This window comes from Halichoerus grypus, chromosome 4 (assembly GCF_964656455.1).
Source record: "Halichoerus grypus chromosome 4, mHalGry1.hap1.1, whole genome shotgun sequence".
Lineage (NCBI taxonomy): Eukaryota > Metazoa > Chordata > Mammalia > Carnivora > Phocidae > Halichoerus > Halichoerus grypus.
The window spans coordinates 192,360,965-192,422,924 of NC_135715.1; the positions used below are offsets into that span (position 1 = coordinate 192,360,965).

General features: G+C 55.5%; 2 protein-coding genes across 3 annotated transcripts; both read right to left on the reverse strand.

Moving 5' to 3' along the window:
• Positions 1 to 7,666: 7,666 nt before the first annotated feature.
• COPS9 (COP9 signalosome subunit 9) lies at positions 7,667 to 12,408 on the reverse strand. Its single transcript, XM_036117620.2, has 3 exons — positions 12,255 to 12,408; positions 10,399 to 10,471; positions 7,667 to 7,925 (listed from the first exon to the last, which is right to left on the reverse strand). Exons 1-3 carry the CDS (start codon positions 12,315 to 12,317, stop codon positions 7,888 to 7,890), a joined length of 174 nt encoding a protein of 57 aa, XP_035973513.1. The 5' UTR covers positions 12,318 to 12,408; the 3' UTR covers positions 7,667 to 7,887.
• Positions 12,409 to 15,780: 3,372 nt separating this feature from the next.
• On the reverse strand, positions 15,781 to 17,373 carry OTOS (otospiralin). 2 transcript variants are annotated; one of them, XM_036117617.2, is made up of 4 exons: positions 17,101 to 17,373; positions 16,870 to 16,972; positions 16,705 to 16,737; positions 15,781 to 16,023 (listed from the first exon to the last, which is right to left on the reverse strand). In XM_036117617.2, the coding sequence occupies exons 2-4, from the start codon at positions 16,925 to 16,927 to the stop codon at positions 15,839 to 15,841; spliced, it is 276 nt and encodes a 91-aa protein (XP_035973510.1). In that variant the 5' UTR covers positions 16,928 to 16,972; positions 17,101 to 17,373; the 3' UTR covers positions 15,781 to 15,838. The 2 variants fall into 2 exon arrangements, with proteins under 2 accessions (XP_035973510.1, XP_077926140.1); XM_078070014.1 differs by lacking the exon at positions 17,101 to 17,373 and having other exon boundaries at positions 16,870 to 17,090.
• Positions 17,374 to 61,960: the final 44,587 nt, after the last annotated feature.

The following is a 61,960-nucleotide window of genomic DNA, read 5'->3' on the forward strand; positions in this document are numbered from 1 at the left end:
CACCCCCAGTGCTGCTGGGGACCCCCGCCCCTACCCCCATGGCCACCCCACTGGCCACCTGCCCTCCTGCCTCTGGACCCCGCACATATCTGAGCCACTCTCCTCTCCTTCTCCTGAAGCTCCCTCTCCTACTCACCATCCGGGGCTCACCTCAAGGGCTCCCTACACAGTGGGGCCTACATCTGCCCCAGCACCTGCCCTCACAGTTTTCACAGGCTCTTCACTTACTGTCCTGCCTCATGAGGCTGTGAGTTCCACCTTCTGTGTCATACTCACACCCACACACATATGTGAGCATGTACCAGGTGTATCATCACAGCCATGGGCTGAGGTGGGTGCATAGGAGGAGGTGTGTTGAACTGTATATGGACAGGCACACACCGCATATATATCCTCCCTCAAAATACACATCTGCACACACACACAACAAAAGGTAAATTCCATGTAGTAGATGAACAGGTATAAATGTGTCAAATAAGAGCACCTACCTCTCTACACCTCACCTTTTCCTCATACACAGTCACACACACACACACACACACACACACACACACACACACACACAATGGAATATCACTCAGCCATACAAAAGAATGAGATCTTGCTATTTGCAATGACCTGGATGAAGCTAGAGGGTATCATGCTACGTGAAACAAGTCAGAGAAAGACAACTACCATATGATTTCACTTATTTATGTGAAATCCAAAAAAATAAATGAATAAACAAACAAAAAGCAGAATCAGACCTACAGAGAACAAACTGGTGGTTTCCAGAGGGGCGGGATGGGGGTGGACAGAATAGGGGAGGGGATGAAGAGGCACAAACTTCCGGTTATAAAATAGTAAGTCACGGGGTGCCTGGGTGGCTCAGTTGGTTAAGCGACTGCCTTCGGCTCAGGTCATGATCCTGGAGTCCCGGGATCGAGTCCCACATCGGGCTCCCTGCTCAGCAGGGAGTCTGCTTCTCCCTCTGACCCTCCTCCCTCTCATGCTCTCTGTATCTCATTCTCTCTCTCAAATAAATAAATAAAATCTTTAAAAAAAAAAAAAATAAAATAAAATAAAATAGTAAGTCACAGGGATGGAAAGTGCAGCATAGGGAATGTGGCCAATGATACTGTTGTCACATTGTGTGGGGACAGATCGGGACCACAGTCACGTGGCGAGCACTGAGTCATGGATAGAACTGTCCGACCACTATGTCATACACCCGACACTGATATCCCATGTCAACTATACTTCAAGTAAAAATAAAAATTTTTTTAAATGTTTGCCCCTCTAGCGAGCAAAGTGATGTCTTGTTGCCTTAACTGACATTTTGCCACTTTGGGACACTTTGAGTACCTTTAACTATTTACTGCCACTGGCTGTTGGTTCTGTGAATTGTCTTCTGGGTTCCCCGTGCCCATCATTGTCTGATGTGTGGCTTCATCTGCCATTTTGCACAAGTGCCCTACATTGGTAAATACTAGCACTTCAGCCCTTTGTGATGTACAGTTCCTGTGACTCCTTCCAAATTCACCGTCTGTCTCCTGGCCTTGTCTATGATCTCTGGGGAGAGAGAATGCAGTCAGAGCCTGAGGACCAGGGTCTGGTGCCTCCTGAGAGCTGCGGGACCTGGGGCGAATCCCTGTGTGCAGTGGGCAGACGGTGACTACAAGTACAGGAACTCAGGGACTCAGGAAAGAGGGGGGAGCCAAGGACAGAGGACACAGCATGCCTATGGCCCACGAATGTCCTCACAGCACTAGTAGCTTGCATTGCCACGTGCACAGGGGGCTGTCCCGGGTGTAACTTGGGATCACATGCACTCAGCACCCCTACTTCACAGGCTCAGGCACAGAGAGACTGCAGTTGTCCCAAGACCACCCAGGGGATGAGCAGCTCCGGGGAGCCTGGTGACACTGCCTTGTGTGCTCCATCTGCCTGTCTCCTGACCAGGCAGCATGTGGAGCACATGCTCAGGTCCCCTGTCCCCCATGGCTGTGTGGCAGGCAGCCCCCATACTGGGATGTGTTCACACAATGGTCTCATCCCAAGGGGCCCCGGGGCCCCAAGTCTAGGAGGTCACCTGGGGCTGACGTGAGGACCCCATCTCTTGGAGTCTTGGGCCTGCAGGGCCAGAAATCCTCAGGCCTGGAAGACCCATGCTGCTCTGTCAGCACGGCTGCTCAGTTACTTGTCCCTCCTGCCTGAGGCCTGGTTTCCTCTGTCACGCATCTCACACACGGCTGGACTGGCCCCACCGACATCCGAGTCCACAGCCTTGCAGCTCAGCTCTGGGGCCCCAATGGCCATGGGGTCTGTCTTCTCTCTGGGCAGCCTCTGAGCCATGATCCACCCCCGTCTAATGATCTAATGAACTAGGTGGGGGTGGGCAGCAGGGAGGGCTGCCACATGGCCTGTCACCCCCAGAGCAGGAATGGGGAGCTCCCTGCAAAGTGCAGGCATGCACCCCAGCACCAGGAATCCAAGGCCTAGAGTCTCACACAGGGCCCTCGAAGCCTCTGCCCATCTCCAGGCAGGGTCGGCACAGCCTGCACATTTCTGGAGGCGAGGGGGCAGCAGTTTCATTTGGCTGGGCCTGTTTGGTCCAGGTGAGGTCTGGCCCATCCCACCACCAGGACTCTGGGGGGTCAGGGGTCTGTCAGAGCAGCCTCCCTCTAGACAGGTGTGACTTGAAGACCAATGGGAATGCAGGTTTCCCAGCCTCTCCCCACGCCCCATGTCTGGCTGTGCGTGTAGCCGTGCCCCTGCCCTGAGGTACGCTGGAGGCTCATGAGGTGCTGCAGTGTGGACGCTGGCCGGGGCACAGAACCTTTCCAGGCTGCTTCTCTCCCCTCTCCAGCAGGCCCCAGGACTTGGTTATTTTCAAAGTCCCTTGCATATCAAATACACTATTATTTGTTTAGATTTATTGTTTTCTTTTTTTGAGTGTAGTTGACACATGATGTCACATTAGTTTCAGGTGCACAACGTAAACAATGCTGCAATAAACATGGGGTACATATATCTTTTCAACTTAGTGTTTTCATTTTCTTTGAGTAAATACCCAGTAGTGGAATTACTGGATCATTTCTCACAGAACTAAAATAAATATTACTAAAATTTGTATGGAACCACAAAAGACTCTGAACAGCCAAAGCTGTTCTTTCTTGAGAAAGAACAAAGCCGGAGGCATCACAATCCCAAATTTCAACACTGCTACAAAATTATAGTCATGGGACACCTGGGTGGCTCAATCAGTTAAGTGTCTGCCTTCAGCTCAGGTCATGATCCCAGGGTCCTGGGATTGAGTCCTGCATTGGGCTCCCTGCTCAGTGGGGAGTCTGCTTCTCCTCCCTCTGCCGCTCCCCTCTGCTTGTGTTCTCTCTCCCTCAAATAAATAAATAAGATTTAAAAAAAAAAAGCTGTAGTCATCAAAACAATATGGTACTGGCACCAAAATAGACACATTGATCAATGGAACTGAAAAGAGCCCAGAAATAAACCCTTGCTTATTTGGCCAACTAATCTCGGACAAAACAGGAAAGAATATGCAATGGGGAAAAGACAGTCTCTTCAGCAAATGGTGCTGGGAGAACTGGACAGCTACATGCAAAAGAATGACACTGGGCCACCTTCTCATCTTCTCACACCATACACAAAAACAAATTCAAAATGGATGAAAGACCTAAATGTGGGGCAGGAAACCATAAAACTCCTAGTAGGAGGACAAGCAGTGATTTCTCCAACATTGGACATAGCAACTTCTTTCTAGATGTGTCTCCTGAAGCAACAGAAATAAAAGCAAAAATAAACTACTGGGACTTCATCAAAATAAAAAGCTTTTGCACAGTGGAAGAAACTGTCAACAAAATGAAAAGGGCAGCCTACTGAATGGGAGAAGATATTTACAAATGACATATCTAATAAAGGGTTAGTATCCAAGATATATAAAGAACTTATACAACTCAACACCAAAAAACCCCAAATCATCTGATTAAAGAATGCACAGAGGATGTGAACAGACATTTCTCCAAAGAAGACATCCAGATAGCCAACAGACACATGGAAAGATGCTCAACATCACTGATCATCAGGGAAATGCAAATGGAAACCATGATGAGACACCACCTCACACCTGTCAGGATGGCTAGACTCAACAACACAAGAAACAACAGGTGCTGGCAAGGATGTGGAGAGCAAGGAACCCTCGTGTGCTGCTGGTGGGAATGCAAACTGGTGCCATTTATTTACGTCTAACAGACATTGATTGAGCACCTACTGTGTGGCAGCCACTGCTTGGTTATAAGTTGTCCCTCTAGTGCACAGTCATCCTCAGGTCAGGGGACTGCCTGGACATCCTTGCCACCACCCCTCCTCAAGGGATAATCGTATTGGACTGCAGGGCACTTGCCATTCCCAGGGAATCACATGCCCTCCCCAAAATTACACAAGTGATAAAAAGCCATCAGAGCCATACCTATGAGTAGCTCATTTTCTGACTCGTCAGGGGTAACGATGATTCACACAACACAATGGGCACCTGCAGATCTCACAGAGTGGCTGACCTCCCGTGCTGACCTGAGCTGGATGCAGGAGGTGAAGACAAGGCCTCGAGGTGCTTGTGGGCAAGCTGCTCATTCCCCTTGAGGCTGTGCCTGGGAGGGAGCAAAGGCAGAGCGTGGGGGGGCAGGGTTCAGTCGCCTTTGCCCCTGGCCGAGGCCTTGCTTCTGTGACTGCTCCTCAGTGTCCGTCTTCAGCTTCTTGAGAAACAAGGGGCCTTTTTATCTGAGCACCTCTCCTCAGCACTTTCTCATTCTGGCTCCAGGCAGAATTCACAGCAGTAAGATTTCTAAAATCACTTATGCTGCTTTTTAAAAAATGTGACTTGTTTTGGAAGCGCGCTTAGCCCAGCTGTTTGGTGTTTGTGCAGGAGCTCAGAGGCCTGCCCCCACCCTGGCGGTATCCGGAGTCCTGATAAAGACCAAGGCTGGCGTGGGGCAAACGCTGTCCCTGCCCAGGAGACAGAGGGCCAGGAGAGGAGACAGTCCCTTCAGAGGCACTGACTGCAGTCCTGCAACAGTGGGAGACATGGACAGTTGCTTACTATCCAGTTGCTTCCCAAGCCCCACACCCACATGGTTGGTCACAAGGTCTGGAAAGGGCTCCCTCGTGTTAGCATCCTCACATCCAAGAACCAGTAGCTTTGGATCGCAAGGATTCCCAAACAGTTAACATTAGCAGAATATTCTCCAAAGATCCCATTACAGCCATGGGGTGGTGGCCAACCCTTAGACGCCTTCCCCTTTGTAGAAAGGTGCTTCCCCAACTGCAGGGGTTTGAGTCCTCCCAGGGGGTGGGACCAAGGGTGGGTGCACCAACTGGAGGCCTTCTCAGGGACACAACAGCCAGGAGGGAGGACACCGGGACAGGAACAGCCAGCACCGTCAGAACCCTGTTTCTACCTGGCCAAAGAAGCCCATGGCAGAGGAACCCAGGAGGTGGCCTTGTCCAGGGTCCCAGAGCCCAGGGCAGCTGTCCTCTGCTCGCCCATCCTTCCAGCCTGCCAACAAATCCCTGCTCCCTCTCAAGGGCGCTGGTGCAAAAGCTCCCTCCCGTCCTCACTGAAGAGTCTTCTCCAGGCTTCCAGAGGTCTTCCTCGCCCTCAGCCAGTTCTCCAAGGAGCCAGCAGCCATTCCAGCCCAGCTGTGCCCCACCTTCTCACGTCCCACAACTCGGCTGGCAGCCGGGCCTGGGGTCAGCTGTGGCGTAACTTACACAGCATTTCTAAATGTGGCAGAGATGGGCACACACATCCCTGTGATCAAGGCAATTAGGTATAAGAAGCGAGAATAAGTGTGTTTTTGTCACTATCAATAAAAAATATATTACTAACAATGGCAAGAGTTTTGCCAAACGCGTCAGCACAGGCACAGAAGTAAGCGGAAGCTGCTGTGTGTCCCCTAACGTACTCGCCGCTCCCTGACGGGGCTGGCCAAGGCGCAGCGCGGTGAGCGAGGGGAAGGATGCAAGTTCCGTCTCTGGGCCTCAGTCCCAAGAAGCTGCAGATTCTGTGAAGGCAAAGGGTGGTCTACAGCTCAAATGTTTAACCAGGTCTCACCGCGTGCAACACACACGTGATTACCATCCACAGAGCTGCCTGGACCAGACTAGTCTGGAATTCTAAGGCCCACACAGAGCCCTGTGGGGTCCTCACGCCAGCTCCTCACTGGGGCCCGCTGTGCCATCGAATTCCTGTGCGTCATTCTCCTTGCTTCACCTCACTCCCTCCCTCCTGCTGAAAAGCAGTGATCCAAGAACCAGGGGGCACCTCAGGGACTGAGGGCCTTGTCTGCCGATGAGGAACGGAGGCCCAAGAAGCGAGGTGTTTGGGTAGGGCCCACAGCTCCTCGGTGACACATGACACATGGGTCGCTGCGGGGTCACTGCAGGGCTGAGCCAAGGCCGGCCCCAACACAGTGCAGCACAAGCCTCGCGGGACTCTGTTGTAAACCTCAATGGACGAGGACTGTAGGGTAACCACCAAAGAATTCACCCCAATACTGGTGATCCCCACAGACACCTGGGGCCTGTTCTGGGGAACCCACTTAGGACACAGTAAAAACGTGAATTAAACTAAACCTGAGAAAGTCGCTCTCAGAACGCAGATAGCATGCAGCTCACCTGCGGGGAAGCCTGTCCCTCTGAGTCTCTGACACAGAGGCAGCCCTGAGTCCCAGCCCCGGGGCCGAGCCTCAGAAGAAGGGGCTTCCGACACCACAGAGCACGTCTGTCCCATCTTGGCAGGGACGGTAGGCTGTGACCCTGCTCTCGCTCCGGGCCAGGGAAGCTTGCCACACTAGTCCTCCCAGGGCCTCGGCTGTCGTGCTCTCAGGGCAGGAGCACTGTCCGAATGACGGACTGGAAACCCGCACACCACTCACAAGAACACATCAGACGTGAGGTCTCCTCCAGTTTCGGACTTCATCTGTCTTCAGGCCATCAGGAGTGATACTGTTCAGCGCGTTCTCCCAGGGGAGGTCGGCACGTGCCCTGCTTAACTCTAAAATATGGGGACTGCGGCAGTCCTGTGGCATGGGCGTTTCCTGGTTGAAGAAACACTCTTCGCTTTGAGATCGACATGAAATAGGAATCTTAATTTTTACAGCCATTATCTATTGCTGAGCTGGGCCAAGGAGAAAGACAAAAACACCTTTTTTCCCCTTCCATGTTACATTCCCTTTGGAACGGCACAACATACACATTTCTCAAGAGGAGGGCACCTCTGTCAGGGTCATTGTCTAGCTGTCCTGAGTCTTCAAGCCTCAGATCTCGGGACAGCAGCTGTTCTGGGGCTTACACAGGTGACGCCAGGCCCGATGTGGTGGGGGAAACGTGCCATGAACACCTGCCCACTACAGGAAGGTCTTAACAGAGTGCCACGAGGAGGGCCCCCTATACACCCAGCACTGCTTAGTGATCTAATACGAACACAACTTCACAGGCTGTGAGCCTCATAATTACTCAATACTGAGTTCAGGAAAAAAGCAGTGTATTTGTAAGTTGACAAACGTGTTTCACTCACTATGTCAACACACACATGCACCCACACGTATGCACAGAGGCTTTTAGGCATTGTAATATTTGCTCGAAAATCCAAGAATTAAAATTACCCTGCAAATGATGGCATCGCTTTTTAATTGAAGGACAAAAATTGTTCACATTCAGAGATAAGCGGGCCTCATGCAGATAGTTAAAACCATCCTTCTCTTTCTTGGTTAACCATCTCCTAATTTCAAGTGACATCCACGAGTTCTTTAGGACCATCTGAAACTGTCCTCTGAGGAACTCCGCCACACCACCTCGTAACACACATGACCACACGCACCGCTGGACGGCGTCTCACTGGATATCATCATCATCAAACAGATCTTCAAAATCTACGTAAACGAACAAAACCACATATTAATGGGGCACACAAGGTAAACAACTGAGAAAATAACTTCAAAATATGAATTACACAGTCATTCAAAATAGAGAAAAAGCAGTAAACAATCTAAATAAAGGACTTTTCCCACGACAGACTCGATTTTATCCAGCAGAGGTCATATCGTCCAAAGGGACAGAGTGGTGTAGAAGGCAACTTTAATCTTCTATTTAGGTGACAATCTTAAGAAAATGCGTGGAGGTGGAGGTGACGCAGCCAGAAGGCTGGCGGGCACAAGACCCCATGCAAGCACGAGAATGCAGAGGGCAGGTGGGAGGAAGGTGCTAGAAGAACTGAGCCATGCAAGAATGGCTGTCTTTAAGGGAGTCCAACCGATGGTCATGCTTGAGACAGTCCGAGCCCTTCCCACTGGAAGAAGGGCCACACACTCACAGCATGCTATTTACTGGATGGGTGGCAGTCAGGGTCACTGTGCCCTTCTATTTATTTGTCTATGGCTTTCCTAAACCATCTACCACAGGCATGCCCTGCTCTCATGATGGGGAAAGGAAAACTGAGGGTCTATTCATAGTCCCATGAGTTCAAACTGTGCAGGATAAACAGTGAGCTGGAAGGAGGTGAGTGGAAGGCCCCGGGGGCGTCTCCACATGCTGTCACAGGCCATCAGGGAGGGCGGTGTCCCAACCACCTCTGCTCAGCACTGACGTGGGTGGTCCCACCGCAGCGGGGCTGGGGCTGGCCTGTGGTCCTACAGCTCTGTGCACTTTCTCCCCCAGCCCCCAGCCCCAGCTAACTCCTCACACCCCCCCAACCCCTGAGGTATCACCCCCTCCCCCAAGACACTGCCCTCTGATGTGCTCCTAGAAACAAGGCCACCCACCTCTGCCAGGGCTCTCGCCATGGCTGTCCCTGCGTGCTGCCTTGTCTAACGCTCCCCTACTTTATCAAACACAGTGAGTGAAGAGAGCAAGCCTTGTTCATGGTCTGAACCCCAGTGCCCAGGGGACCAGAGGCCAGAAGCTCTGCTCCATGAGCAAGTAGGACTCAGGAGAAACTCTGTCCAAAGCATTCATGGCTTTCTCACAGCAAGTGGCTTTCTGAACCCGCGGGGCTGCCACAACCTGATGGGGCGGCACGCGCCTCATGAACTCTGTCGGCGGGCAGACCAATGCAGCACGAAGCTCTTCTGTGTTCTTTCCCTTTCCAGCCCTGACCCAGAGGGAGGAAGGCCCCACACTGCTCATGTTGCTCACACTCCCTCAGCAGGGCAGCCCAGGTCCCTCCCAGATGCCCTTTTGGCAGAATTAGAGGGCTATTTTCAGAAACCGCATGAACTCGAACACTAGAACACAGCCAACGGTCTGTAAATCCAGAGGATGCATGGGACGTTGAAGATCATCACACGTGGGAGCAGGCTGGGTGGTGTTAGATATCACCCTGCCCTGCCGGGGTGAGGGCCCCCCAAGGTCACCCCACGTGAGTGAGGGCTTTCACATGGCGGCTCTGGAGACCTTAGGGAAAGGCTGTCCCCATCCTCAAGGCTAGTGGCAGCCCAGATGTCACCTCAGTAGAGTGGCCAGCCTCCCTGGGAAGAAGGCACCTAATTAAGCTGCCTGGCTTCTCTTTTTAGGCAACAACTTGCCGAAAAGATGCCAGATAAGATAACATGGACTCGGGCTCCAGGGGGGATCTGGTACATCAAACCCGGTAGTGTGGCCTCGTAGCATCCCAGCTGCCACCAACTAGCGACAGTTCTTTGTAGTGGCAGGCACTGTGGACGAGAAGGATGACAGAGAGTCTCCTAACAAGACCTGTCTTGCATTCCCGCTCATGATTTGAACCCTTAGTAAGAATCTAATCCATAGGAACAAGGCCTCAGGAAATCAGAAGACAGCAAGAGAAATAGCCCTGTAGCCTGTGGGAAGATGTCGCACAACTTGGTTTTTCCCTGCTTACCATCCATGTTCTTGGGAAGCAGCACGAAAGCTCTTCAGCACGAGTCCTGCTTTCAGAGAAAAGGGCGAGGAAAGCTGGTTGTCACTGCGAAGGGAGCCAAGAGACTAGAACCCAGCAGCACGCAGGAAAGGCAGGAAAACCAGCTGCCTCCTGACAGAAGAGATGAGAAAGCCCGGCGGGGTTCCACACCCATCTCGGGTCACGAGCAACAGACCAGCCCCTGCGACAGGTTCAGTGGGACAAAAGCACGGCTACAGCTCAAGCTCAACTACTGGAATGCAAGACTGGGAGCAATTTTACACCATTTTGTCTCGTAAAACACAGGGCTGACCGCCAGCGTTAACAGCCCGTGCTGTTGTTTTGTACAAACTGCACTGCGCGCTGCGAATGGCACGCATCTGGCTTTCCTGTTCCATGGCCCCAATCAGTCACGCCACAGTCTTCCACCGTGTAACACACAAAAGAAACATTCAGACTAAAACTGGAATCCCCAATCCCAGCATCCTTACCATTAAAAAAGTCTGCATGAACTGCCTTCTCATTGGCTGCCAAGTCCATCAGGAGCCCCGTGCTGCCTCCTGCCTGGGAAGGGAAAGGTGACGTGGTGTCAGTGCTGTTTTCCGGGAGAACAGGGACAGCGCCCTACAGGGCCCACACCACTCCTCGGCAGAGGAAGGCGAGGGATGGAAAGGTGCCCAGGTTGGAGTCAAAATTTAGTTTCAGGCAAAGGAAGCGGATGGGAGAGGCGGCGTTCCAAGGAATTATTTTTAAGGTCTCCTTGGGTCTTACCCTCCTTGATTCCTCCTGCTTTTTAAACAGAATCCTGCTGTTGCCCTGAACACTTCTCTGTAAACCTCGAGCGAGGTCCTAATTCCCTGCAAGACGCTGCCACAGAGGCCCCAAACGTGTGCAAAACCGTGCCAACGATCTCTCTACTCTGGATTGCCCCTGCTTCTTCTGGGAATTACACCATTTTCCTTGGGAAACTGCCCTACTGACCCGGGGCTCTGGTGGGGGTGTCATCACAGCACCTCCCACTGCCACAGCTTACGGTGGCAGTAAAACTATGCGACACCCGAAGCCGGGCAATCTGACGCGTTCAAGATTTGGGGTGTCTGTGAGAATCACACAGGGGTGGTCGGAGCAGAGTCCTCTGCCCACAGGTCCCTGCGGCTGCCCTGACCCCTGACCTTCCAAGGCGGTCTGCTCTGACCTTTCCTGGCTCTGGAGTAGCTGCACGCCTCCCATGTTCCTTTTCATGGTTGCTCTCAGGAACCCAGACCCGAGAAAAGCCCAGGGCTCTGACTCCTCTCTTCTCAAGTTGCCTCCCTTCCCGTGACCACAGCGAGCCATGCAGAGGCCACCGCTCGCTACTACGCCCGGTCTGCCCCCACTTCCATCGCAGGTGCTCCCTTCTTCCAGACCCTCCTCAAGGCTCCTGTGAGCCGCAGTCCACTCTCCCGCCTCCAAACCTAATCCCCAAACTCCAGAGGGACCGGCCAGGAAGCCTTGCGCCCCCCTCCGCCCCCCTCCAGCGACTCCACACCGCCTCTGGCGGTGACTAACGAAGAACGGAGAGGCGGGGTGTGCCTGCTTCGGGAGTGGGGTGCAGAGAGGCCACCTGCCCCAGCACAGCTCCGGCCACTGGACGCTTCGCCCCCCTTCCGGCTGCTCTCCCCGGGCTCGGGCACCTACAGCGCGCGGCTGCACCGCAGGACCTGCCTGCCCTTCACACTCCGCTCCTCCCGGGCGAACACCAGCACGGCCTCGGCACCCGCCCGCCGTCGGCGGCTCTCCCTCCGAAGGCTGCGCCGGGCCACCCCACAGCCGGAGGGCGCTTCTATCGGGCGCCTCCAACTCCCTGTGCACTCGGCGTCTGCAGGCCGCCTCTCCCGGCCACACCGACCTCAGGAGCACAGACACAGGTCGGGCCCCTAGGCTTTGGGGAAGAGAACAGGGGGCCCTGACACCCGGGGCTGGGCTGGGTGCCGCCGGCTCAGAGAACACCAGCAGCGGCCGAGACCGCCCTGCGGCCACGACGCGGTGCGACAAAACGGCGGGACCACCCGCTCACCCCGCATAATCGCCCGAGAGGCCGGGGTCACCGCGCAGAGCCCGTGCTCCCTCCGCATACGACGTATTCCAGGCCCCGGGCAGCACGCGGTCCGCGCAAAGCCCACCCTCCGCCCCACGTCGCCCAGCACAGCTCAAGCCCAGCCTGTCAGCCGTCGCGCTCCCCGGCGGCGACGTCCCGGCCCCGAGGTGGACTGTGGCAGCGAGGCGGGGAGCCCCCGGCGCGCGGGCTGGAGGGCGCCACGGACTCGCCCGGCCGCCGCCTCCCCTCGCCCGCCCCGGGCCTCCTCACCTCGTCCAGGTCCACGTAGGGCCCGGCGCCCTCAGGGAACATCTCGTCTACTGCCGGCTTCATCTCGCCCGCGGGGCCTCCCGCCTCCCCGGCACACTTCCGGCCCGCCTGACGCCTCTTCCGGTGCGCGCTCGGCCGTGGCGTGTCTAGACGCCGGAGGACCTCGGACTCTATGGTTCCCCCGGCACTTGGGGTGCGGCGGGTCCCGGTCTCCCGCCAGCCCGTCAGCGCTCCGGGGAAGCTGCGCAGGGACTCGGGGGTGACTGGCGGCCACAGACAGTTCGGCCCGAAAGGCCTGGCACGCAGGGGGGCCCAAGAGATGCCCGTTACAGAATGTGCGTGGGCAGAAAGAGCCTGGTGGTAGCCGCAGCGGCGGGGTGGGGGCTAGGGGAGCGGGATGAGGAGTACAGACTTCCAGCTATGAAGTGAATGTCTCCGGAAAAAAGATAATAAATAAAATAGTCTGGAGGATGAAGAGTACAGCCTGCAGACTGTAGCCGATGACACTGTAATAACTTTGCACCGGGACAGATTGTGTGCAATTGTTAAATCGCTGTGTTGTACTCCGGAAACTAATATGATATCGTAGGTCAACTATACTTTACAAAAAAGAGTGTGAATGGTCCACGGAGTAAAAAGGCAACCCACGGAATGGGAGGAGATGTTTGCAAATTACACGCATATATGCAGATCTATATATATACACATATACACACTCACTAAAGGGTTAATATCCAGAATTTAGAGAGAACCCCTAAAACTCAACAACAACAAATCCCAATCCAAACGCAGTGACTTGAATACACCTTTCTCTGGAGTAGATAGACGAATGGCCAAGAGGCACATGAGAACATGCTCAACACCACTAAGCATTAGGGAAATGCAAATCAAAACCACCTCACACCCCTTAGAACAGGTGCTATATAAAAACCCAGAGGGAGTGGAAGCGGGGTCTTCATGAAATATTTGCACCCCTGTGTTCAGAGCACTGTTATCCCCAAGAGCTAAAGTGTAGACGCAGCCCGTGTTAATGGACAGCTGAATGGATGAGCGAGATGTGTTCTATAGGTACATAAAAGGGAACACTCTCCAGCCGCAAAAGGAGGGTAATTCTGACAGATGCTACAACATGGATGAAGCGTGAGGACTTTACGCTGAGTGCAATGAGCTGTCACACACATCCCGTATGACCCCGCTGCCACGAGGTCCCTACAGTGGTCAGATTCACAGAGACAGCAGAAGGGCGGGCGCCAGGGGCTGGGGACTGATGGGGAGTCTGTGTTTCATGGGGAAGGAGATTCAGTTGGGGAAGATGAGAAAGTTCTAGGGGTGACGGCTGCACAGCAGTGTGAATGTGCTTGGTGCCACTTAGAAATAGTTACAGCGGTAAATTTTATGTTATATGTATTTTATCATAATTTTTTACAAGTATGTGAATGAGAGAAGGGGATAGGAGGGAGGGAGAAGGAAGGAAAGGGGGGAGGGAGGGAGAGCATGAGATACTTGAGCTAGACTTGTGGAAGTAGGTAGGCTTGGGGGCTGGGCTGTGAGCAAAGTAGAGGTGGGGGGTCAGGGCAGGAAGACAGAGAATGAGCCCAGATTGAGGGGGACAGTGACCCATGTGGGCAGGCAGGGCTCAGGGAGAGGGGAGGAGAGGCTGGGGGTGTGGGTGAGCCTCAGGTGTCACGGTGACATGAATCACCTTGAAGTACCCGAGCGAAAGTCAGACCAGGGAAGCCACGACTCTGTGGCCACCAACAGGCTTCTCTTCTGAGCGGTTTCAAATCACGGGAGCCCCATTCCCAGCCACCGTGGCAGGGATGAGAAGGCAGTGGCCATAGGTGGTGCTTGCTCTTGGTGAGGAGCTCAGTGGTGCAGCGTTGGGGGTGAGGGGCTGAGGGCACGGGGCAGGAAGTGGAGGGTCCCCCACGAGGTCTGCCTGCGGCAGGGGGAGTCAGGAGGGGGTGCACAGAGGAGAACTGAGCCTGTTGGGTGCTGAGGTGAGCAGGGAGGGCCGCAGCCAGGTCTGAGTCCTGACCAGGAGTGGAATGCCCCAGGGGCTGCGAGCTCAGCAGGTAGGGGGTTGGCCGAGGGTGGCCCCGGGTGGGGGTTCTTCCTCTGAGAAGAGAAGGACAGAAGTGAGGCCTTTTAAGAACGTAAATGCAGCTGGGTGTCCCTGGGGCAGCTGTGGGCTGCTGATGCCCGAGCCCGAGGAAGGGGTCTGGCCAGGGCACCACGTGCTCTTCCCCGGAACGAGCCTGGATTTTGCTCCTCCCCAGCAGCCTGCAGAGAGGGGGGTACAGCCATGGTTCTTTAACGCGCGCCCTAACAGGCAGCGTGACAGTCCGAGGGGAATATGACCGTGCACACACTCGAATTGACGTGCTAGTGAACAACATGGAAATCCCGCTGTAAAGTGAGTCTGTTGTCTGGTATGTTTGGTCGAGTCCAGCTGTCCCCAGTGGGAACTTGAAGACCCATCCTCTCGCCTGGCTATCCTGTGAATCCGGACTTTTGTGCTGTTGAGGTTAGTTTAGAGAAGCCAAATTCACACTAGCTCAAGGTGGGGGAAGAAAGAGATGAAGAAGGTAGTGGCTTTTCCTAGAGCCACCGGCCAGGCCTCCTCTGCAGAATGTCCCCTGGGGCACCAGCAGTGGTGGCAGGAAGCGTGGCTGGAGTGGGAGGGACAACCACGGGAGGCCGTCCTGCTGTCCTGGGCACCTACCTCCCTCCAGCACCCTCCCCACCCGGCTGGGTGGCTGTGCCCTGGCCTAGGAGAGTTTCCTCTCCACCTATATTTAAATACTCAGTGTTTCCCATTATTTTACTTCAAAAGAGAAGCTGGCTATAGCCCATTAGAGCAATTTCCTCTCATCCGGTGGAAGGTGACCAGCAGGGTCTGGGGCTTGTAAGCTTGTACGCTTGCCCGTGGGGGGGGCTCACCGCCTGCGCGGTAGCCGGCCCAGTGCCACAGGATGGTCCCAGAGACACCGTGCACATGGCCTGCCGGGCCTTCCCTCCCTCCAGAGCACCCAGGGGAGGTAGCCCCATTCCCCCCACAGGCCCTGAGGCTGCCGTGCTGGCACCCAGGTTTCGGGGGCCCTCCCCTTACAGACAGAGAGCACCCAGGCCCTGGCCCTTCCTCACAGGCTGGGTTCCTGCTGCGCTGGTGTGAACGGCCCTCAGGAGTACACTGCAGGGAGCGGGGACGGGCAGGGCCCCCAGCCCAGGGGTGGCCGCTGGGGGTCCGGCTGCCGCTGGCCTCCGTGGCTGAGGGCAGGGGCTTTGGGGTGTGGCTGCCTGGATCTGGGTCCCGTCAATAAGCCAGGCAGTGCCCTGGTGTCTGTTTGCCTCAGTTTCCCCCCTGCACTCCGGGGCACCTACAGCACCCCCCCCCCGAGGGGCTGTGAGCTTAGGTAAGAGGGTGACACGTACGGCAGGTCCTGAGTGAGAGTTGTGGTTCATTTGTCAAATAAGAAAGGAAACGTGGCCTGACTGGGGCTTTCTTGAAAGAAAACCAGAAGCATTTGTGCGTCTTAAGTCAGGAATTTATTGAGCATGAGGCTAGGGATCCAGGCTGGTGCTCAGTCCTGCTGGTAGGGGACATGGAAGCCCAGCGTGGTCCCCAGGGGGAAGTGAGCGAAGAAGGTGCGGGCCATATCCTCAAGCTGGGGGTAGGCCCCCAGGGTCTGGAAGTACTGCACGTAGTTCCAGAAGTCAGAGGTGGAGAAAGGCCAGTAGGGCATGGCGGGCAGCTCAGCGTAGGGGTCTGAAAGACACAGCCACTGGCCTCAGGCGCTGTCCCCACTGGTCCTGCCCTGAAGCTGCCCCTCCGTGATGCCGCCGGGCAGGTGGATGGTGCCCAGCAGTGCAGCGGCTGCAGGCAGTGAAGGGGCCCTCCCAGCTGGGAGCCGAGACCTGGGACACCCCTGGTCCTCCGTGGAGGTATCCCGGAGCCTTGTCATCTGGGTGATGTCCCTCTCGGGACTCCTGGTCTGGGGAACAGCTCAGGGAGAGGAGAGGGGGGAGAGGGAGAGGCCAGGGAGGGGGAAATCTGGCCCCTGTCATGGAGATGCTGGGCAGGGAGGGTGTGGGGGCATCCTGGTGGGATTTCAGAGGAGACCACAGCCCACAGCCCCAGAGTCCAGACGCCACTGCACTGAGGTAGGACTCGGGTGGGAGGGCCGTGGGGTGAGTCCAGGCTGAGGGTGAGAATGCCAAGCCTCAGGGGCTCAGAGAGTCCCTCCTGCCCTGTGTGTCTCCAGGTGGCTGGAGGTCAGGGCCCAGGGAAGAGGCTCGTGTCCCTCTGCTTGCATAGCTTGTCCTTGAGCTGACCCAGGGTTCCTGCTTCATTTGCTCAGGATAAGAAGCCAGCTCCCACCCGGCTCCCTCTTCCGACCCCATCCCACCCAAACACACACAAGAAAAGAACAAGAGGGCAATACAGTACCTCCCTCCTCCTCCTCCTGCACTGGCTTGGCCCCTGCAGAGGAAGAGCAGGGCAGTCACTCCGGAGAGCCCCTCAGGGCAGGCCCCCCCACACACACACACAGCCCCACACACCAGCTGCCTAAGCGGCCAGGGAGACAGCAGGAGGGACAGAGCCGCCACTCACCCGCCAGAGGTCCCAGCAGGACGCAGAGGGCCAGCCCTCGCACCAAGCAGGCCTTCATCTCCCCGAGGCAGGCCCTCCACCAGCTGACGAAGGTCCGGTCCACCTGCAGCGGGAGGGACCCAGGGGGTGGGACCAGCCTCTCCCCACCACCCCCACCCCCGGCAACTCCCTGGAAAGCAGCTCTGGTAACCAGACAAGCTCCCAGGGTTTTCATAGCAGTTTCCGTTTCACCTGTCAGCTGGCCGTTCCTAATTGGAGGCGGCGACCCTGCGTCTGCCCCTCCGGAGGTTGCCTCCCACTCCGGGTGCTCAGCTGGTGCAGCCGGGATGGGCCTCTGCTGCCAGCCCGCAGGCTCCTCTTTATAAAAGGCTGGGGGCAAGGAGGCGGACGTCACCTTCCTGAGCCGTCAAGCTGAATATTTTATCCCCGGCCCGAGGACTGAGGGCTTCTTGCCAGCAGCAGGACCTTGAACGTCCACTCGTGGGAATCTGATCCAAGGAGCAAACTGGGAGGAAAACACCTCTGCACAGGCCACGACTGGGATTTTTAGGACTGAATTCAACACCAGTGCTCAAGATAAACACAAATTCCTCTGCACCGGGAGAGAAAGACATTCTAAGTCTGACATTGGGGCGGAGATGCCCCCTTCCAGGAACAAGGTAATTGCAGAGCTGCCTCTGGGGGGCCCTCGGGGAGCCACAAGCAGCCACGGATCAGCACCCCTGGGGACAGGACACCGTTGGGCAGAGGCCATGCAGGAAGTGTGGGTATCCAGCCCCACCGCACACCTGCAGACCAGAGCTTCCCTGCTTGTGCGCAGTGATTAAGCGTGTCGTCGGGAAGGCAGCCGTCCCAGCCGCAGGGAGGCCATGGACAACACCTTAGGGGCTCTGTGGGTCAGCTCTGATTAAACCTCAGGGCTGCAACTGAAGATGGCCACGCCTCGTGGCCCTACCCACTGAACCCAGCTGCGGTGCCGTGCCGAGTGGCGGAGAGCAGGTCAAACAACACACATCTGGTCTCCCCAAGCCTTTGGGCACCTGCTTGGACCGGGGACCGAAAGGGCTGGCATCTCAGCCTCGTGCATGGGCAAGTTTTGCACAAACACAAATGGTTAGAGCCACTCCTCGTCACTCTGCGAATCCAGAGTCTCTGCCAAGTGGGCCCAGGCCAGCACTTAGTACCATCTCCACCTGAGCCACCCCAATATGTTCCCTGGGTTTCGGGTGACACCAGTGGTCATACGTGGAGCCTCCCAGGGCACGCTGCATGCCTCACCTTCTCAGTCACAGCTGCGCCTCAGGGTCTGGTCACAGACCTGGAAGCAGAGTCACGGGTGGGGGCCGGGTCCCGAGGAGAATCAGCAGCCCCCCACAGACAACTACTCTGGGGGGACCACAGGTTCTCCAGGAAGGGAGACTATCCCGCCAGAGGGGGAGGAAGGGCGCTTCCTGGACAATTTAGGGGCTCAGGTCCCCACCTTCTTCAGAATCTCCCCACATGTCCCCATCCAAGTGACGAGACCCCTTCTTGCCCAACAATACCCTACCCTTCGTAAAAAATGGCTCAAGAGCCCAGAAACTCAACTTGCCTTGTGATGCAACCACCCACCAGATTAGACCTTGGGTTTTATTTTCAGAAATCTGGACTCCGTGCCTGCAATAGATAACAAATTCTTTTAGGGCAGTTGTGTCAGGGTCCCCAGGACCACCCGGCTCGGTGACTCACTAGGGCCCCCCCAAACTCAGCAGAGGCCGTGCCCCCAGCTGGGATTCACAACAGAGAAATGGTGCAACGCACAGGAAGGGAGAAGTCGGGGGACCGGGGCTGAGCTTCCGAGGCCCCTCCCCCTGGAGTTACACAGGCCACCACCAGGCGTGACGACGTGTGAGGTGCTGTCTTCAGGGGAGCCCGGGAGAGACGCAGCGCCCAGGGTTTTTATCGGGGGCTGGGCCCGGGGCACCCCTGCCTGCTGTCGATTCGGGGCACCCAGGAGGAAGCGGGTGCTCAGCATGAACCACGCTGCACAGAGGCGTGGGGGCAGCGAGGTCCTCTCATCCATGAGGGTGCCGGGAACTGTCCGGGGAACTCCCGCCGAGGGCCCCCCAGGAGGGCAGTGGGGCCTGCTTGTTGACCCTCTTCTGCACAACACAGAAGATTTCTGGTTCTTTATCTGCTCCCTGAGCTGGGAATTTTAAGCTCTGCACTCATAATTTTCTTCGTTTTCCGGCACACTTAGAAACTACCAACAAATCCCACAGCCCTTACTGTTTATTTCCACTGAGTGGTCTGTGGCATCAGCCACCTGGTCACCTGGAGCCTGGCCTTCTGCAGCCCCTTGGCTCCACGGACTGCACGGCAGGCCGGAGACCCGATTCCCGAGTCCATCCTAAACCGCACCCCCTGGGCCCACTTCTGGCTCCAGCATTCTGCCCAACACGGCCCCTGGGGGTGCTGGGGGACCCGGGGCTATTGTAGAGCTGGACCTGATACAGCGTGGGGGGCTGAGGACGTGAAGGTTGGTGGGTGAGTGGGAAACACCCTGCCCTCCGCGTGGCCCACGTGTCTGTGGGGGCTGAGACCACCGTGTTCGGCGGCAGCCTTGCAGAGCTGGACAGTGCATGGACGGCACTGAGGACCTGCTGGACGGACCTGCTGCTGTCCATCTCCACACCAGAGGGCAATGGCTCATTGTCCATCACCTACAGCTCCGTGTCCGAAGATGATGTGCAATTAATCATTCCTATAATGTTAGGAAAAAGGAAATAAAATCACATGTACTGTATCTTTATAACTATTTTCTTAATAATAAAAAAATACCTATGTAGACTAAACATCTGCCCTCGGCTGAGGTCATGATCCTAAGGGTCCTGGGATTGAGTCCCGTGTAGGGCTCTCTGCTCAGTGGGGAGCCTGCTTCTCCCTCTCCCTCTGTGCTCTCTTCCTCTCCCTCTGTGCTCTCTCTCTCAAATAAATAAATAACATCTAGAAAAAAAAAATACCTAGAAAAAATCTACAAGTAATGAGCAGGGATGGTGTTGGGTGGCAGAGCTATGGGTGTGTTTTCTTTCTTCTTTCTGGATATACATATTTTCCTTAATTTATTACTTTTATGAAGGGGGAAACTTTGAAAACCACCACCAAAACTCTGTGTTACTTAGCATCCTGATCCACTGTCCTGGGTCAACCACTCAGGTCCTCCACAACCACATTGCCACCCCCATGTCCACCCCCACACCTTTTCTCTCTTCCTGAGTACTTCAAGCCACTCTCCCTTGCTGGCCTGTACACAGACCTTCCCTGGACCCACCTGGAGAACCCCACCTGGAGGGCCCCACCTGGAGGATCCCACCTGGAGGGCCCCACCTGGAGGACCCCACCTGGAGAACCCCACCTGGAGGGCCCCACCTGGAGGGCCCCACCTTGGAGGCCAACTCCTCTGCCCGCAGAGAAGGGCCCCCTCCCCCCTCCCCCGGCAGCCCTCCCACAGTGCCGCTCACTGGGGCTCTGCACAGCCAGCCTCGTATTGGCATATTGCTGTTGCTCAGTGGGGTCCCTAGAGCAACGGTCCTCACATGACATACACATCGCCCAGGGATCCTGTTAAATGCAGGTGCTGATCCAGCAGGTTGGGGGAGAGCCCGGGAATCTGCATTCCTAACAAGCTCCCGAGAGATGCCCATGCTGCTGGCCCCCAGAGCACATTTAGGGTCTCGAGGCATGAGCGGGTTCTCGACCTGGGAGTGTCAGAATCGCCTGTAGGGCACACGTGAGCAGCTGGCTGGGCCCCACCTCTCAGAGTCCTGCCTCACAGCTCGGGGCCAGCCTGGGACTCTGCACATCTGCCATGTTACCAAGGTGCTAAGCAGGTTCGGGGCCAGCTGTGGGAGCCACTGTCTAAAGCAGAGGTTCTTAACGCTGACTGCACGTCAGAACCACCTGCAGAGCTGCTCAGTAGCTGGGATTTCAGCCCCCAGTCTCCAGAGGCCGGATGCTATTATACCGGGTCCAGGTGCGGCCTGGGCCCCTGCTCCCCCAGCCCCTGCCCTTGCCCTGCACAGGATTCTCCCTGTGGATGCATCAGAGGCCTCCAAAGGTCCCACCTGCCTGTAGTGAGAAGCTCTGCTTGCACAAGATGGGCCTTGGTGGACACAGTGGACAAGGTCTACCTCCAGGCTAACTCGGCTAAGGGGCGCTGCGGCCTCTGCCAGCAGTGTTGGCGGGGAGCAAGCCAAGTGGCTGGCTTGGGAGCCTTCTGTCCCCTGTCCTCACCTGAACCAGGTGGAGCCTAGGGCGCGTCCCGCCCAGCCAGCGCAGCAGAGGCTCCTGTTAGGAGGCCTTGGGGCGCCCTCTGCCGTCTGACTCAGGAACACCAGCGTGGCCTCTCGCCGAGGTCACTGAGAGCGGCCGACCCCCAGGCGTGGGCCCCTGAGGGCGAGTCCCCAGCCCACCTCACATGTCCTGGAAGGGCGGGCAGGATGCCTTGGGTCACAGCTCTTCCAGCTGTCCCAACACAAACCAGAGCCTTGTTCATTATGAAGTCCTAAAGCCAGAGGTCCTCGCACACTTGGGTTCCCCTGCCCGTGCCTTCCGGATGTTCCTCTTCCCTGACCCTTCCCACAGCCACCATCAGCTCAGCTCCCATCCGCGGCCTCAATCTGCTTCTGGAAGTTTCCCCACAGCTCAGCTGGTCCGTCCTGGGACCCTCAGCCCTGGCTGCAGGCTTGCCCCCAGGCTCCCTTCTGGCCAGCCCACATTTGGGCCCCTGGAGTGTGTGCACAGCTTCAGCTCTGGGGCCTCCCTCTCTGCCCCTCCCTGAGCCTAGGAACTTTGCCCCCCTCTGGAACCTCTGCCGTTCCCAGTGCATGGTCAGTTTCTCTGTCCCATGTCCCCGGCCCTAGTCAGTGACACTGCCCTCCTGCTTAGCTATGCATTCCAGCTGGTGGCTCCTGGAGCGTGCCCGGGTGTCTGGGGCCTGGAGCACTCTCGGTGTCCCGTGGGTAGGGTTTGGTGACAGGGCTGATGGGCTGAACACACGGCAGGTCGGTGCCCCGCCTGGGTCACCCAGTTAGCATCAAGCCGCTCACTCATCTGTCCCTGGGCGTCTGGGCCAGCTCGGGGCTGCGTGCGCTGTTCTCCAGGCCACTGCCCGATCCCCGTCCCCTCAAGAAGCACCTGCAAGGTGAGGGGACGCCTCTCACGCTCATGAATTTCGTTCCCAAATCCACAGTTCCTGACTGTTCTTGTCATTTTAAAGAAAAAGATTCAAACATCATAAAATCTAATGAACGTGAAGAGAGTTTGTGGATGAAAACGAAGTTGCCTTGGAAAGGTCCACTCCAGATGAACATTGTCAGAAACTAGTGTAAGTGAGATGTGGCCGGATGATGCTGAGATTGGGACCAACGTCCTAACAACCCCCAGGGCCCTGCCCTCGAAACACAAACCTGGGATCACGGCCGGTGCATCCAGCAGTCAGCTCCAGGGGGCGCCATCCCCGCTGGAATCCGTGCGGCCCGCGGGAAGGCGCGTTGGCCCAAGGATGGATAGAGGGTCAAAGAAGGTACAGTGTAGAATGGAAAGCTAACACGTGTAAGGCCCATTCGAGTCTTTTAAAAACTCATCTTTTCCTTTAGCTGATCTGTGAGAACTCCAGGTCCCAGTTTGGTCCGTGAGAGGGCTTCTCCTGAGCCCAGGAGACCCTGGCCCGGGGCTGGTGTGAGGCTGGGCAGCAGGGGACCCGATTCTAGGGTGGACGACCCCGTACTAAAAAAGTATTCATTGACTGTTTGACCTTTCATCTAACGGGGTGGCCTGTATTTTTATTTGCTAAGTCTGGCCATCCTGTGCGTCCCTGCCTGGCTCTGGGTTTTCTGAGATGCTTCTTCCTGGAGCTGTAGGTTCTAGCCTGACACAGACGGGCAGTGGGCTGCAGCCCTGAACTCCCCCGGTCCGCGGGGCTCCTGGCTCAGCACACCCGAGTCTCCACAGTGGGCCCAGCGGGGCTTGTCAGAGAGAACGTGATGCAGCCAGGGGCGGTGGGGGCAGACCACTGCTGGCAGAGACCCTGCTCTCAGGCTTGGGGCCAGGGGTGGGGACATGGGGGACAGTGCCCATGACTCGGAGCAGAGAGACATGGGCATTAGACGTGAGCTGTCATAGGTGCCTGGACCCCACGGCATGCCCACGCTGGATGCTCTGTGCCCCCAGACCCCCAGTCTTCTGGGGGAAATACTCCCTGAGAAGGCAGCCCAGGGCCTCAGCACCAAGGTGGCATGAGAATCCTGCCCGAGGTCATAGGTGTGGTCCTGGCTGGATGGGAGGACCGAGACCTGGAGAGGCCCACTGTCCCACCTGGGAGAACAGCAGGAGATGCAGAATGTGGGGGCTCCCTGTTCATCCTCCTCCTTCCAGGGTACCGAGAGCTTGCAAGGGTCACACCCCAACACCCCAAGACCTAATCAGTGTCATCTTAGTGTGTGCGGGCGCGCATGGAAGCGGTCCCCGGGAGCCGCGATGGAGGACTGGGCGGGGCTGTGAACAGAAGGGGAAGTCGGAACATAGACATGTTGCCCGAGGAAAGGCTGTGGGCAGGTGGTGCCCACCCCGGGCTCTTCTGAGACCTCAGACCGGGAGAAGACGTGTTTATCCGTTGCTTTGTGTCTCCACTGGCTGGGGGTTGGCCCATGGGGGTGAACTCCCCCCACGGCAGGCGGGGCGCCCCTGGGACCCTGCAGGTGTCCAGCACTGGGGTCTCAGAGAAGCATGGAGCATGTGGGAGGTGGGCTCTGCAGAGCAGGTGAGGTCTGTCTGCGGGGCAGGAGGAGAGAAAGGGGCTGGCAGCTGCCCCAGGACCGTGTATTCCCCAGTCTTCCCATCACAGGTGTCCCCGAAGGGCACGGAGTCATGCTGGGGTCTGCACTTGTGAGGAAGGCCAATCGCTGCGATCGGTGAGGATGCAGTAGCTGAGGAGGGGTTTCAGTCCCCCGTTGTGTACGATCCCACCTCTGGGGGTGCTCTCCTCACCCAGAACCTGCTTCGCTTGCTAAGGGCCTGGTGTCAGCACAGTACACATCTCCCAGAGGATGCTCTGCGCCAGGTCCCTCCATGGACCACCCACCGAAATCCTCGCTCCTGCTGAGTTCCGAGCTGTTCTACCCTCTCCATCTTATGGGGGAGGGAACTGAGGCTTTCCAAGTTCGGGACCTGCTAGAGCCAACAGCAGGCCGTGGAGGCCCAGGGACAGGCCCAGCATGGAGGGTCGGACACCCTCACAGACAGCCCAAAGGGCCTTTGAGCTCATGGCTCTTGGAAAACAACCCAGGGACTTGTTGAGATTGACCGCAGCGCACGACAGCGGCTTCCTGGAATGTTGCTCAAGTTGACGTTGGTCCAGCTCTGGGTTCTGGGTCCTGATGGCCGGAGGCTGCGAGAGCCACGTGGGCACACAGGGCCACCGTCCCGACGTGGGCACGGGCAGGGGGTGGAAGTCCAGTGAGCAGAGAGCTTGGGAGAAAATGCCACAACGGTGTGCTTCCGGGTTCTGGGCCTGACGCCAGCCCTTCTATCCCGAATCTCGTGAGTAAACGCAGGGAGAAGACCACCTTGCACACATGGGTGGACACTTTTCCTTTAGGGGATCCCAAACGCCCATTTGAGTCTGAAAGGCTCACTAGAGAATCCAGGTAAAACCCGCTCCCTTGAACCCCAAACCCTCCCTCATGTCCCCAGAAGGACAACAGGAAAGGGCTTACAGTGGACAGCAGTTGGGTTCTTGGCCTGGTGAGAGTGGGTCTGAGTTTCTTTTAGGCCTGGTGGACTGCAGGGGGCTGTGGTGGACTGTGGGGTTTGTTGGGGGGTGTGGGGGTATTGTGGGGGACTGTGTGGGACCTGTGGGGACTGTGGGGACTGTGGGGGGCTGTGGGGAGGATGTGGGGACTGTGGGGGGATGTGGGGACTGTGGGGGGCTGTGGACAGGATGTAGGGACTGTAGGGGGATGTGGGGACAGTGGGAAGATGTGGGGACTGTGGGAGGATGTGGGGACAGTGGGAGGATGTGGGGACTGTGGGGGACTATGGAGAGATGTGGGGACTGGGGGGATGTGGGGACTGTGGAGGGATGTGGGGACTGTGGGGGGATGTGGGGACTGTGGGGGACTGTGGGCAGGATGTAGGGACTGTAGAGGGATGTGGGGACTGTGGGGGGATATGGGGACTGTGGGGGACTGTGGGGAGGATGTAGGGACTGTAGGGGTATTTGGGACTGTGGAGGGATGTGGGGACTGTGGGGGGATATGGGGACTATGAGAGGATGTGGGGACTGTGGGGGCCTGTGGGGACTGTGGGAGGATGTGGGGACTATGGGGGAAGTGGGGACTGTGGGGGGATGCGGGGACTGTGGGAGGGATGTGGGGACTGTGGGGGGATGTGGGGACTGTGGGAGGGATGTGGGAACTGTGGGGAGGATGTGGGGACTGTGGAGGGATATGGGGACTGTGGGGGGCTGTGGGGACTGTGGGGAGATGTGGGGACTATGGAGGGATGTGGGGACTGTGGGGGGCTGTGGGCAAGATGTAGGGACTGTAGGGGGATGCGGGGACTGTGGGAGGGATGTGGGCACTCTGGGGGACTGTGGGGAGGATGTAGGGACTGTAGGGGGATCTGGGACTGTGGGAGATGTGGGGACTATGGAGGGATGTGGGGACTGTGGAGGGATGTGGGGACTGTGGGGGGATATGGGGACTGTGAGAGGATGTGGGGACTGTGGGGGGATGTGGGGACTGTAGGGGGATGTGGGGACTGTAGGGGGATGTGGGGACTGTGGGAGGGATGTGGGGACTGTAGGGATGTGGGGACTGTGGAGGGATGTGGGGACTGTGGGGGGCTGTGGGGAGGATGTGGGGACTGTGGCGGGATGTGGGGACTGTGAGGGGATGTGGGGACTGTGGGGGACTGTGGGGGGATGTGGGGAATGTGGGGGGCTGTGGGCAGGATGTAGGGACTGTAGGGGGATGTAGGGACTGTGGGGGGATATGGGGACTGTGGGGGACTGTGGGGAGGATGTGGGGACTGTGGAGGGATGTGGGCACTCTGGGGGGCTGTGGGGAGGATGTAGGGACTGTGGGGGGATGTGGGGACTGTGGAGGGATGTGGGGACTGTGGGGGGCTGTGGGGACTGTGGGAGGGGTGTGGGGACTGTGGAGGGATGTGGGGACTGTGGGGGGCTGTGGGCAGGATGTAGGGACTGTAGGGGGATGTGGGGACTGTGGAGGGATGCAGGGACTTTGGGGGTCTGAGGGAGGTTGTGGGGAGTGTCAGGGGCTTGGGGGCAGGGTGGGGGGGTTTCCAGGGGAGGGAAGGGGCCCAGGGGGCCTGGAGGAGGAGAGAGAGTCCCGACCTACAGGCTGGAAAGTGTGACCCCTGCCAGGGTGGCAGTCGGACCACAGCAAGATCTCAGAGAGTTGGCTCCTCTGGAAGTTTGTCTGAAGGTGTATAATAGAGGAAAGTGGGCCAGGCTCTAACACACAGCTCACTGGCTGACCTGTGCCCAGGCCTGGTCCCACCTCGGTGGCAGGGTGGGACGTTCCTAGTGCCCAGAGCTTCCCCTGCATTAGTGCCTCTGCTTTGATCAAGAAAACATACCCCAGAGGACAGACCCTTCTTTAGTCCGTGTTTCTGCATCCGGGGAGGACTCCGTGTCTTCTGGCCTCTCAACCCCTGGCTGGCGGCAACCTGCTCCACAGTCCCCAGCCTCTCCCAGGGGAAACGAGGGGCTGGCAGGTGAGGTCAGGGGTTGCATGCACAGGGCATGCAGGGGTCCCTACCTCCGGGATCCAGGACCTCGGAGGGAGGCAGGTATCTTGTGTCACCCGGGCCCACTGTGAGGCTCTAGGAGCCCTCGCATACTGGTCCTGCTTCATAACCAGGACACAGAGGCTGGGGTGGGTGAGAAGTCCCACAAGATGAGAGCTCTGTCCTGAGCCCCGCTATCCCTCTGCTCCCCCGGAAGGTGACAGCTGCTTAGACTGAAGCACATCAAACGCAGCTATCCCAATGCCCCACAAGCACAATCATCAGGCCCCAACAAGACACCCATCTGCTTCTTCCCAACCCTTTTCCAGTTCAGGATCTTGGGCTGGGCCTGGCTGCCCAGGGCATCTCATGCTAGCTCCTGGGTCCAGCGGGCAAGTGACAAAAGGCAGGCTCCTCCCAACCACTGGCACCCAGGGCAGCATCCTCGAAAGCTGCACCTCTCTCTAAGACCCAAGAAGAGCCAAGAGATCCTTGTGTCGGGGCCTTCCCCAAAGGCACAGCCATGCACCCCCTGACCCAACCCCAGCCAGCTCCTTCCCAGCTCAGGGGCTAGGAGACTCAGAGCTGGTTTCAGATCACAAGTGTTTGTTAAGGGGAGAGCATCTTAGCTGATTTCTGTGAGGCTCTGGGCAAGTTACTTGGTGCCCACAGGCCTTAGTATCCTCATCTGTAAATGACCGCTCGGGCACTGGTATGCTCAGGCCGGGAAGGGGAATGAAGGGGCAGGTCCTGGCACGTGGGACGCTCTCAACAAACGGTAGCTTCCCTGTCATCCGAGCCTTACTGTTGAGCTCCCCATCCTCTCCCCGAGTGACAGACGACGCCGGGCATGGACAGTGCAATGGGACACAGAGGGTCCTTCCCAGCTCGGTGATGCTCTGCACAAGGATCACTACCACTTCCCAGCCTCTGTACGGGTCCCTGGCCCCGGCCCTGTGTCCCTTTAGGCTGGCTAGAAGGACCTGTGTTCTGGAGAGGTAGAGAGTGGGCCTCAGAGAGACCAGTGCAGAGGGAATGTTGCCAGGAGAACCATGAAGATTCATCCATCCTGCCAGCCGGATGTGCAGGAGTGAAGGGCTCGGTGTTTCTGGCTGGCCCCAGCTGGGGGCAGGATGGCCCAATGGTCAGAATCCAGGCTCGGAAGGGACCCCACTACCTATGAGTCTGGCCTAATTTCTGACAGATTATGAGACTAAGCAGGGCACACACTCTTTCTATGCCTCAGTTTCTCATCTGGGAAATGGGCAAAGTGATGGGATAATGTCTAGGAAGCCCCTGGTGTGAGCTATTATTGATATCAACAAGATTAAAGGTGTGAGCCCAAATTTAGTGGATCGGGGAAGAAAGGCTTAACGTGTGAATGTTATCAGGCTCGGGTAAGATGGTGCCTCCGTGGAACAAAAGAGGGCATCACAACAAAAGTAGCATTCCGAAAATAAGCAGTATTACTGACAATTCAAAATATAATCATCTAAATGTTAAAAATCAACAGAAAGGCAGGAGGATAGAGTGGAGAAAACCTCTGATAAAATAAGATGAAAAGACAAAAACATGTAGAGTAGCAGCAGGAAGGTGGGCTGTTAGCAAGTCCGTTCAGGAAGTCCTACAGGAACAACATGACAGTAACACAAGAAAAGTTCCAGCGATGAAGAGTGAGCACGCAGGAAGACAGTGTTCCCTCCCCACCCCAACCCGTGGAAAAGAAAGACCCACAAGAAGGCACGACTTTGGAAAATTCAAGACACTGGAGACAAAAAGAAAAGCCTACAAGTTTCCAAACTGTGGGCAAACCATATAAAAGGAAGGAGAATTCCAATGGCATCAGATCTCTGGATGGCTGGGAGACACTTCAAGGTGCCCCCCCCCACCGCCAGTGTCTGGAGGGGAAACAGGACCCTGCACCTAAAAACTCCATCAGCCAACTATCGGGAGATTATGTGGATATTTCAGACCTATAAAGACTGGAATATGTTCTCTTTCTTGGGGAGCAGCTAGGCCTGTGTTTCGGTGGCACGTTGCACAGAGAAACCATGGAATATGGGACATAGGTTGCACAGCCCCAGAGAGAGGTGAAGGGAAGCCCCAGAGTGATGGGTGTGCTGCAGATCTAGGGAGCCAGGACTCTAGAGGACAGATCAAGGGTCCTGGGAGGAGATGTCATAAGGAAAGGAAAATGAAAACAGTAGATTATCTGACACATTTGAGCATTTGGAAAAGTATTGATGGCATTTAAAAATTCTGTTTGAGCACTTGAATTGTGAAATGGTACATAGAAAACTAAACTTTTTAAAAATAAATAAATAAAAGCAAGGCAATAACCAACTCTGGGAAAAATGGATGGAGAACATAGTATCATCAGGATGCACTCTTAAGCTCAGAAGTAAATTTCCTTTACATGGTCATAACCCTGTGAGGCCTGGGCATTAATTTTACCCAAATTTTGATATGGCTGTGTTGGGAGGAATGAGAAGGGAAAACAGTGGGAAACAGCAATATTCAGCAGATAAGGTCTAAATGTAAAGGAACAGGGGTGTATTAGTTTCCTATCCCAGTGAAGTGAGTCACCCCAAAGTGTATGGGCCCAAAACAACAGACCTTCAACTAAAAAATGTTTATTACCCCACCGTTTGAGTGGGTTGGGAATCCAGGCTCAGGACAGTGGGGTCTTCTGACTACAGATCTCTCACAGGGCATCAACTGAGTCTGCAGTCTCCTGAAGGCCTCACTAGGGAAGTACCCATCTCACTCACAGCACTGTTGCCAGGATTCAAATCCCTAAAGGCTGTTGGCTAGAGGCCTCCCTCTAGTCCTTGTCACAAGGGCCTCTCCATAGGGTAACTCACTGCAGCTGCTGCATTCCCTTAGAGGGAAGGTTCTGACTCCAGAAAGAGCACAAGAGAGGGTGAGCAAATGGAGGTCTTTCTGTAACCTAATCTTAGATGTGCATCCCATTACACCTGCCATACTGTCTCTATTAGAATCCATCACTAGGTACCTCCCACATTCAAGGGGAGGGAATGGCTCAAGGGCATGCACACCAGGAGTCAGGAGTCACTGGGGACCATTTCAGAGGCTGCCCACAACAAGGCTGTGTATTAGACAAGGTTCTCCAGAGAAACAGAATCAACAGGATGTGAATATAGAGATAAAGGGAGAAATAATTATTTTAAGGAATTGGTTAAGGTGATTGTGAGGGCTTGCAAGTCTGAAATCTGCAGGGCAGGCTGGAGAGCCAGGGAAGAGTTGATGTGTCAGCTTGAGTCCAAAGGCCATAAGGAGCAGGATTCCCTCTTTCCCAGTCTTTCCTCTTCAATCCTTCAACTGATTGGGTGAGGCCCACCCACATTATGGAAGGTCTTCTGCTTTCATTTAAAAAAATTCCTTCATGGGGCACCTGGGTGGCTCAGATGGTTAAGCATCTGCCTTTGGCTCAGGTCATGATCCCAGGGTCCTGGGATCAAGCCCCACATCGGGCTCCTGGCTCAGCGGGGAATCTGCTTCTCCCTCTCCCTCTGCCTCTCCCTCTCCCACTGCTCATGCTCTCTCTCTCTCTGTATCTCTGCATCTCAAATGAATAAATGAAATCTTTAAAAAAATAAAAAAAAAAAAAAAAAAAAATTCCCTCATAGTGACATCTAGATTGGTGTTTGAGCAAACAACTGGGTACCATGGGCTGGTCAAGGTGACACACAGAATTAATCATGACAAAGTATAAACCTATTCTTTGGAAATATGTAGGGTGAAGAGCAGAAGAACAGCTAATAGAGGTGAACATGATTGCATCTGAGAGGTAAAGCTGGGAGTTGGGGAGGGACAGGCTGGAAGCATTTCTCTCCATAGGTGGGGCATGGTGCGTGATGCAAGGGAGCCAGTCTGGCCTGTTGCTGAGTGAGGACAGTGTGATGCTAAGGTCCCCTCTGAAGCCCTCACCTGCGCAGGGCGGGGGGTGGGGACTGGGGAGATGAGAGTCTGGAGAATAGGCACTTCACAGGGACCCTCGCCTCGGGGAGGAAGGACTGGATCCTGTGCCACTTTAGACCGTGGGGTGGGGACTGTCGTGTAGGAGTGGCTGACTCGCTCGATCTGGCTGCGCCCAGCACACGCACGGTGTCCACCCTTGGGGGTGGGTGGGTGCCTGTGTCCCACCAGGGGAAGTGCAGTGACAGTGGCTGGTGGAAGTGGACATTACTTTCAAGATGTCTGCAAGGGTGGGTTTGCTTCAGTGGGAGAATTTGAGCAGAGGCTGGTCACCGTGGAGGAGGGGGCAGTGGAGGGGTACCCATGCTGGGAGAAGCTGGGAGAGACCACCCAAGGCCGGGGGCCAACTCTGTGCTCACAGAGATGGGGTGATGGGAGAGTGACCACCAGCTGGGTCCTGCAGGCAGCTGGGGCTGCCAACTGTACTTCCTCCTGTGGTTTGGGGAGGGGGTCCTGCCAGCAACAGACCCCAGCGCATGGCGGAATCTCCTCCCCCCAAACCCAAGCAGGTGGCTGTCTTTGTGCGGCTCACAGGCCAGGCAGGGGATTCCAGGACTCGCCATGTTGAGGCTCCTAATTGCAGGAAAGGGACCCAGGCTGAGCTAGTTTCCCTGCGGCCTGAAATAGATCCATTGTTTACCCCTATTCATTGCCACATAAAAGCCGGATTTATGGGAACCAGGGCTCAGCGTGTTTCTCAGCCTGGCTGAGGCGTCTGGGCAGCATGGCCCCATCCCGCCGCCATCGGGGGCTCCTCGGGCTCTCTCGCCTTTGAGGGGCTCTGCTGGGAGCTGGGCACCAGCTCCTGGCGGGCCGCCCACCTGGCCTCCTCCCTCTGCCTTTTTGGTTCTTTCTTCCCTGGTGTTGGTTTTGGAAATAGGTTGATAAAAGAGCAGGTTCCAGTTTCACTTCTAGCTGGTTGTCCTAGATTCGTTGACTCATCCCAGAAGCAGGTATTGTGAGCCCGGGATGTGGGGAGCTGGGGGGCTCACGCTGGGCAGGAGCCCAGCGGGGCCAAGAACAGCATCTCAGAATTAAAGGGCTGGAGATGCCTTTGAAACACACACTAAACCTGTCTCCTTGGATGGCTGTGACCTTGAAAGCAGAGCATCCCCTCCTGCTTTGCTCCCAGGGAGACGTCTGCCTCGCACTCCACAAGCAGGCCAAATAATGGGTACACATTGCAAATGAAATATTTTTAAAGTGAGAAAAAGAAAAAAAGACGATACCGCACCCCTTACCCTCCATTTCTTTTCTCCGAACAAACGCTCAGTGTTAACAGCCTGGCTGGGACAGACCCTCTCCACGTCCCTGCCCGCCCAGCCAGGTGCTGTGTGCATCCTGGGCAGACCCTCTCCGCGTCCCTGCCCGCCCAGCCAGGTGCTGTGTGCATCCTGGGCGCTGCTGATGTTTGTCGTGCTACGGACACAGACTCCGACCACACACGTTCACACACAACTGCACTGAGTGACACAGATGTCCGAGTCACGTATTCTTCCCAGCAGCTGATCATCCTGAGGCGTGGAGCTTCTCAGCCTCGGCACTGTGGATGTCGGCTGGACTCACTCTCCATGATGGGGCCGTCCTGTGTGCGGCGCGGTGGTTAGCAGCATCCCTGGCCTCCATCCCCTAGACCCCAGTCAGGACAACCCAAGATGTCTCAAGACCTTGTCCCACGTCCCCGGGGGCAAACTGGTGGGAAGTGAGACTCCTGCTCTGAGGGGACGCCCAAAGCCGCGTGTCCTCAGCAATCGTGTTGATGAACAGCCAGGCTATGTCCAGGGCCTTGGCACTCTATGCGGAGATGCCGGAAACATTGTAAACCGTATCGCACACCCGCAAGTCCTACTTTATATGATTGGCTCCCCAAGGGGGTTCCCTGCAAGGCAAACTACTTGACCTCTCGCGGCTGACGCGGCTGAACTTGCGTGGACCCGCTCCAGAGCTCTGGGGCTCCAGAGCTGTGCTCAGACAGCCCTGCGGTTTTGTAAATTTTACACAAAACAAACCAAACCGTGACATTTTACCAACAACGAGTTAAGTCTATTGCCTTTGCTCTGCTGCCCATGGCCGTGTGGTGGGCAGTTGGGGACTGTGTAGGGGGTCTTCAGCGAGGGTCCTGTGGGACCCGTTTATGAGGTGTGCGGTCACTTCCAGGCAGAGGTAAATTGCCATCCTTGTTGTCCTTGGGTGGGGACGAGCTTGAAGGAATAGTCCTGCCGCCCCCGTGCTGGTTCAGCCGGATAGTGTCAGAAAGGGGAAGGAGGTCGTGTCGCAGAAAGGCGTCCCCCAGCGCCTGGTACCAGAAGTCTGAGAGAGTAGAGGCCGAGATGGCGCTGGCTCTTCCTGTGGAGGGGGGGGGGGGGAGGGCGACGTGGGAGCGCTGGCCGCCCCAGGGGAGTCAGCCCTCTGCGGGGCTGCTCCCTCCCACACCTCCCTGCCCCGGCTGATGGCTGGACCTCCAGCGGGGCCGATCAGTGCACAGAGTCCTTCACATGCCCCAGGGGTGCTCAGGGCCCACAGGCAGCCCTTCTCGTCCTCCAGAGCTCTTCCACAGAAAGGTCTCCCAAGCAGCTGACACGCACAGCTTCCTCCCTGGAGTCGATGCTGTCCCCGGATGCCTCCGCGTGCCTGCTCTTCAAGCCCCCACCCACCCCCTCTGCCTGCGGGTGTCCCAGCCTGGATCTCAGGCCTCGCTGCAGGCAGGCAGGCCAATGGAGGCAGGCCCACCGCTCCTGGCATCCGTGCCAGGCAGGCGATCGTGGGACGGCCCAGCAGGCCTCCGTGGGGCACAGAGGAGGTGCTGAGGTGCTCCTGACCCTTGGTGGCAAGGGCACATGGAGGAGGGCCATGGCCTTGGCTGGGAAGGTGCTGGGTTAGCTCGAGGGGGTCCTGTGTTTGGGGGTGGGGCTCTGCCAGCCTGTAGGGTAGAAGGGGGAGGACGAGAAGAGCAGGGCCAGCTGGGGGAGAATCCTGAGGGAGCTGGGGGGAGGGGAGGGAGGATGGGGAGGAGAGGCACGGCCACCCTAAGGCGCATCCCGAGGGGAGCCCCGCAGCTCTGGGAGCAACTTCTGGAGGGGAGTAGCGGTGGGCTGGGCAGAGTGCTCATGAGGCTTCCCCATGTGAGGGCTCTCAGGAGGGCTCTGGAGAGGGCTTGGAATGAAGCAGAGGGAGGGAGCTGGGGGTGGGCTCGGTGCACAGACCACCAGGAGACAGTGCGGGGTTTGGGATAGCTGGGGTCAGGTGGGAAGGGGTGAGTGTTGTTTCAGAGAGGGGATCCACATTAGGAGCAGCTGTGATGGGGGCTCGGGGCTGGGGTCCAGGGCAGGGCCAGGCTGGGTGTGAGCAATGACCTCCACCAAGAGAAGGTTCAGGCAGGTGCAGGTGGTGGGGGACCCGGGGGCTTCTCAGCAAGTCAGTTCTGATCCCAGACACTACCCCCCCTGAGGGGCTGAGTTCCTTCCCTGAGCAAGCGCTCCTGAGCCTTCCGTTGAGCATGCAGAGGGAAGCTTTCTCTGGAGCCCTTTACTGCCTAAATTCTTTCCTGACATGGGCAACATTCTCAAGGTGCCTGCTGGGGCTCGGGGCCAGGCGTTCTCTGTAGGGGCAGAGCGTCTGCCACTTGGGAGCACTGTAGTCCCCAGGGTGGCCATGGTCTTCCGCAGCACCATGCCGCTCCCCGGGATCCGTGGCCACATTGAGCTGCATCGAGCTGCCTGCCGGCCAGGAAGACTGTTCCTCCCCAGTCAACTCCAGCTCTCTCCCGCCCTCCCACCCCCGCCCCCATGACGCCCCTCCTAGCAGCCCCCACCCAATCTGTAGCCACTTAGCATTACAATGAGCAGCACTGGATTAGGGCTTCTTGAGTGAGGCAGGAGACATGGAGTCTACACCAACATAAATAAATGAGTTCATGGCAACTCTGCTGAGAAACGGGATACGTACACTGTTTCAAAGAATCTTCCACAAAATATGTACTAATTACACAGGACATTTCACAGTTACATAGTAACATAGTAACACAGTATCTTTACAGTTTGGAAGCCTGGTGGACAGCAGCTCAACCAAGCACCGAAGTGAATGCCGTCCACCACGAGCAAACCAAAAGCACGCGCCTCGGGCAGGATGCAGGAAGGCCAGGTGAGCTGCCTGCCCCGCCTGCCCCACAAGATGCCTGGATCCAGCATCCTGGAGGGAACATCAGAGGAGCCCACACGGAGGGGCAGAGGGGTGAATGTGAAGTGACTGGCCTGGGGGCCTGAGCAGTGTCAAGGTCATTAAAGCCAAGGGCAGATGAGAAACTCATCCAGGTGGAAGGAGACTCAGGAGAATTGACAACTGAATGTGACATGTGATTTTGACTGCGTCTTTTGGCTGTAGGGACATTTTAGGGACAGGAGCGAACTGAATTGCGGAAGTTTGGGTGGCAGCAATGTGTCAACGTTAATGCCCTGCCTGGGGTGGCCCCGTGGGAATGTCCTCTAACTGCAGGCGCCGTTCTGAGGGGACGCGGGGCTCGGCCCGCGCCCGCGCCCTTCCTCCGAGCTCACGGCTCCTGCAGGGCCCTGGGCAGGGTGTCAGGAGCACCAGGCACCCAGCAGGCAGGGGGAGGGGGACGTGTGATGGCGCGTGCCCATGTGCTGAGACAGAGCCAGGGTGGGAGGCGCCAAGGGCTGCTGAAGAAATACAGTGTTTTCTCCAAAGCTACAGAAAAAGTGAACCAGGAGCCTGGACCCCAAGTCAGGGGCTGTGTTCCTGACTGCTGTGTCCCAACCGTGTGGCGAGAGGCAGCCCTGGGCTGACCCCTTCCTGCTCCACCATTCCGGAGCCTTCTGCCATGGCCTCTGCACTGGCTCTAGTTCAGAAGTTCATCCCCCATGGCTCTGGGCGGCTAATGGACAGAACCAGGCAAACGGAGCCTTCTCCGAGCTGCCCTGAGTGTTGACAAATCCTGTCTTGGTGAAATTGCTCTCCTGCCCTAGTCCAGTGGGCGGGAGATGCCCATAAATCCATGAAGCAGGGGTTCTGTGGAAGGGATGGACCCCTGTTAACAGCCCCAGGGGGCTTCACGGGTGCATGTCACTTCAGGCGGCTGTGACTGGGGGGAGCCATGCGCGGAGGAGAACAATGACGCCTCAGTTCGGTGCTTTTTTTTTTAAGATTTATTTATTTATTTGAGAAAGAGGGCCGGGAGGGGCAGAGGGGGAGGGAGAGAATCTCAAGTAGACTCCACACTGAGCTTGGAGCCTGATGTGGGGATTGATCTCACGAAACTGAGATCATGACCTGAGCCGAAATCAAGAGTCAGACGCTTAATGGACTGAGCCACCCAGGCGCCTCTTGAGTCGGTGCTTTTAAGACCAGTGCCACCACGTTGAATAATTTCTTGCTTTTCTACATTCGTGACTTTGAACCTCGAACCTGCACCACCCGGCAAGGACAGCCAGCAGAGGCTGACAGATGACCCCTCCCTTCGCTCCCAGGGCAGCTCCTCTGATGGGTCTGGGGTGGATGCTCGGCTGGTGGGGCCCTGAAAGTCCCTGGCTCAGTCAGGGTGCAGCAGAAGCTGATCTTGGTGGGATCGGCAGAGGCCAGCTGGCAGGGCAGGGTCATGCCGGATGGCCCGTGGTCGGGGTCTGGGCTCCTTACCAGACACATGGCCCAAGACAGAGTTGGAGCCCAGCTTCCTCCATTTGTCAGCAGCGAGACCTCGGGCAGGTTGTCTGACCACCCTGAGCCTGTCTTCATCTGCAGCCAGGTGGGGATGCCTGGTTCACTGGGCGCCCCTTAGAAAAGGGGGCAAGGAGGAATTGGGCACAGCTTGGGACCTGCTGTTGCAAGAAAGAGAGACCCTTCCAGAGGAACTTGGGAACAAAGGACATTTGGTGGAGGAGCTCCCCCGGATCCGCAGGAGGACCCTCAGCCAGCCTCATGGGGACTGAGCAGTTACCTGGCCGATGCCACCTCTGTCTCCTTCCCTCCCCGCCTCTCCCCAGGCCCCTGGCCTCCATCCCTCTGTACCTGCCCTCTCTCTTCTCTGAGGCCTGCCGCCCCCACCCCAAGCTTTCTCTCTGCCCTCTGGCCACCAGGTTTGGACACAAATGTGACTAGCCCTGGTGGTGGAGACTCCACGTGACCTCCGGCTCCAGACTCAAACTCGGCTGACCCGCCTAGGTCACTACATATCCTGGAGACCCTGATGCTCCCCCTGGGTCATGAAGCTGTGGGTACGGGAAGGGAGTTATCCAGCCTGGGAGGAGGGCCACCTGGGCTCTCCTGGGGCCTCGAGCACGCCCACCACCTGTCTGGCCTGGGGCCCTGACATGGACACAGAGGGCTTCGGCACGGCGGCCTGGAAATAGGGTCTCCTCTCTTGCTGTCAAGGAAGCATCAGCATCGGGACCCTCTGCCTGGTGAGTCCAACAAATTCCTCCGGAGCTGACAACCGGGGAGCCCCCTCCCGCACTCCGTTCTTCGTCTGTCTGTCCCAGTCCTGAGACCAGTCCTGCCAGGTTCTGGCTTGTCACATGCCTGCGACTCATGGTCACAGGAGGACACATGGGATGTGGGTCTCTCAGTTGCACGGGAAGGGTGACTGCGCATCCCGGCCTCCCGAGGCCTCCCGTGTATGTCGGCCGTCCTGGCATGATGGTGGGTAGCCCCCTGTCGCCTTCCGAAGTACGCTGGTACACCACATGGTGGTGAATCCTCTGGTGTCCGAGGCCCTGTGCCCGGGCTGCGGAATTCAGTCTCGATGACCAGGTGAGAAGCTAGGAGTCACCCCTGTCCATCCCACCCGCCCCTTCCTTATGCGGGATTGGAATATCCACCTTCCTCGGAATGCAGCTCCGTGTTCTCAGGGAGCCAGTGGGCTCCGAGCAGGAGGCGAGCTGTGTCAGCAGAAGCGTCTGCCAGGCTCTGAGCACAAATGTGGGGAGCTGACAGAGAATTTCTGAAGAGACAGAATACTGAGTTTTCTCTAGTCTCAAGTGGCAAGTGGTTAAAAATGTGATTATAGGGTTGTTTGTTAAATTGAGATTTATTTTGCTGCTTTATTCCGTCAACATTATTGAGTGAAGTGAGAATTTGGTTTTCAGGGCCAATGTGGAAGTTTGTTTGCGTAACAAAGTTAATCATGAAAAAGGCGAATTGGTTTCTCACATATTTTCATTTACTGAGTTTTGACTGAAAGATTAAAGACTGAACTCTGATCAGATTATGTTTTGGTTGCTGCTTGGGTGTTTGGTGGTAGTTCCTTTAATTATGCAGTGTCAGATCAAATACACATCTTCCTTTGGGTTATTAGAAGCAAATGATGCTACCGGTTGATAGTGCATGGGGTCAGAAGTCCTTTTTTATCCAGCAAAGCGTGAGTGCCATGGGTGTCCGTCTAGCACAAATGCAGCGCTTGGCCGCTTGATCCGCGTTGACCTGATGGAGCCCCAGGTGGGTGTGCAGGGGTCTGACTGCCATAGACTCGGATGCAAGGCCTCTTTTTTTTTTTAAGATTTTATTTATTTATTCTCAGAGAGAGAGAGAGAGAGCACAAGCAGGGGGAGTGGCAGGCAGAGGGAGAAGCAGACTCCCCGCTGAGCAGGGAGCCCGATGTGGGGCTTGACCCCAGGACCCTGGGATCGTGACCTGAGCTGAAGGCAGATGCTTCACTGACTGAGCCACCCAGGCGCCCCTCAAGGCCCCTTTCCGATGGAAAGCTTCCATAAAAGGATGAGCAAGGCCATTCTTCTATTTTGCGAGCACTAACCATGTTGCAAACTCAACGGTATTTTTGCATCTTAAGTAATACCTATTTTCGGCCTTCCTGTGATAAGTCCCCCCATAAAAGAGTCTGCTTTATATCAACCATCATTTGCTCATGGCTTCACGGGGGTTCCCGGAGTGCCAAGCACTGGAGACGTTGATGAGGAGCACGCGCTCATCTGGGTGGTTGAGCACGAACAGCCTGATGAGTGGACGATAGTAGGTATCACTTGCTAGCTGCCTAACAAATTCCCACAAACACAGCAGCTCAAAACCGCCCTGTTGGTTATCTTACCGTTTCTGTGGGTCACAGTGCAGGCACAGCCCAGCGGGGCTGTCCACTCAGGGTTTCGCCAGATTGTAACCACGGTGTCAGCTGGGCTGTGCTCCCACCTGCAGAAGGGAAGGCCCTTCTTCCAACTCATACAAGTTGTTGGTGGGATTCCTTTCCTGCAGCTGGAGAATTCACGGTGCTGCTTCTCCAAGGCCAGGAGGAGAAGGTCTCCCTCCAGTCTGCTAAGACCTGAGTCTTCTAGGACTCAGTCACAGGAGTGACCGTCCACCATCTTTGCCATACCATACTGGTAGAAGCAAGTCACACTTTCAGCCACACCCAAGGAGAGGGGATCAATGCAAGGGTGGGACTCACTGGGCATCACAGTAAGGGAGGAAGGTTGAGTAAAGGGGTATTTCCAGCCAGGAGGGGCAGGCAGGATTTGACACCAGCCAGGAGGACACAGAGAGGGCCAGAAGCTTGCTGGGCAATGGTAAGTAAGGCTGAAAACTTGAGCGTGCTGCGTTGAGGAATTTTGACTTCATTTTATAAACAGCAGGAGCCAATCATTGTTTTTGAACTTTTTTTTTTTTTAACACTAATATGAAGATAGGCAGACAGTGGGATTGGGCCAGAAACCTGATGTTCCTAAAGTTATGGAATCTCAAAAGTGTGAGGCCACCTCTGCCCCCACTTCCACTCATGCCCATGGAGTCCAGCTGGCCCAAAGTGGCCCGAGTCGTTCCCACCATTGTCCAGAACTGGCCATGTTCTTGCAGGAGTCATGTGGAGCAGTACCCACGGCTTCAAATGACTTCCCCAGGTCTCCCAAACCTTAGGAAAATGAGCTAATCTGACTCTGGCAGCTGAACGTGCTAGCCCTTCTGGGATGGTGCTCTTTTGTTTACCCAAGTGAGGCTTCCACGGTAGAATTTCAAGCATCCCCACCATGGAAGTGTTTAGGGTCATAGGGCTTCCAGGAATTCCCCATTTCACTATGGTCTACAGCTCTGTGCTCTCTGCTCCCCTGGACAGGCTCAGCTTACAAGGACAACTTCCATGAAGCAAAACATTCCTGCAGCAGAGAGATGCCCTTGGATGAGGTCTCTGTCATTGTTACTCTTTTCTCCTGGGCGCCCAGTGGAAAGGGGAGAGACACTTTTCCTGATCCCAAGCTTATCTTTGACACACGTTTGTCCGCTGGATAGCCAAATGCAATCCAGCACTTGCCAAGAGGAAGAGAATGCATACCAAATGGGAGCTTGAGAGGAAACTGAGATGATTTCAATATTTATTTTCCAAGCATTTTAAAAATAACAAAGAGGTTTCAGAAACAAAACCCAGAATCTTCTAGTTCTTCATTTATTCTTATAATTGCCTACTTGGAATATTTAGAAGGTCCAGAATAACTGCAATTATTTCCTTCCTTCATTTCGTTTGTGTCCCTCCCACCCCCAAAATACAGTTATTATTCCGTGATGATAAATATGTCCTTGATGAAAAATGTTCCAACTTTACAGAAGTGTTTAATGTAAAATAGTGCAAGTCCCCCACAGCCCCACCCTCATCTAGTGAACTGTGTGAAAATTAATAAAGGGAAACTTCATTGAGAACAGTGTAGGGCGGCTGGCAGGCAGAGCGCTCATGCCCAACACCGGGTGACAACAGCAGACCCCACAGGGAGAGACCACCCTGCACGGGGTACTACTTTATTACCCCAGCAGGAGGAGGGAAGGTTTTCTTCTGCCTCAGCAACAGCCCAGCCAATGAGAGACTGTCCCAGCTCAACCAGTGAGAGACAGCCCAGCCAATGAGAGACAGTGAGAAATAGTGACAGCCCAGCCAATGAGAGACTGTCCCAGCTCAACCAGTGAGAGAAAATCAGGCTCAGCCCATGAGAAGCCACTACACTTCCAGCTCCCAGTTTACTGTTTACAATAGCGCCAACCCTCTTTTCCTCTGTACGTGAGCCTCCTCTGCTCTATTCCAGGGAGTTGCCTATGGTTTTGCTATAGGTTTCTTATTCTGGGTTAGCAATTCTGTGCTATTCTCAAATAACTGGCAAAATAACTGGCAGCTTTATTTTTAAGGTTAGCAACTATAGGGGCGCCTGGGGGGCTCAGTCGTTAAGCGTCTGCCTTCGGCTCAGGTCATGACCCCAGGGTCCTGGGATCGAGCCCCGCATCAGGCTCCCTGCTCAGTGGGGAGCCTGCTTCTCCCTCTCCCACTCCCCCTGCTTGTGTTCCCTCTCTCGCTGTGTCTCTCTCTGTCAAATAAATAAAATCTTTAAAAAAAAAAAAAGGTTAGCAACTATAATGAACAATTTTTAATATGTCCTTTTGTGTATGTATAATTTATTTGGTATAACTGAAATCCTCCCTGTATTCATTCATTCATTCATTCATTCATTCATAACCTGTTTAATTTACTTACTATTATCTTGAACATCTTTCCATATGCAGAGACATACAGGTTTGGGTTCTATTTTGGCATTAACTAAACTTGAAGTTAAAATTAGGGAAGTGGATTTTTACCTGCCTGTGGGAATTTCTTCTTTAGATTTTATTTCCTTTTGCTAAAGTTCAGAGTTCAGAGAGAGAGAGCATACGGTTTGACTCAAAATGAATCAAAAGGAGGCCAGAAGAATTTTCTGATTTGTTAAACTAATTTTTTTTAATCAGTGGAACTAGAAATAATGATAAATTGTCCCCTTCCCACTCACCACCCACCTCTGCCATTTCTGATCTAACAGTTCCTCAGGAGGCTGGAGGGAGGATGGGATGAAGGGCAGGGTCTGCTTCCAGGTCACACAGTGAAGAGGCACCACTAGAGCTCAGGGCACAGCCTGGGGCTGCAGGGAGACACACCTGATGTGTTGGCAGGATGTGCTGAGGCCTGTCCCGGGATGGCGCCACCGGGATCCCTGCAGCAGGAGAAGCTGTAAAATGAAGCCTTTCTTGAGCCTCATTCATACTGCAGGGGGGCGATGTACATGAATACGCTTCATGCTTTTCTAACAGTAGCGCAATATCCCGCTATGTAAGTATGTATCTTTAGAGATCCTGACTGAGGAGCATTTAGTTGGTTACTTTGCTCATTTGCACAGCAGGTTTATTGAGTGCCTAAAAAGTGGCAAGCCCTGTTCCAAAATTTGGGAATGCAGCAGGGAACAAATGGGACAAAAGCGCTTGCCCTTGTGGAGGTGATATGTAAGTGTGTGGGGGAGGGTGGCCGCAAATGAGTGAATGTAACCTGTAGAAGGTTAATGGGTGCCATGGGTAAGAATGAAGGAGCAAAGTGGGCCAGGACTCACGTGAGTGAGTGAGAGCCAGAGAGAGAGAGAGAGAGAGAGAGTGTGTGTGTGTGTGTGTGTGTGTGCATGCTGGGGGAGGGGGTGGAGAGTGTTGATTTTAAGTAGGGTGGTCAAGGAAAGCCTCTGAGTTGTTACATTCGAGCTGAGACCAATGGAGGCTGTGCTGGTGAGAGAGAGAGAGAGAGAGAGAGAGAGAGAGCCAAGCAGTCCCTCGAGAAGAGCATTCCAGGCATCAGGAACAGCATGTGCAAAGGTGAGGTGCAGTGAGGGCTTGGCCCAAAAAACAGCAAAGAGTCCTCCATGGTTGGGGGGGACTTAGCAAGGGACAGAGTTTTCAGAATTAAGGTCAGAGGGTGAATGGAGGACAGACCACATAGGGTCTTAAAGGCAATTTTTTACCTACAATGAACCGTACATATTTAAAGAGTACAACTTGATAACTTTCAGCACATGTATAATTGATAAAATCATCACCATAATCAAAATATGAACATATCCATCACCAGAAACCTTCCTTGTGCCCCTCTTAACCCTGTACCCCTTCCCTCCCACCCCTCCCTGCCTGGTATTGACCTTTTTTTTTTTTTCAAATGGATATCCAATTGTTCCAGGATCATTTTTGACACCTTTCCTTTCACCAGTGAATTATATTTGTACTTTTGCAGAAAGTCAGCTTCCCATGTGTGTGGGGGGGTCTGTTTCTGGACGGTCTGTTCTGTTTCGATGATCTAGTTCTATCTTCCCACCGATCCTGCACTGTCTTGGTTACTATGGTTTTATAGTAATTCTTGAAATCACATAATGTTAGTCCTCTGACTCTCTTCTTTTTCTTTTTTTTTTTTTGGTTATAAACATTTCCTTAAGATTTTATTTATTTATTTGAGAGAGAACACGAGCGAGAGTGGGGGGAGGGGCAGAGGGAGAGGGAGGGAGAGAGAGGATCTCAAGCAGACTCCCCGCTGAGCAAGGAGCCTGACTTGGGGCTCGATTCCACGACCCTGAGATCATGACCTGAGCCAAGATCAAGAGTCGGGCGCTCAACCAACTGAGCCACCCAGGCACCCCCTGACTCTCTTCTTTTTAAAGTTGTTTGGCTAGTCTACTTCCCTTATGTTTCCAAAAGGATTTCAGAATTGATGTGTCCTGTTTTCTTCAAAAGACACTCCCTGGGTTTGGGATTGCATTTACAATATACATTAAAATGAGGATTGAGACCTTGACCACACTGAGCCTTCGGGCCCATGAACATGGAACATCAATCCGATTTTTAGTTCCTCACTTTTTCTCAGCGATGCTTTGTGGTTTTTGTGCACCGTCAGATCAGTCCCTAAATATTTCATATGTTTGATACTATTATAAATGGTGTTCTTTAAATTTCAACTTCCAATTGTGTGTTTCCAGGATATAAAAATAGAGTTTATTTTGACACGATGAGCTTGTACCCTACAACTTTGCTAGACTCAGTGATCAGCTCTAATAAGTTTCTGTGGACTCTACTGGGTTTTTCTACGGAGATGATTGGGCTATATCTAAAGACAGTTTAACTTCCTTTCCAGTCTAGATCTCTTTACTTTCTCTTTTGTGACTTATTTTACTGGCCAGACCTCCAGCGGCATGTTGGCTAGAAGGGGTAAGAGCAGGTGTCTTTGCCTTGTTTCTGATCATATAGGCAAAGCTTTCAGTTTTTCACTATCAAATGTTAGCAGTGGGTTTTTCACAGATGCCCTTAATTGAGCTGAAAACTCTTTATTACTGACTTTCTCAGAGTTTTATATTGGGAGTGGATGTTGGGTTTTGTCAGATGTTTTTAGCAGCTACTAAGATCATCTGTAAAAACTTTTTTTTAGTTTAATACTATTTTTCAAATATTTCACCAACCTAACATGCCTGGGGTCAGCCACACTGAGTCATGGTGAGTTAATTCTTTTTATATATGATTGGATCCAATCGGCTAAAGTTTGGTTAAGGATAGCAGTGGCTACTGTCATGAGAGATACTGATCTGTAGTCTTACAGTGTCTTTGCTGTTGGAGACAAGGTAATGGCTTCGTCGACAAGCAGGGAAGCCTTTCCTCCCCACCAGTTTCTGGAAGAGTTTGCGTGGGGAATATTATTTCTTCCTTTCATGTTGGGTTGATGCATCAGTGAAGCTATCTGGGCCTGGAGGTTTGTCAGTGGGAAGGCTCTCAACTACAAATTCAATTTGTTTAATGGATATATGGTTATTAAGGTATGCGTTTCTGCTTGAGTGAGCTTTGGTCATTTCAAAAAAAATTATTTATTTCATCCAAAGTGTCAGATTTATTAGCATAAAGTTGCTCATAATATTCCCTTAAAATCCTTTTATATCCACAGAGTCTGTCCTGTCACCTCCTCATTCCTGATACTGGTCATGTGTGTCTTGTCTCTTCTTTCCTGATCTGTCCAAACAGAGACTTATCCCTTTTAGTAAGAACTAGCTTTTGGTTTCATGGATTGTCTCTATTTTTTTTCTGTTTTCCATGCTATTGATTTTCACTCCCATCTTGGTTCTTTCCTTCTTCCATTTACACTGGATTAGTTCACTCTTCTTGCTCGAGTTGTTTCAGGTGGAAGCCGAGGTCATTGGCGTGTGACTGTCCGTCTTCTCTGACAGGCGCGCGGAGCAATCCTTGCGTGCTCTATTTTCATTTTCATTTAGTTCAATTTTTTTTCTTGTCTTCTTTTTGCCTGTCTCTCTGAAGCATGGGTTACTGATAAGTGTGTTACTTACTTCCCAAATATGCATGAATTTTTCAGATGTCCTTCTGCTCTTGATTTCTATGTCAATTTTGTTTTTGCTAGGGAATGTGCTCTGTATTCCCCAAGTCTTTTTAAGTTTATTGAGCCTCATTTTATGGTTCATAATATGGTCTGTCTTGGTTCAAAAGTGCACTTGAAAAAGTGCATATTCTGCTGTTCTGTGAATGTTGGGTAAGTCCAGTTGTTTGATGGTGGTGTTCAAGTCTACTACGTCCTTACAGGTTTTCTGTCTACTAGTTTTTTCATTATTGAGAGCGCACAGTATTAAATGCCTACCAAACACGTCGTCCACTTTTCCCCTACTTTAAACAACGCTGCTTTGAACGTGATCGTACATTTGCTTGTGGCCTGGTGTCTGCTTCCTCCAGAAAGCTGTGCCAGCCGCGTTGAGCATGCCCGTGTCCCCGGCCTCTCCTGACGCTGAGGTCACATGTTTGGTCTTCACCTTTCTGTAGTGTCCCCAGATCGCGTGTCCCCGAATGGCAGCCTCTCGTGTGGAGGGGCCCGAACACTGGGCTGAGTGCCCTGCTCTTGGCTTCTTTAGAGGCTGCCTCACCTAGAGACAGGGTCTCCCTCATGACCTGGCCCAGCGTCCCCTCTGCACCATCCCCGCCCGCTTCTGTCTCTGAAGCCCAGTCCCCCCTCCCGCCACTCAGGGAGAGAAGCTTTCCAGCGTCAGGGGCTTCTGACACCAGGACACCATGGAAGGCCCGTCTCCCAGTGTCCTGCGGGGCTCACTGATTCTCACCCGCGCTCCGCCCCTCCCTCCTCCCTCACTCCTCTGTGGTGGCAGCGTGCTTTCAGCATCCTTCTGTGAGTCCTGTACTCGGTGCACTTCCCCATGAGCTGTCCATGTCTGGGACATTCTGGAGGAGTCGCCGGGAGGGCCCGCAAGAGCTCATAGGCTGGTTGTGAAGGACGATAGAGGGGGCCGCCACCCAGAGGAGGAGGGATGCCTGGGGAAGGAGGGGACCACCTAGCCCCTTCCTTGCATGTTCACACCCAGCAAACCACACACTCCCCACTGGTCGCAGAGAGGTGACCCCTGGGCCACTTCAGCCCCACAACTGACCTCCAGTCACACAGAGAGGTGTGAAACCGTGACCTTCCGGGGTTGACCCAGAGTCACCCGTGGCGGCTGGACACCACGGGCACTGACGTCCCCTCATCTCCTCATCACACAACTGTGAGAAAAGGCAGGGGACATTCACGTGTTTGGGGTGGTCTTCCTCATCCTGCTGATGGTCACAAGTGGCCCTGCTCTTGGGATGAGGAGGCTGCGGTGTAGGAGGGAGTCTGGACAGCCAGGTGGGCTGAGGGGAGCAGTCGGCCCCACCGAGCCAGAACGGAATGGACCGCCAGCCGGGATGGCCGCTCCCAGGGGGCCCACGGCTCAGGCTTTCTCTGTTCTCCACAGAGCTCTTCAGGGGGATGCCGTGAAGCGTGAGGGAAGCTCCCCCGTCCTCTTCGGCTCCTTGGGGTAGCTCTGTGTGCGCAGCGTCTTCCCTGGGGAGCCAGCTCCTCTGCTTGTCTTCCCTGTGACCTTGGGAAGGTCACCCTACCTCCCTGAGCCTCGGTTTCCTTGCGCATCCAGTAGCCGCCTTACCTGTCTGCGCGATGCCATGGTGCTTGGGAGACTCACTCTAAAGCACTAGGTCTCATGGAGAGCGCGTGTGCACGCACACGGGTACACACGAGCATCTCTGCCGCCATGCTGGGCCCCACGCTGCACCAGCCCAGCCCTGAGCTGCTGTCACCGTGTCGGAGTGGGTCTCGGGTCCTCCTTGGAGAAGTTGTTGGCGGGGGCACAGACGGGTCTGCTGGGGCATCTCCGGGGGCCGCGCCAGGTCTGCTCACAGCCTCGCTTGAGGGGCCCTATGGGAACAGGTGCCGTACCCCGTGAAGTTGAGACCCTGTTTTCTTCCAGTCTCTGGGACCTCCCTGGAAACTGTGTTTTTAACAGTGTACTATTTTAAATAGATTGCTACGTGTGGTGTAGACAAGCAGTTGGGTCTGCAATTCCAGCACACCCTCGGGGCCTCTGGTTTGTGGAGACTCTGGCGCTTGCCTCGGCAGCACGTGTACGACAAATGTGGTGACTCTGGGTGGCCGGCCCCAGGCCCCGAGGGGGCCGCTCAGGAACACGGGGCCCGATGGGCTCTGGCAGGGTGCAGACGCGTTTCTCCCGCGCAGGGCCGGCCGAGGGCGCCGCCTGAGCATCCATATGCCCATCCCAGAAGGTAACCAACCCCGGCCCACGCGTCTTACCCTGCCAAGTCTCAGCCAGCTGCTGCAGGCTGGGAGGGCCGGAGGCTCTCGGAAAATGCTGGAAAGTGTCCTCGCTCCTCAGGGATACGACATACCTGAGGGCCAACAGCCACTCCATCCTGCCCTCTGCCATTCCCTGGACCCCACACCATCACCCAGCCCCTGCTCCCCCTCCCGGCCCCGCACCCTCCTGCCAGGCCAACCTTTCCAGCGTGCTTCCTGGCCACGTCCAGCAGCTGGGCACCTGGACTCCACCGCTGACCCTCACCACTGGATTCTGCTCGCTGTGGGCCGCTTCTGCCCTGGGCAGCCGGACACATCCCCCTCCCTCTGCATTCTAGTATATTCCAAACCCAAACTCTGCCTCCGTCCTGGGCACCGGGCGCTGGGGCTTCAGAAGAGATCTGATTGGGCGGACAGCTTCCAAGCCAAGAGGATGCTGAGGGGAAGCAGAGGCAGTTGGCAGGCTGGGAGTGTGGGGCGTGGGTCTCCAATGGAGGGGCATCGGATTAGCTGGGGCGGGGGGCTGGGGATGGGGGTGCGGACAGGAGTGACGGGCATCGGGCCAACCACAGGAGCCGCGGGCGTGGCGTGTGGTGGCTCAGGACCTGTGTCGGATCGTGTCTGAGTGGGGAGTGAGCCTCGCCGTGGGCTAGTGGCCGGCGGCCGCATTCCCTGTCATCCGTGTGTCGCCGCTGTGTTTTTACAGGTTTAATTAAGTCTCTCCAGGACCTTGGACTTGTCAAGCACTCTTCAAGATGACCTAGCCGGGTTTCCCCAGTGGATGCTGTGCTGATTAAAAAGAAAATTGAAAATCTTCACACCTCTGCCCTGCCGCAATGAGGAGTGTTAGTCCTGCAAGTCTCTGGGTTAGAATTTCTCCAAAGCCTCTCGTAAAGTCAAACCGCCTTTCCCCTGTAGCAGGTGACCGTGGTGAAGGACGGGAGGGGTCATCCTTAGTGAGAGCCTGGGTGCTGATGGGGGAGGTGTCTTGAGCCCCTGTATGTCTCCCTCGCGCCCCTGAGAGGCACCCAGGGCCCGGGGGTCCGCTCCACTGAGGGGGAGCGCCACTGCTCCAAAGGGAATCTTAGGATGGCCCGGTGACCCCCTGCCCTCACAGCCTGGGTGGCCCTCCCCATGAGGGCCCAGAGATGCTTCTAAGCAGGAGAGAGCACAGCAGTGGGCAGCCCTTCTGAGGTTAAGTGTGAAAGACCCCAGCTGCTGTCTTGCTCACCCTCTTTAGCTCCCCCAAAAGCCGCCTGCCCTGCTTTGAGCCACCTGGGAGGGGCTCCGACCAAGGTGACAAGGAACCGAGTCCTGCCAAGGACGCCAGGACGGCGTGATTGAGCGTGGGGGGTGCTCGACCACTCAAACCTTCAGCCAGACCTCGAGCCAGAGTCTAGACTCCTGACCCACAGAGACAGGGATACTAAGGGCTTATTGTTTTAAGCTGCTAATTTTGGGGCAATTGATGCTGAGTAGACAAGTAGATTTTGTGACCTTGAGATGGGGCAGGGTGCCAGGGAGCAACACCCCCCCCAGACCCTGGGCCTACGTGCCCCTCCCCCAGCTCCCGGGATGGGGCAGGGTGCCAGGGAACCCCCACCCCCCAAACCTGGGCCTGCATGCCCCTCCCCCCGCTTCCAGGATGGGGCAGGGTGCCAGGCAACCCCCACTCCTCCCCCTGCCCCTCCCCTGGGCCTGCATGCCCCTCCCCCAGCTTCCAGGATGGGGCAGGGTGCCAGGGAACCCCCACCGCCCCAAACCTGGGCCTGCATGCCCCTCCCCCCGCTTCCAGGATGGGGCAGGGAGCCAGGCACCCCCCACCCGTCCCCCTGCCCCTCCCCTGGGCCTGCATGCCCCTCCCCCAGCTTCTAGGATGGGGCAGGGTGCCAGGCAACCCCCACCCCTTCCCCCTTCCCCTCCCCTGGGCCTGCGTGCCCCTCCCCCAGCTCCGGGTGCTTCTGCCTCTAGCAGCCCGGGCTGGGTCTCTGCTTCACAGACGGCCCTGGAGCTGTGAGCCCATCTTAGTTTTCACACAGCATGCTGAGTGCAGAGTTCACAACCCAGGGAAGACCACCTGGGGCAGGAGTCTAGGTGCGATGACAACCGGGACTATAACCCAGGGACCAGGGACCAGGCCGGGTGGGGCTTCACCCAAAATCATGCCCTTGCTTAGCTTCTCGTCCTTCCCCATCCTGCTATGGCCCCAGACTGATCAGTCCCTAGCTGAGACTCCTCTCTGGGTCTGGGGTCTGCTTCAGGGAGGACAGGAGCTGAGGTGGGGGGAAGGTGGCAGCAGCACCTGCGGTGTGACCGGGGAGCGGGGGCCTGCATGAAGGTGTGGGTGTAGTGGCCACGGCCCCCCACCTGGCCTGCTGCAGGCCGGGGAAGTTGGGGTCACAAGAACTCTGAGACCCGGTCCCAGATGGGGGGCTCCTGAGCGGAGAAGGTGCTGCCTCTGACTTCCCTGGGCACCCCGCTTGCGGTCCACACGGCCTGCTGCCCGGCGACTACTGAGATACGGGCGGCCGTGGGCGCCGAGGCCTTGCCTCCGTCTCCCCTGGGACCCTCCAACCTGCTGATCAGCAGTGTGAGCATGAACCAAAATAAAACCCACCCTGGACCCACCCCAGCTGTCACTCCTACACATCCCGAAGCCCAGAGGGACCACAGGGGGAGCAACATGCATGGCAGGCTGCCTGGGGCGGAGATGGGGAAATGGAAATGTGGGGTGGGAGAGGGGGGTGGGGTGGCGGAGAAGGCGAGGGCAGGGATGTAGTCACACAGACTGTGGCCTGCTGGCCTGGCCCATCAGGCTCTGGGTTCCCCCCCAAAGGGTGGAAGGAAGCCGGGGTGGGGGTCACGGGGGTTGGAGTGGCAGGGGCCCTCTGCTAGGGGTAGGTGAGGCTGTGGGGAGGGTCTCAGTCTCCGTCAGCCCTCCTGTCTGCCCTCCACAGAGCGCCTCCCCCAGAGGGACCTAGAACACCTGTTGGATAGGGTCCCTGACTGCTGTCAGCCCCCCAGGGCCACCCGCTGTCCGCTGCAGAATGACCACATGACTTTGGTGGCCGGGGAATCCTCCCATTCCCCAGGCCCGCCTGCCACAGGCAAGCACTGGATCCACCAGCACTTTGTGCGTCTCGGGCCACGAAGTTCCTAGGAATAACCATAGGGAGAAATAGTGGACAGACGACCTGGGCATTCTAACGAAGTCTTAGAAATACATAGGGACGCATTCTGCTCCAGGCTGGAACAACAAAGTGAATTCAAATAGCAATCCTTTCCTAAATTAATTAATAGATTTTTAACAAAATTCTATAATCCCAGTGAGCTTTCGGATGGACTTCAAAGCCAAGTTGAAAAGCAGAAGCAGGCTTCTGTATGATTGCTGTTGTAAAGCAGTTTACATTTATTTTTAAAGACTTTAGTTATTTATTTATTTATCTGAGAGAGAGAGAGAGAGAGAGAGAGAATGAGCATGTGCCATGGGGCACGTGGTGCTGGCCGGAGGCAGGACCCACCTGCCGAAGCTTCACACCAGCTAGTCACTGACCGAGGTTGGCCCTCGGGGACCAGGTGGCTTCTGCTTGGCCTGGGGCAGTTCTCCAGGGAAGGCGCAGCTGTGGACGGCAGCCAGCAGGGACGGCAGCCTGCGGGTCGGCGAAGGGGATCTGAGCCCGGCCGGCAGCAGCTACTGTGGTCTGCGTCCCTGCTACCAGGGACAGGGCACATTCCTCATGATGCTCCCGTCATTGGTCACGATGCTCCCGTCATCCTCGCTTGTGAAGCATCTATTCAAGTATTCGGCAATTTTCCCACTGGGTTGTCTGGCTATTTGTTACTGATTTGCTCTTTATATGTTCTCCGCCGTTATATACATTGCAAATATCTTCTCTAGAGCTTTGGCTTATTACTGACTTCATGCTATAGAATGGTTCAGTCTTATTAGCGACAGCCTGGCCCTTCTTGACTGGAATCCGGGGAGGGCTTGGAGCGCCCTTGTCTCCTTCTGCCTCCGCCTGAGCAAACAGCTCTCCCACCAGGACGTGCTCTTGAAAATTATGAAATCTGATTAAAATAAGAAGGGAGAATGCATTTTTCACAATACTTTCTGCTGGAGAGTCGTAGTTAAAGTAATTCAATGTGGTGCAGATTGAATTCAGATGGAATTGCTCCTACTGGATGGGATTCTTACTCGGTGTCTCCCCTCCTGGAAACTCACTGAATGTGACAGTTACAACTTAGGGGATTTGAAGTGAAATTTTTTGTGGGCTAGACATTCATGCGGGTATTAATTTGATAAATTTTGGAGGTTATTCTCATCCCCTCTGATCTTCTGCTTTAAAAATATCTGGTAGAAGAGGGAAGCTCCCACTTCACCGTGCGTTCACTGGGGCATATCCGGAGCTGGGAGTGCCCGGCCGTCCCCTTAGCCAGGCCTCGGCCAGCTGGTTCCCATGCTGCTCTCTGCTCTGTGCCTGGCAGCCCTTAGGCCATGCCCGCTCCACCAGAGCCTGCCCTGCACTGGCCATGGTGACCATGGAGGTGGGCGCAGAGTGGCCCCTCCCCAAGCTGGCCGTCCCCAGCACTCCCCTACACCATAAGCAAGAAGGGCCAGGGCACATGCACTCCCCATCACGGATGCCAAATCCCTGTCCCAGGGCACGTGTGTTTTCCTGATGAAAGTCTGTGGCCAGCCCTGTGGTCACGTTCCAGAGACTCTTGCAGCTCTGAGAGCCGTGGCAGGCTTGGACTTTACATTTGTGGAACTAGAGGACTCTGACCAGAACAGCAGGGGACACCGTGAGGGGCCAGGCGTGCCCAGAATAGCCGCTCCCCGGGGGAGGCCCTCCCATCCTGGCTGTCTCAACAGTGAATTTACGTAATGATAATTCATTCCAGTAAGTTCCATTAATTTCCCCGGACCTGGTCTTCACTCCGCCATAATCCATTCCGGGCGCTAACATTGGTACGGGTTCGCTGCTGGACTTTAATAATGTGATACGGGGTCCGTACTCTTCCGGGGAAGGTGTCTTCACCTCCTGCCTCTCACAGAAGTTTCGCCTCCTCAAGCGTGGTTGTGGGTTTGCCCACGTGCCCGCACACCCTCCGACAGGGACCCTAGGTCAGGGGCAGCAGCAGCACTCTTGGGCACCCTGTCTCCAGACCGCTTGTCCTGGGAGAAGCTGCCTGCCATGCGGGGCCCATGGAAAGGCCCACATGGTGGAGAAGTGAGGGAGCCTCTGGCCAACAGCCCTTGAGGCCTCGAACACCCCGTGAGTGAGCTGGACCCTCCCCGCTGGCCGGTCCCACGGGAGGGCGCCCTGAGGGCCGGGAGGCAGGGACCCCTGCCCAGCCACGCCCAGACTCCTGGCCACGGAGACGGCGAGGTAACACATTTGTAGTTTCCAGCTGCTAAATCTGGATGGCAATTTGTCACACAGCCATTGGTTATTAATACAGTTATCAAATAGCATTGAACGTCTTCTGAACATCCGTTAAAAATACCACTTCTCTCTCTTTACGCTGTCAGTGTAAGGAAGTGTCTCCTCGTATTTCCTGGGGTGGAAACTCTGTCATCGCGGATACACTTTAGGCCCCTAAGCGCCCACTTCCTCCTCGCCAGCTTCCATCCTGGTCGTCTGCGGTCATGTGGGCCACATGGCATCTGGCGGCCACGCCTCACGGCCACATCTGTCGATGGCCACCCCACCAGCCTTCGCGGTCCGTGTTGTGGTCGCGATGCGAATGTCCCACGGTGCTCGAGCCACGGGCCCAGCGATGCCCTGCGAGGCTTCTCTGGCACAGGGGTCCTGGTTCCGTTGGCCAGTTTTCCTGGTTCACAAATGCTCCCCCAGCTCTGACCCGCCTTCTGCCCGGAGGAAGGGACACACGGGGAGACGTGTTGTTTCCATGTTTTGTTCTTCCTGGAGCCATCTGTCCTCCGGTCCCTGCTGGGCAGCCAACCTGGGCGGCCGGAGCGCGGGGCGTCCCCCACCTGCTGGCCGCGCTCCGGGGCCCTGCACTTCGCACCTGCTGCGCTCTCGGTGGACCCCTCTGGTGGCCGCCGTCCCAGAGCCTCCCGAGGAACGAGGAACGGGCAGGGGGTGGTTTCTTCCACGGTGGCACACGCTGACGCTCCTTACCCTCATATTCTAGTGTATTTCTAATATTTTCCTTCTAGACTTGTCATATTGTATTAGTTTGTATTTTATAACAAAATTTCCATTTCATTGTCTCTCAGCTTCTTTATGTCTGTTACCTCAATGAATTTTAAAAATGCAATCAAATTTGTGTTTTAAAATAATTTTCTGGCCTTGTTATGCTAAGGAAAGACTTTCCTTCCTTACCCTTACATTACATGACATTGTTTTTATGTGTTTTTTTAAATATGTAAATCTTTTATCCCTTTGAAATTAATCTTTGTGAGGTAGCAAATATTTTATTTACTTCTTTAAGCATAACATACAGTCAGTAAACATCTGAAAAGATTTCATCTCACTAATAATTTTAAAACTGAAACTGAAGTCATGAGCGGGTGTTTGCTGCATATGACAAAGATGGGTGTCCCCAGACGCCGACAGGGCAGAGGCCCCACACTTTGCATTACTGATGGAAACCCAGCCTGACAGCGTCCATCAAACCTTAATTTATGCATGCTTTTGACCCAGCGATGGCGCCTCCAGAAATCTGTCTACATAACTCTCACTAAGAATACAAAGATGCTCATTGTGGCATTATTTTTTATTCTAAATAAATAAAACCAGACCAAGTGTCTATCAAAACCGAGTTAGTTAAATAAACCACGGTACATCCATAATTTAACGCGGCCCTTAAAACAGATGGAAATATACGTGCATGTGTTTGCATATATAGATTAGGTATGTTGTGTGTGTGCAAACACATAACATATTTATATGTTGTATAAATTATATATGTCTTATCTATCATACGAATCTATATATAAGTTGTATCAACGTGGAAAATTATCCAAGGTAACTTCTATGCACAAGTGCAAATGTTAATTAATAGAATAGTGTTAATAATATAATCCCTTTCTTGCAACAATGATATTTCCATGTATTCTGTGCAAAGACTTTGAAAGGACAGCAAACTCTGGTGAGATTTCCACGGATTCTTCTCTACTATTTTTCTTACCCTCTCTCAATGTGTGACTTTGTAAAAATGACAATGAACAAGCATTATTTTATAAATGAAAGCGGTACAGCTATTTCTTAAAAGACCCGTCCCGTTGTAAACAGGAGTGACAACAGACCCTGAGGAAGGAGCTTTCTCTCCTCAGAGAGACGCTGCGTCCCGGCAGCAGGAGAAACGCCAACCAGAATGGCGCTGTCCATCAAGCTGTGCTGGGCCCCACCTTTCCAGAGGGATCTCCACCCGTCTGTCCCTGAGGCCGCGGCTGTGCCCCTGGGCGTCTGCAAACAGAAGGCGGGGGTGAAGCCACCAGTGTTCACAGGGACTTTTTCTTTTGCATCTAGCCCATACCAGGCCATGTCTGTCCACGGTCCCATGTCTGTCCACAGCCCCACATCTCTCCATGGTCCCACATCTCTCCACGGTCCCACATCTGTCCACGGTCCCCCGTCTGTGCACAGCCCCGTGATCTCGTCTGCCCTCACTGAGGCCACTGAGGAAGAGCTGGGCCTCTGCCTTCCATGACCCTTTCCCAGGGGCCAGCACTGTGCGGGGCAGAACTGGGACACCCAGATGACCAGGACACCGGAGGGGAGGAATGGAGCGACAGGCCCGGTCACCAGGGTGCAGTAAGGATACCGGAGGAATGTGGGCCTGTGCTGGGAACCAACAGGCTTTCTGGGGAAGACAGTGACTGAGGAAAAGTAAGGGTAGACTGGTGAGAGGGATCTGGGCAGAGGCCACCTTGACAATGGCCAGGAGGCCTTCTGCTCCCCATCTATGTGTGACGCTCACTGAACCCCCACCCTGTGCAGGGCTGGTGCTGAATGCCGGGGGCCTCAGCCCGCACAGGGTGCGTGTGACCATCAGGAGCCCCAGGGAGATGCAGGTACAAGACCCCCCTGCTCCTGGAACATGTGCGAACGGATGCCCAGTGCCTGGGCTGACCTGTGTGGGCCGCCACGGGTGAGGAATGTCCTCCCTGAGCACGGAGGAGGTGGGGAGCACGGAGCACCTCCAGGCCTGGCAGATGTCAGCAGGGTGCCAAGGGCCAGGACAGCTGTGGATCTCCCCCAGAGAGTGCTGTGCCAGGGGGTCCTTGAGGATGTGAGGATGGCCGTCAAAGGAGACATAGGAGGGAGGGCGTGGGGAGGAGGCGACAACAGGGAGCAACGTGTTGGGGAATCTTATTAATCACACCATGCACTGCTATTAATTACATTAAAATTAAATTGGCAGTCACTCAAGCAGAAAGCGTGCATTTGGTGCCTCTGCCCATTCCCTGACAGGTGCTGCCCTGGGATTCTCCTGTCCTCCATCCTTCCTGTCCCAGCTCGTTGGCCCTACCTATGTCTCCTCGAGCCCCCAGGCCCCCTCATCCGAAAAAGCGAGGTCAGAAGCCTGCCTGTTCTGCGTCCGGCCAGCACACCACAAGACCACCTCGGGGCCGTGCACGAGATGGGACAGAAACCCGCCCTCCCCCCAGGACAACAGCTGGGGAGCTGCCGAGGACAAGGCTGTTCTGTCGCCTGCCCCGGGTCAGCCTGGCAGCCAGCCCGGGTCCGGGGAACTGGCTTGTGCTCCGGGCTGCGTGGATCCTGGGATTTTCTCTGCACCACGGGCCAGAACCTCCGGCTCTGCTCTTGTCTCCCATCCTACTGGCCGGCTCCTCTTCCCTCTGTAGGAGGCCACTTGATTAGCATTGATAGGACTGGCCTTGAATAAGGAACTGGCAGCTGGAACCCCGGGCCAGAGGATTCCTGCTGGTCTCGCAGTTCTGGGTTTGGGTCAGCGCTCTCTAGTGCCCAAGACTCAGGACTGTGGGCCTCAGGTCTGGGTGGAAGTCTGAGGACTTTGCCCACGGGGGCGCCGATCGGAAACCCAGCCCTCGGTGCCCCACCCTCCAAGCCTCTGGGCGGGGCCCCCACGCTCTCCACACTCCCGCCCCCAGCAGGCTCACCTTTGTGGTGACAGGTCCCCCGTCTCCGTCTGAGCCCAGGGCTGCTTCTGACTCCTGAGCACGCGGGGCCTCAGCACGTTCCGGTGGGATCAGCTCCCTGCAGACACTTCCCAGACAGAAACAGACAGACCTCCCTTCCCAGGCCGCCCTCAGGCAGGTGGCCTCCCAGCCTCCCAGCTCCCCGACCTTGGCACCCGCCAGCGACCCTCCAGTCCTCTGCCTCTCGGCCTGGGGCTCCTGGGGGCTCGAGGCTCCCCTCTGGCCAGGCCTGACGCACATCTGCTCTCACCCACAACTGCCTTGGCTCTCCTCTCCTCTCCTCTCCGTGATACAGAAACGCAGTCATTCACCTGCCCCGCTCAGCACTGTCCCAGGCGGCACCACTTGCCTCGGGATGAACGCGGGCCCCTTAGCAAGGTGTGTTATTCTTGGTCTTTCTTCTGGAAGCCCAGCTGGGCAGCTGCCCCGCCACCAGCCGCCCCGAAGGCCCCTCCCGCCCTCCCCCGGCAGGTGTGGGGTGCGAGGAGCAGGTGGGGGCCTCTGCTCTGGCTCGGGAGGCAGGAACTCCCTCCGCGCCGCGGGGTAGACACTGCCCCTCCAGGCCTATCCAAGACCAAAGCCGGCGAGGCCCCCTGCTCCCGGGCGAAGGGGCTTTCTTACTCAGCGGTGTTGGTGTGAGGTGTGGACGGGCGCCGGTCCCTCTCCTGGGCCGCTGCTGCCCAGGCTGCCTCACGGCAGAGAGAAAGGAGGGAAGGAGGGACGGGGAGGGAGGGGACGACCGCAGCCGCACACAGCCCCCGGACACCTGTGTGCAGGGGCGGCCTCGGCCGGTGTCATCCTCCTCTCTCATGTGAACAGCGCAGAACCAGCCTTTCTGGTTCTGAGAACCCAAGGGAACACCCCAGGCTGTAACTACAGCGCTGATGATCGCTGTGGCCCCCGCGCCCGCCGTGGCCCCCCGCGCCCGCCGTGGCCCCCCCCGGTGGACGGGCTGCAGGCAGAGCCACGGGCGGGGTTAGAGAGGGGCTTCTGCGTGTGTTCGCAGGTGCACACCCCTCTGTGCTGGGCGCAGGGCAGGGCCGTGGCCGGGGGAGGGAGCGCAAGCCAGCAGGAGCCAGCCCCCCTCCCACCCCACCGAGGTGAGGGGTGCATCCAGGCATTGCTCCCAACAAAGACCGTCCCCCCGACGGACTCTGCTGGCCGTCCTTGAAATAAAATGTGCACCCTGTTTTACAGGGATAAATTTACATCCAAAATGCGGACTCTCCGTGCTGCATCGGAAAAGTGAATACTCTGATTTGGTTGTTTAAAACAAAGCCACTCAGGGCGCCTGGGTGGCTCAGTTGGTTAAGCGACTGCCTTCAGCTCAGGTCATGATCCTGGAGTCCCTGGATAGAGTCCCGCATCGGGCTCCCTGCTCAGCGAGGAGCCTGCTTCTCCCTCTAACCCTCCCCCCTCTCATGTACTCTCTCTCTCAAATAAATAAATAAATCTTCAAAAAAATAAAAAAAATCGGGGCGCCTGGGTGGCTCAGTTGGTTAAGCGACTGCCTTCGGCTCAGGTCATGATCCTGGAGTCCTGGGATCGAGTCCCACATCGGGGTCCCTGCTCTGCAGGAAGTCTGCTTCTCCCTCTGACCCTCCTCCCTCTCATGCTCTCTGTCTCTCATTCTCTCTCTCGCAAATAAATAAAATCTTAAAAAAATAAAAATAAAAAATAAAAAAATAAAAAAATAAAAAAAATAAAAATAAATAAAACAAAGCCACTCAGAGGGCTTAGGTGGCTTATGTTCCCAAACACAGCAAGCCAGGCAGAGCACCCTGCACCACAGAATAAAACGCAGGGCCAGGGTGGTCATTCCGGGCAAACCTGCAATGAAGGAAGACAAGCATTCAATCAGATAAAAGGGTCACTTTATAAGACCAAGGTTGTAATCCACTTCAAGGCTATTATTCATAAGCAAAATGGGACAAATAAAGAGCACTATGCCACAGAAACAGCGGAAACTATACAAAATCTAATAGTAGAGGGAGGCATCTCTCAGTCCTGAACAGATCAAGTGGATTCAAAAATGATTAGGAATTTAGAATCCGAGCATAATAAAATTGATAAGAGAATAAGATTACTAGTGTGTGTTGAGTATGTATCCTACATACAGAATAGACGCTCCTCGAAGTTCTCGGGAAACCTTCACCGAAATAGGCCATGGGTTGCACCCTTGGCGCGTAAACATCTTCCACCGCGCACCGCACCACTACGATACTGCCCATCATGCACCCCAATACCGGGTGCCTATTAACTGATTTATAAATTATAATTTGTGGTGTATCATGCGCACTGTCCCTCACAGGACACACATGGGAGCAGACACGCGCAAGACCGTTAACAGCAGTGTGCGTAAGCAGGAAAGCCGTCTCTCCTCCCTCCGGGGTGACGCGGGCACCTGCCGGGACCCATGCGCCTCCCCGGGAGGGGCTGTGTCACAGACGGGACTTCAGCAGACCCCCAAGCCAGAAACCATGGAGACCGCACGCCTACATCGCAGAGAAGAAACAAGGACGCACAAGAAATCACTCACAAAATTAGAACCAGTCAACAAAAACGTCAAAATTGGGAAAAGCACTTGGAAGCTTCAACAGGTTTTCTCAGACCAACAAGGGGTCAACAGAGCAACAACCTGCAGAAGGGCTCACAGACACGGATTACAAACCGCGCCCGAGAAAGCCTCGCCAGCCGGAGCCCCCCATTACAGACATATCTGTGAGTAAAAAGAATAACAGACAAACTGGAACTTCTGACCCAAAAATTTAGAAACAGAGCATCAGCAAAATACACCAAGAAAACCAAAAAGGAACAAGCTGAATGGACAACACCAGAAAGCGATGAATTAGGAACACACGTGAGAACTGGTCATGAAAAAATTAGTAAAACAGACAAGCCACGTTTTAAATTTTGCGGCCAGCATAACATGACAGAAGGCCGCCAAGCGCATTACAGAAATGAGAAGCTGCAGACGTTTGATAGAAACATTGTAAGGAGAGTGTCAGGGAGCAGGATTTATTAGCTGGAAAACACGGGACCCCGCATCGTTCACTCGGAATGCAAGGATGCTTCCGCGCTAAGAAATCTATTAATTTTGCATATTAAAGGGTAAACAGAGAAAGCACGCGCTCATTGTGGCGAAAAGTTGGACATGAACCAAATACCCATCAAAGGTGGGTCGGATTAATAAATCATAGGCATCCTCACAACGGCCTGCTGTGTGAGCCCGTCTAAGAGAGTTAGATGGAGCTGTTATGTCCTGTAGGGAGAGAACAGGAGCATAAATTATTGAGTGGAAAGAGAAAGCAGAAAAGCAGTATATTACTATACAAGTGCATGAAACATAAATATGGAAAAACACTTTATGTATTTATATATAAATAGAATCTATAATTTATATATAAATTGTGCATGTATAATTCACAACCAATTGATACAAAATACAAGACGCGATGCCATGCACAATTTATATAGAAATATGTGCGTTTATCCTTGGTATGTTCCAGGCCTCCGCAGCCTGGGAATGCGAAAAGAAAGCCAGTCAGTGCTAGACCCAAATGACTATGCGACCCCCCCCAACCCCGCACAAGCTGCCCTCCTCCCTTCCCCTGGCCGCCCCAGGCCGCCCCGCGAGTGCTGTGGATTAAGTTCCTGGCCCTGAGCAGGGCATGGCCTTCTCGGGGGGTCTCTGGTCTTGTCTGGAAGGTCAGTCCCGTGGTCTCAGCACCTGTCCAAAGGTCTGCCTTTCAGGGCGCCCCCTGGAGGTGGAGACTGGGTGCTGCTGCAGAGCCCCAGCCAGGCCCCTGCTTCTAGGCCCCCCAGGATGCTGCTTCCCCCTCACCTGCCTCAGGGGACAGGGCAGCCCACACCCATCCCTGGGGTCACCTGAGGCCTGGCCCAAGTCCTCGTGGGCCCGGAGAAGGAGGAAGTTTGTTGATGGGTTGCGCGGTGCTCGTGGGGCCCCTCAGATCCTGCTTCAGCCTGGACCTGCGTCCACATGCGTAAGCGAGGCTACCCCTGCTTCCTGCACCCCCAGAGCCACCCCACCCAGCTCAGGACAGGAGGACAGCTACCGTAGAGGCGCCTCCCCACCCTCTGCTCATCAGTGCTTTTCAGTTCTTTCCCTAAAATGCATCACGGCCCTGGGTGACTTCAGCAGCCCTCCAGGGGACGTCCTCCTGGGATGTCACCGGCTGAGAGACGGAGCCCTGCTCCAGGAGAGTGTGGAGGCCACTGGCGACCTTTTACGTTGTCAAGAATTCTAGAACAGGGCCTGCGTGGAGGGTCCAGGCAGTCTCTTTGGGTCTGGCATTTGGAGGAACAGGAAGCCTATGACGGGCACCGCCTCTCCGGGCATACAGGGTGCCTATCGGAAAGTGTCCCCTGGCACTTTCAGGTTCCTCCCCGGTAGTCACCTTCCGCGTGTGTTACCTTGAGCACTCCATGCCTACTGCTAAATTCCTGGCCGGGAGGTATCCGCAGGTGTCTCTGGAGAAGATGCTTCTGCCTGGTCCCAGCACCTGCGCCTCCCCACCCCCAACCTGCACAGGTGTGGTGGCTGCCTGCTCGGCCTCCCCCGTCCAGCCCAGAAGGTGTTTCTGGGCCTCCCACAGCACCTGGCCCCCACCAGGGCCCCCAAGGCACGGCCACTCCCAACTGTTTCCCCTGGGCATTCCCTTGGCAGGCAGGCCAGGGACACTCCAGGGCCCCCTTGGCCCAGAGGCACCAGGACTCCTGAGGAACCCCACCATCCTGGCGCCTCTACACCAAGCTGAAGGCCAAAGCGAGTAGGACGGGCCCCGCCTGGCAGAGCTACGGCCCCGAGCAGGGCCGAGGAGAGAGGAGGCAGCCCTGAGAGGTGGGAGGAGGGTGAGCGTGGCCAGGGGTGGGCAGGAGTCGCCGCCAAGGGCCAGCAGACCCTGCACACAGCCAGGGTTGTAAAACAGCACTTACGATCTTAATCATTAATATGCACACGCGAAAGCCTGAAACCCATCAGTGGGCAGTGTCCTCCCGGAGGCCAGAGGAATCCCACTTGAATACTGCTGCTTTCCATCTGAATTGTTCCCTGACAAGGGCGGGGTACCGACGGCCTCCGGGAACGGGGGAGATGTTCGCCCTTCCGTGATCCGCCCGCCACGCTGCTAGCGGCCCACCCGAGCAGGCCGGCTTGCTGGACCGCGCAGCAAGCACCCAGGATGCGGGATTTTGTGCCGCAACGTGTGTGAACCCTGATTTCTGCTTCGTGTAATTCCAACCGCAATGACCTCTGTTTTCTCTTTCTGTTTTATGCCGTTCCAATTCATGCTAGTCCGAGCAGCGACAGCGGTACTGTCCCTCCTCCCCAGAGAACCTGCCTGTGGGGCCTTCAGCTGCGGTCCCGAGGGCGGCGTCTGAGCGGGGCAGCCCAGGCCCTGTGCACCCGGGGCCCTGGGGTCCCAGCGCTGGCACAGGCCTGTTCCCTGGGCTCGGCCCTGGCCACGAGTCTGATCTACACACGAGGCCCCCAAAGGAAGCTGGGGCATCCTTGCTTCATTGCCTCCTGCCCCACGCCGGGCGATGCCCACAGGCCCGTGAAGTGAGCATCACCTGTCCTCAGCAGGCACCTTGTACCCCACACCCCGTTTCACAGCCACAGGGAAAGGCGGGGCACGGTAGGTACCCTCCGCAGAGACCCACGTGGTTGGTGGACCCAAATCTGCGGTGCCGGGACCAGCCGAATCCCAAACCTGCTCACAAAGCCCCTC

Excerpts from the sequence above, each read along its gene's own strand:
- COPS9 (XM_036117620.2), bottom strand. The coding sequence starts at position 12,317 with ATGAAGCCGGCAGTAGACGAGATGTTCCCTGAGGGCGCCGGGCCCTAC. Across the intron at positions 10,472-12,254 it reads CCTACGTGGACCTGGACGAG|GCAGGAGGCAGCACGGGGCT; the intron begins GTGAGGAGGCCC and ends TTCCCTTCCCAG. Across the intron at positions 7,926-10,398 it reads TCATGCAGACTTTTTTAATG|ATTTTGAAGATCTGTTTGAT; the intron begins GTAAGGATGCTG and ends TCGTTTACGTAG.
- OTOS (XM_078070014.1), bottom strand. The coding sequence starts at position 17,083 with ATGAAAACCCTGGGAGCTTGTCTGGTTACCAGAGCTGCTTTCCAGGGA. Across the intron at positions 16,738-16,869 it reads CCTGCTGGGACCTCTGGCGG|GGGCCAAGCCAGTGCAGGAG; the intron begins GTGAGTGGCGGC and ends CTTCCTCTGCAG. Across the intron at positions 16,024-16,704 it reads GCAGGAGGAGGAGGAGGGAG|ACCCCTACGCTGAGCTGCCC; the intron begins GTACTGTATTGC and ends TGTGTCTTTCAG.